Source organism: Schistocerca piceifrons, chromosome 6, assembly GCF_021461385.2.
Source record: "Schistocerca piceifrons isolate TAMUIC-IGC-003096 chromosome 6, iqSchPice1.1, whole genome shotgun sequence".
Taxonomy (NCBI): Eukaryota; Metazoa; Arthropoda; class Insecta; order Orthoptera; family Acrididae; genus Schistocerca; species Schistocerca piceifrons.
The window spans coordinates 309,076,422-309,148,510 of NC_060143.1; the positions used below are offsets into that span (position 1 = coordinate 309,076,422).

Here is a 72,089-nt window from a genome sequence, read left to right on the forward strand (position 1 = left end):
ATATACGAATTAATAGTGACACAATTACACACTGTCATCCACAATGTTCGAAAGAGAAATTTCAATTTTTTCTAATCTAATACGACACTACAATCTACCTTAAAATTATTCAATAGCAAAGAATCCCATCTTACTCATTATCCTTAATCCGTGAAATGTTTTGTTTGGCTGACATTGTGGACGTCAGTCGACTTCCTAGATTTTAATGTTTCAAGTTCAGCAGCATTTTGGTGGGGAAATCTTCTTATGTGCGTTGGTCCGCTGTTTACAGTGAAGAATTTACGACACTGCTGCTTTTGTTTGTTGGAGAGCCGAAACGCTTTAAGCAAATCATTTTATCCAATGAAAAACACTCGCTCTTGGGCTTTCCTGTCTCTGGGTCAACAATAAATAATATTGATTTGATGCGAGTCCATCACCAGTTGTTTGGATCCATCCTCCTTTTCTAGTACTCTTAGAGGGCTATTGTATGTCGATCTTGCCGGTCTCCAAATTTCCAAAACTACCTGATGCTTGTATATAAGTGGGACATTGTACGGAGGCACGAAAAGTGGATAATGTTCCTCCATTCGAAATTAGTACCGAAAGTTCTTTACTGTGCCAGGCTTTGGTAAGAATGTTTCGGCGTTCTCTTATAAAATAACATGCAACTCTTCCCATTCGTTCTCTCCAATGTTTTGCGAGACTGAATTTTCTGCTCTGTTGCAAAATTAACTTCACCTCTCAAAAATTCTGGGTCTGCTAGTGCACATCCCGATTATGTCGTGTTTGTCTCGGTTCACCTTCTTCCATGCTGTCGGAAAAACTAAATTTCAATGAATTCTCTGGAATTTGTTGCTTTGATTGCTTGTTCCTCAAACCGAATTCGAATTAAGGGCACCTTCTGTAGGACGACCCCTCCTCTACCAATGTCTGCTATGGCCTTCTGTTTATTAAAGGAATCCTTTCCGATTATTACATGGATCGCCAAATGTGGCACCATGAAGAAATTGGCTTATAGTGTGTGTCCTTGATATGTAAATCTGAATCATGATTGCTGAATAACTTCAAGTGTGTTTATACACTAACGTTCCCTTAATCCTCAAGAAAACGAGGACACAGTCGATCATGATCGATTAAAGAGCATCTTAAAAATGCCAAATGCTTCAAATGGCTCTGAGCACTATGGGACTTATCATCTGAGGTCATCCGTTCCCTAGAACTTAGAACTACTTAAACCTAACTAACCTAAGTACATCACACACATCCATTCTCGAGGCAGGATTCGAACCTGCGACCGTAGCGGTCACGCGGTTACAGACTGAAGCGCCTAGAACCTCTCGGTCATATGGGCCGGCGATAAAAATGCCGTTTACGATATTGTAGCAACGTGGCTTTTGCTGTCCACAATGTGTTTTAGCAATAAGCCTCCTACTGTAAACTTCGATTAAGGGATGTACATCGTTCGTGTTAACCTAGCTCAATCTGATGAAAACGAAATGTCGTGTGACTAGGGCCTCCCATGGGTAGGTCGTTCGCCGGGTGCAAATCTTTCGATTTGACACCACTTCGGCGACTTGCGCGTCGATGGGGATGAAGTGATGATGATTAGGACAATACAACACCCAGTCCCCGAGCGGAGAAAATCTCCGACCCAGTCGAGACTCGAACCCGGGCCCTTAGGACTGACTTTCTGTTGCGCTGACCACTCAGCTACCGGGTGCGGATAGCTCAATCTGATGTTGTGTGAGGTTAAATTTCGAGCTGCACCCGCTCGATTATCTAGTGATCTGCATCGTGGGTGTTAGATTCGATCCTTGTTACTTGGGTTTGGAGGCCTAATATCAACTATCTCTGCTGTTGGGTTGCTCCTGTTCGGCTGAAGCCAGTTTCTATCGTAACGTCGGTTTTTGTTATTATGCCCACCATTAAAATCATTCCAGTTTCCTCACTTTTCAGGTGTTCGTCTGGAGGGACACGTTTGACCTGACGGTCTATTCTGATTGTCTCTTTAAACATTATTTCTTCTAGATGGCTGACCGCTATTATTTTCCATGTCACGCCTTGTTTCATTTGCATTTGGGAAGTCATTGTCGTACTCCAGCTCTTTGAGAGTACTTAAACGCCTCTACGTCGCTTCCACATCCACATGATAGAACATGCTGGTACCGGATGGGGAGTGTCATATAACAGAATTGTATAATGTCACATGAGCTCCATGATGAATCTAGAGACTGATTCTTCTTTATCATTGACTCAAAAAGTTTCACTGGATTTTGGAATCCTGATGTCTCCATGTCCCTGCACATCATTATTTCCTGCTTGATCTTATCCTGCATCTGTTTCAACTAGTATATTCTGTGGAATGCCTCTCTGAATTCCTCATACGATCTAGAGCTGACTGTAGTACTACAGTATCTCTCACAGTACCCGTCACCAAACCCTTCACGTGTCCACAAGTAAATTCAAGGTTCTAGCATAATGGCCAACCAGGACGCAAAAATTGGGCATATTGAGCTAGCCAAGCTTTTGAATGTAGTGTTTCCACTATCGCTTTAGTTTTGAAAATTTTGCACTGATATAAAATATTTGTGGTCGAAGCGCACGTCTTCAGTTTCACTCTTCTCGTCTTGAGACTATAACGTATTAGATATTCTGTGAATCATCGTCTTGCTGACTATTATGGCTGTGCACTTCACTGCTCCCGTCATAGATACGCGCATCAAACCTTCCAATCGGCACACATTATTCGAATGCTCGACTACTGTGGCCAGACCCTCCGCTTCCATTGCTCACACTTGCGGTGGGCAAACGTAGGTAGATGTCTGCAATGAGGATTCAATGATATTTACCGGTTCAGTAATATCGGACCGAGTGCGTCATACTAGGCCTTGGTTCAGTTTGTCTCTGATATTCTATGTCTAGTAGGACTCCGTATTTCCAACTGGTTTATATGACCGCGTGTGAACGTAATTTCTTTCACGATCTCAACATGTCGCTTGGCGACATGCTTATAGTCTTGCTCCAGCTGCGAAAATTTTGTCTTCTGGCCTTCCAGTGTTTTAATTTTCTTAGAGTGCTGTAAAATCACTTCCTGAGTTTCCCGAATTACCTCGCGTCCTATTTCCTGCAGCGTGGTAAGAACATTGCGAGTGCGATGGGTGACACTTTTGGCTGTCCTAGCATAGTTCTTGGCCACCAGAGTGTCTTTCGGTGCACCAACTGCCTCCGTGCTAGCAACTCAGTCGTTCCTTTTTTTTCCGTTGCGACCTCTTTCGTTTCCCCTGCTTACCTATTGCACGTAGCTACTTATCCTAGCACGTCCTTGATACTTTGTGTTAACCTACCTTCGAATTCTGCAACCACTCTTTGTGTCGCTTCCGATTCTTTGCATCTTTCTTCTGCTTCTCTGCTCCTTTCTTTTGCTTCTATTCTGGAAAAATCGAGGATGCTGTCCGTCGCATTGCTGCTTTTGATATTTGCTCTCAGAGATGGAACCGTACCTTTATCGTCAGCCATTGACGGGTTTCAACTGTGAACTACTACATCGACATGACATGTGTCTTCCATTCTTTCACCCTCACTTCTGAGTTATCTTGATGACTGTTGCTTAGTTTGCTGTGTGACGTAGCATCCTAGCACTTCCACTTTCTGCAGATCCAATGAAGTCTCATTATTGTCTATTATATGCCACAAGAACGTGGCTGTGGCAGCCCGAAATTGTGACTTCTCAGTGTTGATAATTATGCGATGGTATCCGAATGTTGTGAGCAGATCCTCCAACGTGCGATTATGTTCTTCCCATGAGGACTCTGTGAGTAACACATTGACCACGTGTTGCCTAATGTGACACTGCAGAAAGTCATGCAGAGTACTATCCTAGCCTCTGATAAAAGAAGTTGTAGATATATTGAAGCCAAGAGGGAAGCGTTGAAATTAGTAAGAGCTACTTAATACTAGGAATGCTTAGTATTCTTGCCACAATGGTTCAAATTCAGTTAGCCAAAAACTGGTCTGCAAGTCCAGGGAAGAGAATACTCTCATTCTGTGAAACTTTTATAACAGTTAGCAGTTCATCTAAACTTTCTGGCCGATCCATCTACATCTCAATTACTATAATAATTTTCCTGTCGCCAATACACGACGAATTGTCCCAGATCTCTTTTAGACTTCTCTCAGTGGGTTTGTACATGAAGATTTAACCAGTTCAACCACATCTTCTTTCATCATCTTTCATATTTCGCTAGAATTTGGTTCCTGTACGCCAGTGGAATGCTATGGGCTTTACAAAAAATTTGGTATAAGGTTTCAATGTAAATGTATATCGGAAAGACTGTAATGTGCTGACTTTTGGTGAAAAGATCTCCATATTGTTGTTCAAAATATTTTCTATACAAGCTTTCACCCAATGCTCCAAGCGTAACTCATCTACTTTTCTTGCAATCTATCGCTTGATTTCTTCAGTCTTGTGGTTACCCAGTCGTTAGACTCCTCTGGATGTTGTTGTCCTCTCCTGTAGCCTCTCGCATTGTCCTCTGACTCCCCATATAGTTTTAAACAGTTTGGCAGCTTAGCACATGATATGAGTTCATAAAGTTCATGCCTAAAATCATCAATATGGACAGGTTTGGTATTATCAAGAATTTCAATTGTAGGGTATTGCCTTGGCACGTAAATTGTAATTGTACCCAGTGAGACACATCCATAGCCTTCTAGTTAGTACTCCTCTTACTTATTTGAATTTAACACCGGTGATTCACTCCCTTCCTTACATTGTTGAAATGTGTGATCCAATATTGTCAAAAATTTTCTTTCATTTTTCAGAATGTCCGCTAAACTCATTTCACCAACTAAAATGTTGACTAGTTGACGTATGTTCTACATCTGCGTAACCTCTGTCTCCTCCAATCATACATCTCGCTAGTAATCATGAGAGAGGCAATTTTTTTTTCTTTGTCATACCTTTTCCATTCACTTGTCTTCCCTTCCTTGTACATATCAATCTCAGGAGTCACTGGTGTGATGATGGCCCCCATCTGGGCTTGTTCAAAGTCAGGCCATACAGTTCAGTAATCTTGACTGTTTGTCATTGCTGCACATGATCATTCCTTGCTCCATTTAATCCATATTCTCATTATTCTGATGTCCATTGTAGCCATTTCTTTGTCGATCATTTGTATTACTCCATCCTGTATGGTTCGGTTGATAGTCTAAAATGTCTGCTGTGGTTGAGTGTGCCCCATTATTTCTCCATGCGTGGTGCAATTTGTGGGTCAGTGAAGTTAGATACTTGCAGCATGGGCTGTTTTGTTTGGTGATAATAGCAGTTTACCAATTCCATTACCTATATCAGGCCGATGAACTTGTCTGTATCATCCGATCAGTATGTGTCAGTACTACCAGGGCAGGTTTAAAAGCAAACTGTATCATCTCTTCGACACTGTATAATGCATCAATAATTGGTTCTTTTTCAGCATCTCTTCCAAAAATTTTCCTAGGTTTCTGAGTATTTAGCTTTCAAAATCACATTCCTTAATTATTTATTTTTGTCTCACACTTACTTCTGTTTCAAACAATATTTGGCTAAAAACGCCTACTTAAACTCGCGATGCCATGTGAGCTTTACAGCTATTGGCCGCATGTTCACCACAGATTCTCCTTCGATTAAACTATACACACACTCCAGTCTCGATATACGCTGACGGGTAAAAAAATCACAGCACCAGAAAATAATTGACGTATAGTATTGAAATTCCGAGAATACATCTGCCTCAGTAACATATTTAAATGATTAGAATTGCAAGATCAGAGGTTAATGTTACCGCTAGATAAGCCATTGCAAATGTTAAATGTTGGTACATTAATAACCGGTGTAACCAGCATAATGATGAATACAATCGTGCAAAAGTGCAAGCGTTGTGTTGTACAAGTACCGGATGCCAGTTTGTGCGATGGAGTTTCATGCCTGTTGCACTTGATGGGTCAATACAGTGACGGTTAATGCTGGTGTTGGATGGCGCTGGAGTTGTCGTCCAATGAGGCCCCATATGTGCTCCGTTTTACCCAGATGTGATGATCGAGCACGCCAACGCAACTTGTCGACATTCTGTAGAGCATTTTGGGTTACAACAGCAGTATTTGGACGAGCGTTACTCTGCTGGAAAACACCCAATGGAATGCTATTCATGAATGACAGCACAAGAGGTCCAATCAACAGACTGACGTACAGATTTGCAGTCAAAATGCGTGAGATAACCACAAGAGCCCCTGATTTCATATGAAATCACACCCCAGACCACAGTGTCTAGCACAGGCAGGTTGGTTTCAGTCCCTTATCTGGCCTTCTTTTAACCAACACTCACTGGTATCGACGCAGAATCAGCTTCCATTAGAAAGCACAACAGACCGCCACCCTGCCCTCCAATGAGCTCTCGCTTGACACCAACGAAATCGCAAATGGCGGTGGTTTGTTGCAGTGGAATGCACGCTACAGCGCGTCTGGCTCGCAACTGGCCTTGAAGTAATCTATTTGCAACAATTGTTTTGCCACTGCGGTTGTAGTGTAACGACGTAAGTTTTGTATAAATGGTTTTCTTTTGATATATGACCATGTGCAGACTTCGTCACCTACGTCAGTTACAACACACTTCAAAATTATTTAAATTATTTTTAAATTGTCTCAGAATGGTTCTTGAACGAAACTGTAAACATCATCATTTGAGTCGTATGCGCAGAATTTCGTCACTCAGTCCTATTGGTTTGCGTAAACTTTTTCGATTTAGATGTCGTTTTGTTTCTTCTCAGAAGTTATATTAATGCAAGTTATCTGATTTAACAAATATTAGAACCACATTGAATAAACTTTCAAGACTCAAACTCGTGATGAATATTGTCAAAAATTAATAATCATGTCAAATAAATCAGTCATCCTTCTTCCTTAATATAATTCTTCATAAATAAATTCTCGGAACACGTATTTAAACTTTTGTAGTTTACACTACTTTATTATCTTCATACATATAGACGTGAACCTGAGCCTTGACAAGATAGGACTGAACATTTACACATGATTAAACTTTCTATGACGTCATTGTTGTACAAACATTACGAAATCTGAATTTTTTTAATTTTTAGAAGCGCGACGCAACAACTCGGTTTCAGGATCTTCTGTTGCTCTTTGGCTGTCGACCCGCGACGTATAGTGGCGAGCAATTTTCTCTCTGGTCCCGGCAACGAAGATGTTGTCTCCGTCCGTTGCGCCGCCCTCTCCGTACATGAAACATAAAAAATAAATACAAACTTTAGACAATTCACAACCATTACAAACATTACAAAAAATACATAAACAAAAAACTAAATTAAACCTATATTCACCTGCAAACTGGGCTGACACTGGTGGAGGGGTGACGTTTCAATTTCGCGTCCCAGTAGACGGTGCAAACTGCTGTTCAAACTGCTGCAGCAGATGCGCCACGGCCATAAGCCGAACTCGATGGTCTTTGCTGCGGGTAGTGCCACATGGCCATCTGGAGTCCAATCTTCTTCCCGTGACCACCGTTACCAGCAGTCGTGTACTATGGCTACATTCTCGTGACCACCGTTGCCAGCAGTCGTGTACTATGGCTACATTCTTGTTACGTCTCCATACAGTATCACAGAAGGAACATCCAGCACACCGTCACCCTCTTTTTTTTTTCACGTCCTCGTTCAAACTCAGTGAGGTGTCGATAATGGCATCTTGGTCGCCTTAAAGGCATTGTTGACTAAAATCAAGTCTCCCAGTCCAAACACAAAGATAAGTAACGCACACGACCGAAGTAACGTAAGTTTGAATCAAACCTGTTTTGCAACCTCATAGTGGCGCTAAAAATGCCACTCTTACGCAGCTGGTGTAAAATCTCAATAGACATCAATTTTTGGATGTAGAAACGCGCCTAAACTTTCGTTTATGTAGCTCTCCTTCTTTGTGTTGTGATTGCTTTCCGTCAGTCTATTTACACTTTCTGAATGTGTTTGGGTGGCCTGTCATGGTTTTCTTACCTCCTGTACAGTCGAAAAACTATCATAAATATATAATTATATCCTTACCAGTGACGGTATTCGCTACTATCCATATTGGCTCGAGACGCAGGTGATGGTGCAGTAAAGTAACACTGGTTTCCTCCTGATACATAGTCTGGCCAAAAGCATCCCGATGCTCATAGATAATTCGAAATTTACAACTAGATGACACCAGAGGCAGATAGGCCAATTTGAAAGAAATCGAGCTGTATCATGTTGTTAGTAATAGTAGAGTGTATTTGCCAGGAGAACTCAGTGACTTGGAAGGTGAACAAATCATTGGATGTCATCTGAGTACGGCCGGCCGGAGTGGCCGTGCGGTTCTGGGCGCTACAGTCTGGAACCGAGCGACCGCAACGGTCGCAGGTTCGAATCCTGCCTCGGGCATGGATGTGTGTGATGTCCTTAGGTTAGTTAGGTTTAATTAGTTCTAAGTTCTAGGCGACTGATGACCTCAGAAGTTAAGTCGCATAGTGCTCAGAGCCATCATCTGAGTAACAAAGTCATCATGAACATTTCGCTCCTAAAGGTTCCCAGTTCGACTGGCAGTGTTGTGATTATGAAGTAGAAAGGCGAGGGGACTTCCATAGTTAAAAGAAGCCCAAGCTATCCAGATGTACTGACAGACAGGGATCGAAGAACAGTGGGGACGGTAGCTGTAAATACTTTGCATGGAATTAGTGGAATTAATCATTCATGAATTTCATATTGCCACTAGCAGTCCAGTCAGCACATAGGAAGTTAAAATGGGTGAGCCGTGCTGCGGCTTGCGTTGCTGCTGTTTGCAGGTTTACGCCCTCTGTTGGAGGGCAGAAAGTATCGTTTACTTGGCATGGTTGCGGTTGTTTGTCTTCTTCTCGTGTTGACTGGCGGCACTCGTTTTATATTATTGCCGTTCCTGGTATGTAAGGCCTTCAGCCGTGACTGTGGTTATTTGCCCTAAAATTATAATTTGGTATTTGTATTTACGCAATAAGCCTTTAAAAACATATTTACTGCCATTCCTGGCGTCTGATGCCTTCTGCTGTGCTTATGGCGACTTGCCTTTAATATTTCAATACCTGTAATTTGTAAGTTGCAGCGAGTTTTAAACAATTCTTAATTTATTGCCATTCCTGGCGTGTAAGGCCTTCTGCCGAGATCACAGTGCCTTGTTTTTAAAACATTATCTGTTGTATCTGTATTTAACGGTGATTTTCTAAATTTTAGCTCACTGTGATGCCACTTCCTCGGACGAGAAATAAAAATCAAAAATTAGCTCCCAATACCCCAAAGATTTCCCCCCAAGTCCCAAATTCCCAGAAAAGTGAATAAGCGAACGAAGTTCCATTTATCACTATTATTACGACAATAACAAGTAATTAAATCAGGAATCTAAGACCTGACAATTTAGCAATCTACGAAAGAAAGATTAAATTTCGGTAAAATTAAAATCAAAATCATAATAAATCGCAATATGAGCATAAATTAACATTCGAAAAATAGAACCAAAAGCATATAATTTAAAATCCCCCAACACCTGGGAAAGTTTTCTTCTCAAGGCTCGGTTAGGAAGTGACTGATATTTTGCAATAAAACATCCTCTCGTGCCAAGTCGTGCATTTGTGATTTAAAATTCTATCAAATTATTGACATGAAACTCCCGAATAATAATTACGTGCAGCGATAAAATTTGACTGTAGCGCTCGGTGCTTGTGTAGAATATTTGACTCAAATGAAAAGCCCACTGTTACGATTTCTTAGATACTTGAAATTACGACCAGCTTGTAGGGAATTTGTTGTGAATGTGACTGTATTGGTTTTACCATTAATATTTCATCATGAATCAGTTAAACATCGATTACGAACGATTAATTACGATTCTTGGTGAAGTAAATATCTCACGCGCGTCGACATTTCGGTTCAGCACTGTTATTTTGTGTAACGTCGTCTTCGTAACTTGATAACGATCTCAACACTCTACCGACTGTCACCGAGTTTTAGCCGAGGCCAAGTACAAATCAAACCAAATCATCAAGAAGAAGAGGTGTTATATCACCGAGAAAACTATTATTTGCACAGTTGTTTATTCCTTCATTAATAACTTGTGATATTTTATTTATTGCTGAGTCTCGAATTACTAGTTTAAAATAAATTGTTTGTAACTGTAAATTGCTGAATCACATTATATCCTGTGTTAATCTGAATCAGTTTGGGTTTGGCGATTGTCTGGAGCACATTACCTGCCATCCAACGTGTTGCCAACCGCAGGGTGCAAAGGATGTGGTGTTACGATATGGTGGTGCTTTTCGTGGTTAGGGTGTGGTCACCATATTGCGCCTAAATACGACAAATACAGAAGGATATGAAAACTCTTTGCAGTACTGCGTACTGCTTACAGTATAGGAACTTTTCAGAGACAGTGCTTGTTTGTATTAGTATGAGTCAATTGTTTATTGACAATAACGTTCCCTGAAATGTTACTATTATATGTGTGCTGTCTGTTCTTTTGGACATGATCACACGAACAGACACCACTCATTTATGATTCCACATCCATATATATATATATATATATATATATATATATATATATATATATAGATATATATATATATATATATAATACATGCTTTGACGAGTGATACTACTGGTGATTCTGAACAAAAAACTCCTAACGAACATATGCCCTTTCCTTAACCGTCTCCGGGTAAACCAATGAAAATAGCTAGGAACGCGAAAGGTGCAGGTGACGATAAATTAAGATACTGTTATGTTATGGTTTGTTTAATTGTGTACGTTTCCTCACAGAAGATGTTCAGACAGTCCACCGTCAACTTCAAGCCGTGATGCTGCTCTTGTAGACAGGTGTTGTGTCACCGATTGGAGCTTAGTTTTGCATTCCTTTACCTGGGCACAAGCATGTAAAATACGAGTGAGAAGTTCCTCTCTTGTGTCCACTCTGCTCTTGTAGACGTCGCTCTACAGCCACCCACACAAACAGTAATCCAATGGGGTAAGACCTGGTGACCTGTGTGGCCAAGCAATGACTCCAAGGCGACCGATCCAACGACCAGGATACATTGTGTTGACATGCTGTGTCACTGGCCGTACAGAATGTGTAGGGGCTCCGTCGTGCTGAAAGTACATAAGAGCTCGTGTTGCCAAACGGGTATCCGCCGCGTATTCTGGTAACACATTTTAAAGAAACTCAAGATACCGTGTCCCAGTAAGATGGTTACCTAAAACAACTGGACCGATGAGTTGGTCATCAATAATACCGCGCCACAAGTTGACTGAGGAACGTCGTTGAAAATTCGTTCCCACAGTAGCGTACACATTTTCATTTGCCCACACATGAGACTTTCGTGTGTTGTTGATTCCGTTGCTGGTAAAGGTTGACTCATCAGTGAACAGTCTACGTGGAATTAATCGCTCATTGGCAATGATCCATTGACAAAAGTATTTCCGGGCGTCAGCATCTCCTTCGTGCAGATGCTGTACACTCTGACGATGAAAGGGATATAGACTGTACTTTTGTACTGTATGTATCACTCGTGTTTGTGGAATACCAAGTTGGGCAGCAATTTTTCTAGAGTTAGTAGTAGGGCTGTGTTCCACTACTTGAAGAATGTTCTCCATTTCATTAAGAGTTTGTTGGACGGGACGTTCAGTAACAACTTTTACGCTGGAAGCGTACTACATTCACGCAGTCCGTGGAACACCCTGCTATCTGGCACTCTGCGATTCGAAAATCGTTGTTGGTATTCTCGCACAGGAGCTCTGGAATTCCCATTGTACAAACCATAGACAAACACCACGGCAGTATACTCTGCATGTGTGAAGATCCATGGCATTTTCATTGCAGAAAACTGTATTCGTTGTTCACGTAACAACACTGTAGTACCGTGGAGTACGACAAGCGCTGTCGGACTGAGACTTGAGGTAAACAACTGCACCATGCCCAAACAACCTGAACTGCGTACTGAGATGGTTAGTAAGAACGACGCTACACGTTTCCCGTTCCTAGTTGTTTTCATTTGTTTACCCGGAAACGGTTAAGAAAAGTTCATATGTTTATTAGGAGTTTTTTGTTCAGAATCACCACTAGTATCACCCCTCAAAGCATGTACATTTCCTCCTGACTCACCCTGTATATGAAACAAGAGAAAAACAGACGTCACCCTCGTGAGGGTTTGCAATAATTCAATGGCGACTAGCACTCGAGCCTAGATTTCCCACTTTATGTGAGTGGTCGCCTGAACTGATTCTTCTATCTGGATAAGCACTCTCCAACCAACCCCATCATCCTCAATTCACAGAGCATTTTGCATGATTCCTACAAGATATCGGACCTAGGGTATGTCTAAACTAAATGAAGATGGTCGACAGGGAGCGCAGCATAAGTAGTGTGTGAAAAGTTGGAAATTTGGGTTGGACGGGAGGCGAGCTCAGGCAGCCGAAGTGATTGAGGCGACCACTCGCCAAAACCGGTCCGTCGTCACTGTCGCCACTTGTCGCCACTGAACTATTTTAATGCTACCATGCGGCTGGTATCGGTATTCGTCTTTCATAATCTCTGCCCAGAGTCCCAACCTGAAGGCTATTTAGAACGTCTCTGCTTCTCCGAGGCCCCTCCATCCAATATGGATGCCCTTAGAATGAATGGACTGCCACTTCTCCATAGACATTCAGACACCTCACTGAAAGTGTACCCAGCAGAGGTCAAGCAAACAATGGGCAAACGTCGTATGAATTTTTACAAACATATGTCTGGATACTTTTGATCATATAGTGTATAATGGTGGTATGATGAAAATTATGGAAGTGGAATGATGGATACTAGAATGAGGCCCTGTGGAACTGCTGGGACAAGTAGCATTAGTGAGGAGGAAGGAAATGGGCCGTTGTTAAATTGAGTTGGAGAGAGGAGTATAGACGAAGGACATATCTCTGTTCCAATTTGATGGTTGCGTGGTGGGAATTTGCTGAAGTTCCGCTGGAAGGGAATGTATAATGCATGAACGTGTATGAGTAGTAGGTTGCCGTTATAGTGGCGATTGGTTATTAATCGGTAGGGTATTTGATGCTGGGACTGGATTTTCCTAGTGATGTATTGTACTGAGACGTATCCAAGAAACGATGGTGCCCACCAGTAATATGTAGGGGGTGAGTGGAGGAGGTGGGGGGAGCTAGACCTGGAGATGTGGAGTATTTTATTATTTTGGAAGACGGATGGCGAGGCTTTCATTGCCAGCGGGTATGGACGCCCTTGCGAAGAAGAGGTTTTAAGGTCAAAGTTACTGCACACTGATCTGTACGTGAACAGATACAACCTCTATGAGGTGCGACAAAGTCTAGTTAAGCAATTTCATTGTTGCGTGTTTGGAGCGCACTCCAGTGCAGCAGTGGTTGAAGTGTGATATACAAAAGCGAATGATCGTGAACAGCGTATTAGAGCTACTCGAAAGGTAGCGGTTAAGTGCACTGACTTCTACTGCCGCACATAGGGAAAGGGCAATAATAATAAAAATAAGCATTCCGTCTTCAGGCCACAAGTGGCCCATCAGAACCATCCGACCGCTGTGTCATCCTCAGCTGAGGGTGTGGAAAGGTGGGTCGTGTAGTCAGCACACCGCTCTCCCGGTCGTTCTCATGGTATTCTTTCACCGGAGCCGCTACTGTTCGGTACCTCAGTTGGCATCAAGAGTCTGAGTGCACCACGAAAAATGGCAACAACAGAAGACGGCCCGGATGGTCACCCATCCAAGTGCTGGCTAATCGCGACAGCGCTTAACTTCGTTGATCTGACGGGAACAATATATCCGCTGTGGTAAAACCGTTGCCTGCAATAATAGTACTCAATAATAATTATCAGGGAGTGAATGTCATGTAAGCTTGAAGCATTCATGGAAGTGGATTTTTATTCCAGTCTTGTGACATAAATATGCTACTGTAATGCAACTACCTGTTCCAACGAAGCATATAATAAACTAACAGTATCGTTGCTGTCAGTTGTGGTTAATGAACTCCACCTGAGTGATCGTCGTATAATGATAATTAAGAACCTGTAACAGACAAGGAGAAAAAGTAATGATAAAGAAAGTAATCAAGTAGGCAAAGCTAACAAGTAGTTACAGAAATGGACGAGCTCGTATACACTGCGAGCTGATAGGGTAGTGGAATGCAGAAAGTAAGGTAGAATTCATGTTTTTTCTAATATTTAGAAGGATTTGCGTATTTTAGGAGAAATACCTAGGTGGACGGTTATGTTCAACATGTTGTAGGTGGTAGACAGGGGTGGAGGCGTGGGAATGTCTACAATGAAAAGAAGACTAAACAGAGGGGACAAAGAGTGGAGGCACACCAGCAGCTAGATGAAAGTGTGGTTGATTTTAAAAAATGCATGTCGTTGGTGTATGAAGAGTACTACAAAACGGACATAGTTATTTGCGTCTGCTTATGCTTGTTGTCATGGAACAGTCCAGAATGCCATATCAAGCCAAAAATTCGTTTGGAAACTGAGGGGGACAAATATGGTGGGTTTCTGTTATTTGGTTGACGAGAGATACAGCGGTAAGGCAAGGAAGTCTGTCGTCCATGGGAGAGTCAGGACGATACTCACAGTGGCTATTGCAAATGGATAGATATGTTGCAAAGAGTTAATGGATACGTTAGGTAATTATACTTTCACGTATTTTGCTGAAGACCCGATGGAATGCTGATAGCTTGGTAGGCTGAGATCTTTCTGGTCGGTTTACCTTCGCAGCGTAACGACAATTTGTTGCCCTGTTCTGCTATTGGCTCCTTTCTGAGCATTATAATATTTACACCATGACATTTAATAAAGAGTTCTTCAGCTTTTGTAATTGAAAATTATGCATCTGCGTGCATCAGTCAATAAGCAAACCCAATGTCGTTTCTCACTGTGAGGGTTCATAATAGTTGCTAATGCTCTCTCGCTTTAGCGAGAGAAACACCGATGCGTATTCACAAAACAATTCTGTGCATCCAAAAACTATTACAAAAGATGAATATGCGTCATGTGGATCAATGTGGATGTGACTGTACACTTATTGTTGCTTTATGATGCATTCATAGCAGAAATATAACATATAATGAAACAAAAGGAAGGACAGAAAACATCAGAATGAAATGCAAACCTAACAAAAGAAGTAGCTTCAAAGGTAATAAAACACATAAACAAGGAGAACCAAACGTTCATAAAATAAAACAACGACAGCTGAAGAAAAAGCCTACAGAAAGCTGTAGAAAAAAATTACTGCAGCAAAATGCTGTTATAGAAAATTTAAGAAGGGCAATTCAACTGTACTCGTAAATGAACAGAAATACACTGACAAAACATTACAATCCATCCGCAGCAACACCAGCTCAGAATAAGCAAATGATCCAACAAGCCGATACCAAACAGCATACAGAAAACTTCGGAAAAAAAACTGATTCCAGAGACATAGAGATTGAGAGAATTATATAGAAAATCCCAAGGCCCTCCACTCTAAAATATTTGCCTGAAATTCGCAAACCAGATATCGCAGTTTGACCATTGACAAACTTTATCAATGCACCGACTTACTTTTAGCAAAATAGACACACACACAGTGGTACAGACAATACACAAACACTGAAAACAGAGGCCTGAAGACCCTAAGTAGTTTAATAAAAAAAAGAAATGAAAACAAACCAAACCCAGCAATATTAATTTCGTTTGACATAATTTCCATGTATACACACATTCCAAAAGAAGAAACCATTAATTTCGGACATTCTAAGCAAAAAAAAAAGTTGTACCATGAATGATCTATCCGAATGGAACGTAAATAGGTAGATATGATCTTCATGAACAGACAAATAAATGATTATAATTTCAGAAAAAACTGAATGATTCATTCAGGAGAAAGAGGTTCACAAATTGTTAATAATGCGTTGGTCTACCACTGACCCTTATGCAAGCAGTTATTTGGCTTGATAGGCTTGTTGGATGTCGAGAGATATCGTGCCAAATTCTGTCCAATCGTGACGTTAGATCGTCAAAATACCCAGCTGGCTGGTGGGCCCTGTCACAGAATTCTCCGAACGTTCTCAATTGGGGAGACATCCGGAGACACAGCAGAAGCAGACAAGCAGAAAGACGAGCAGAAGAAATGCTCGCTATGAGCTGGAAGGCATTATCTTGCTGAAATGTAAGCCCAGGATGGCTTTCCATAAAGGGCAACAAAAAGTGGATTGAACATCGTCTACATATCGCTGTACTATACGGGTGCCGTGGATAACAAACAAAAGGGTCCTGATACGAAAACAAATGGTACCCCAGATCGCCACTCCCGGGATCCGGAGACCTTATGACCAAGCTAAGGTTTCACAAGCAGGAAGAGGAGCAGAAGAAATTCTCGCAATGCACTGTCAGACATTGTCTTGCTGAAATGTGAGCACTGGATGGATTTCCATAGAGGGCAACAAAAAGTGGATAGCTGTGCTATAAGCGTGCCGTGGATAACAACCAAACAACAAATGGTACCCCAGATCATCATTCACGGTTCTTGGGCCATACGGATGACGACAGTCAGGTTGGTACCACAGCACTGTCCGGGCATCTTTGCTGGTCATCGGGGCTCAGTGCAAAGTATGACTCATCACTGAAGATCATTCTACCACAGTCAATGAGGCTCCAGGCCGAAGATGCGCTTGGAGACGCCCTTGGCAGCGGTGGAATACCAACCTGACTGTCGCCCGCCATATGGCCTGACAGCCAGGAGGGATGGTATGGCGTGCCTTTTCTTTTCATAACAGGAATCCTTTGGTTTTCGTCTACGGCACAGCGGTACGTCGACGATATTCTACTCCTCTTTTGTTGATGACAAGCCATCCTGCGCTTACTTTTCAGTAAGATAATGCCCGCCGGCACAACCTGGAGTTTCTACTATTTGCCTTCGTGCTTGTCAAGCCATACCTTGGCCAGCAAGGTCGCTGAGTCTCTCCTCAGTCAAGAACATTTGAATCACTATGGACAGAGCCCTTCAACCAGTTCGGGATATCAACGATCAAACGCCCCAATTTAACAGAATTTGGCATGATATCCCTCAGGAGGACACCCAATAACTCTCTTGTTTAATTCCAAGCCTAATAACTGTGTGCATAGAAGCGAGAGACATACCAACAGGCGTAATTGACCTACTCAGTTCGTGAAGCTCTTTCTCTTTAAAAAAAATCATTCAATTTTTCTGAAACTGTTATTATCAGTTTGTTTGAATATGTACTTCACATTTTTTTCCTGTTTTAGAGTGCATAAATAATTAAGAAACAGGAATCATACCTGCAGCACACATACATATATCAGCCGTACTCAAGATCACAGATTAAAGCTACTCCACATTCAGCAACAAGTTTTACTCTTAACTAGAAGGACTACGTGTAGGATTCCCAATCAATGGCCTCCCAGCTGACATTTTCATCAAACACAGAGAAAATTACTTTTTCAACAAAACAATTAAGCCAAAACAGTGGAAATAGAATATTAGCACAGATAAGTTGCCTAACAGGTGAATCACATTGTCGTATAAAACAACTTCATGCGGACACTATCCATCCACAAATACTGTTCCCATTGAAACAAATACAGATGAAAAACTCTATTTCACAGATGTCATCGTACCAAGAGAAACAACACCTGTTAAAACTTTTGTAGTCCTGTCTTCCTCAGTTGCGTGTAATATTTCGGTATATTGATAATTTTTACTTTTGGACCGTCTAACCACAACTGAATGAAACACAAGTTTGCTGCCATACGCGTTTCGCCTTTATTCTCTGCAGGGCATCTTCAGCGACCTGGAATATGTACATATTTTTACTATTTAGTTTACATTTTGGCCCATTGTATCTATAGGTTATAAACATTTCTGGTGGTTGGTTTTTTTCTATGACGTTGTAATATTTTAACTTCTACTTACAGGTTGCGTGGACGATTTTATACATGTAGAAAAGTCATAGAAAAAACCAACCATCAGAACTGTTTATAACTTATAGGTACCTTGCCCAAAATGTAAACTAAAGAGTAAAAATACGTACATATTGCAGGCCACTGAAGATGCCTTGCAGAGAATTAAGGCGAAACGCGTATGGCACGAAAATTGTGTTTCATTCAGTTGTAGTTAGATGAACCAAAAGCAAAAATTATCAATATATCGTAAGAACAAAACTCAATTCACAATTCATAGGAAACTTACAATTACTAGGACCATCATTCATAATCGATCCAGTCACTCCGTAAAGAAATCAGTTCCAGACTTTTACTACACAAACTGAACAAAGCATTTATAAGCAAATACGACTACACAGAAGAACTGAAGACAATAAATCAAACTAACATGAGAATGAGTTTGATCCAAAGACAGTAAATAAAATAAAGCCAAAAGTACAAAAACAGGCAACATACACACATGCAGAGACAACACAACTCACAACAAATCATCAAACAGTAAGCAACATGTAACACATAATGACTTACTGCAACAAAGTTACACAGATTGGGCAAGATACTTAAAGAGACAAAGACTGGACATAGAATACAGAACCATCAACACAATACAGATAAAACTTGGAAGAAACACTTTCAACATTGACAAATATAGGCTGTCTAGTATACGCCAACTAATTAGCAACTACGGTTAATCTGTATGTGTGGGTCAAATATGCAGGACTTTTAGAATCAGGTACGCAGAGCATCTCGAATCATTCATAAGTAATAGCTGACACTCCGTTTTTGCAGATCACCTATTAGCCCAGAATCACCATCTAACGGTCATAAAAACTGATTTAAACATTCTTAAAACTAGCAGCAGCAACAAAAGAAGAAAACTGTTATATGAAGAATCAATAGCACGCAGAAATGAAGTACTATAAATGAGTACACATCACAGCACCTCCTTGTAGCATCTAAGAACTATACCCATATTCCACACTATTAACTCTACCTGCCTCTCCATAACTCTCTCTCTCTCTCTCTCTCTCTCTCTCTCTCTGTGTGTGTGTGTGTGTGTGTGTGTGTGTGTATGTGTGTGTGTGTGTGTGTGTGTGTGTGTGTGTGTCTGAGATACAGACACAGACAGACAGACACACACACACACACACACACACACACAGTTCTGTCTCCACTACGTGTTGAAATGGCTCTGTGGCATTCACTTCTTTCTTGGTGTCTTTGTTTGGGACGTGGGGCGTAGATCTCTGCTGTGTAACTCTTGTGTGTGTGTGTGTGTGAGTGTGTGTGTGTGTGTGTGTGTGTGTGTGTGTGTGTGTGTATCTCAGACAGACAGACACACACACACACACACACACACACAAAATATAAGAGCTACACAGCGGAGATGTCAACATTTCAAATCTATGCACCACGTCCCAAACAAACACACCACGAAAGAAATGAATACCACGGAACCATAACAACACGTAATGGGGACAGAAACTGTGTGCTTGGCAAACATTTACATCTAAATCTCCATCTACATCATTATGCTGCAATTCACAATTAAGTGCCTGACAGAGGATCCGTCGAACCATCTTCAAGCTATTTCTCTACCACTCCATTGTCGAACAGCGAGCGGCAAAGTGATTACTTAAATCTCTCCCTGTGAGCACCAATTTCTCTGATTTTATTATAATGAGCATTCCTCCCTATGTAGATGGGCGCTAAATTATACTTTCATATTCTCAGGAGAAAGTTGATAATTGAAATTTTATGACATGATCCTGTCGCAACGAAAAACGCCTTTGTTTTAACGATTGTCATCCCAATTCACGTATCACATCTCTACCCTATTTCGCGATAGTAAAAACAAGCCAACGTTCTTTCAACTTTTTCGATGTCCTCCGTTAAACTTACCTGACGCGGATACCTCACCGCACAGCAATACTCCAGAAAAGGACGGAGAAGCCTAGAGTGAGTAGTCTCTTTAGTAGACCTGTTACATTTTCTGTTTTGCAGGAAATCGCAGTCTTTGGTTTGCTTTCTCCACATTATCTACGTGATCGCACCATTATAAGTTATCCGTAATTGTAATCTTTAAGTATTTAGTTGATTGTGTGTTTTATTCTATATTCGAATTCTTTTACTATTTGTGTGTATGACTTCAAATTTTTATTATTTAGAGTCAATTGCCACTTATCTTATCAAACAGATACCTGTACTAAATTGTTTTGCAATTTGTTTTGATCATATTATGACTTTATAAGACGGTAAATGACAGCATCATCTGTAAACACATGTGACGCAGCATGTGAAGGTTGCTGTGTATGAACGGGCTACTCCTGTAACCGAAATTGCAGATCTGAAGATGGTTCTAGAGGAACCAAAACCGGTCATGTGAATAAACATTGTTTGCAATCAAGACGGATTATAAATAACATTGGATACATCACTCAACTGCCCTCGAGATTGTTTCTTTCAATTTAAATCACATCTGATCTACATTTACATAGTCGATTGGAAAGAGTGGAGACTGTGTCAGGGAACTTTTATCTGCTTTTTTGAAAAGAAGTATTTTGCGTTTATCTTACAAAATGCATGTATAACGACAACAGTGTAAGAAATACGAGTGTTACCTCCGCACAAATAAGGGGAAACACACCATATCATCGAAAACTGTAAGTAACACGCTAAATAATCTTATATATTGCGATTCTCAGTCGAAAATGAACACTGGACAGAAAAATCTTTGCAGATGAAAAGCTGTAGACTGCGTAGTAGATTTAAGGCACCCAGTATAAACAACCAATAGCTTCATGTGAGGTACGTAAACAAATGCATAAATCCAATTTATTTCCAATTTTCTCATAAAACTGAAACCCTTAGACATATCGTAAATAAACAACATAGAATGCCTCGAGACCTTGACATACATCTCAACTCCGTACTGTATTCAAACTAATGTAAAATATTTGCTAATGATCGGTCCTTTTACAAATGTAAATATCTTGTGCCGAAAGATTAATAAATCATACAAGAGTTAACATGCAACAACAATTTTGCCGAAAAAATAAACAAATAAACCCATTGAAGGCAGAGCAAAAAGTGCTGCAAGATGTCCAGCTGAAAAGAAAACTATAAGGCAGTGTCTCGCATAAGGCGGAATTCCTCTCCAAGCGATGTTGTTAATAACAAGGGTTAACTATTTTATGAATTGCCAGGAAAATAGTTCAGACAGTAACAATTTTAAATCAGTTCCGAATAGCACATGACACACTCCCAGCCTGGCAGTAGAGTGACGAGTACCATATTCTATGAGTATTTAAACTGTCTTGACTCCAAGACCTTTTGTTTACTGGAAGTTACCTTCCCAAGTTAGTAGTTCTGAAAATCCTTCAAAACTATGTCAGCCACCGTGTCCATAGCTTCTTGATAGCGACTCTAGTGTAAGATCCGACCACACACTTTGCATCTGACTAGTATTTTGTCTTGCAGCTATTTTTCTGTATTTTGTTGTTTCCACTCTACATCCTTGGTTTGTGTAATTTACACGTGGTACTCAGTAAAATGTCAACAGACGCGCTAACGGATCAAGTGCTCCCTTCTCTCAGCCGCGCATTATAACCACTGAGGAAAAATCTTCGAGTGTGCTGCAGGGAAAATATTGACTTCTATTGTTCTACGACTGCGGAACGTTCCCGAGCACCGATTCGTCCGTCGGGAAATTTCTGTGACTGCGCTGTAAGCCCTTGATTCATTTCCAGCATAACACAGCGTACGAAAAGACTGCGAGCGAGCGCGCAGCATTAATGGAACAGATCTCGAGCTGCCAGCTAATTACTCTCGAAATTAAGCTCTCGGTCGAGGAAAACCATCCAGGGAAGAGAAATGCTCTTAACGCAAACGCGAAATTGAATGAACTCGTTCCGAGGAGAAGCCGGCGAAGGCGGAGGAGGATTAATTCTTCTGGGGATCTCCGCCTGGCTTATGAAAAGATTACTCCGCTACGAAAACAAATCCTTACTCCAGCCGAAACGCAGAGGCCTGCTTTCGGCTCGGGGATCGCATACTTGGAGAGGCCTGCCGCAGACTGATATAATTAGACGGAACCGGCCGCAAGATCGACACATCCGCCAGTGAGGACCCGCAGTGTGCGGAAATCCCGAATTAGGGACACGAGGAAACGAAAGCCTCCTGTAACAGCTCGGAAAGGCAGCACGCTGCCAGTGTCACATTTTGCTCCTGATGGGAGATTTCTCGATTTATTTTAAGCGGATGGCTGTGAATGAGATAGTAAGTGATGTGTGATGGAGCAGCCATCTTCCTCCAATAGCCAGTAATGTTGACGTCATACCATGGATATCAAAAAGGGACCAGTTAAATTCGACACCGTTATTTTAATTCTGAATAACCGGTGGTCTTCGGTTTTTTTTGTTCCGATTATAACAGGTTTATTTTATTATTATGAACCGCGTAAACACACAGTATATCAGTTTGCCACAGTAGCGGTAGTAATTTCTTTGGTTTTTAAATGTCACTTTTGCAAAGAGGAGGCACGATTGTTCGTAAAATTTCCATAGCTTTGAAACATTGAGGTATTGTAGAAGGTAGGAAAAGCGATCAGCGCTTTTTTAATAACAACACAGACAGCTATAAACGAGCAACAAACATACACTGAATGGTGCAGCATCGCTGAGACAAAGGACCTGTTGCCACGTCGCGTGACCTATTGGAAGGTATGTGTGTACGTGCTGTCTACAAGAATTGTCTCCACCTGGTGTATGCATATCTGATAGGATATTGGCTACAAAACGGGTTTCTCATGCGAAATAATCAAAGAAAAACAGCGCCATAAAGTTTATACAGAAGCATACCACACCAAACCACACAACCAGTACAAGACAATAACATCTCCAAACAATATAAAATGGATATACTCTTCAACATAAGTAACACAGTACAAAAGAGACCAAAAAGAGTGACAGAAGGAAAAGATGAACACAACAGTTCAAGAATGTATTAATTAAATCTAACAGCTGCAAATCTAAATAAATTCATATCATTGTGAAAAATTTTAATATCAGTCGCAAAGAAAACATAAAGACAATGAAGACTGAAATTACTCACTCCCCATATGCAAAATATCTAACAAAAGAAAACCGCCACGTCACCGGGGTACAAACTGACTTGGCAATCATGTACCTTAATAACGGGGGAAAGGAAATGCTCCCTCTACAGGAAACATATTTCATACCAAAGGCCATAAATAACATTGAAAATATGTTAAACGTCAAAAAAGCAACAGAAGGAGGACAGTATTTTCACTAATTCATAATTTACCATGACAAAAATGAAAAAAAATACAAAAACACAAAAAGAATACCCATTACTCACCCTCCCTCAATTCCTCTCCCTCTTTCTCACTCTCAACGGCTTCGATGATCTCCGATTCACACTACCACATGTGAGCAAGAACATACGCAGTAAGCGACGCTAGAGTTTATGTGTTGTGACATGTTTAAATGTTAACTATTAATTGGACATTAATTGAAAACTTACACTACATACATCTAATACATGCAGAGCATACGAACCCATGAAAAGGATTCAGAAATTAATATAAGTGTAAGAAAAACACAACCACTTAGTTGTAAATAATTAGATAATTTAAAACAGTTACAAATAATCACTAGAAATCTTTTACCAAAATATGTTATAGTTAAATAATTTTATTTATGTTGTAGACTACTGATGATGTCTATCATGAATAGGCGAAGCATGTTTGCTAGACAGAAATAAAACATTCAGCTTCAAAAACAACTGATTTTTTTCTTATCGGCATGGCCAGGCATAACTGAAATACGTTCTCACTGGCTGTGGGCAACAGTTGAACTCGAACCACATCATCATTGGCCACAGTGAAGGCTACAATTGTTCCCACCAGCACTGATCACCCTCATGTGGCATTGATCGTGACTACAACACAACGCAGGAAATGACTTAGGCTGTTCATAGATTTTCATACGTTTCAAATATTGTACACTCACCTAAAAAAAAAAATCGCAACATCAAGAAGGAGTTGTGTGACTTAAACGAAACTTGGTAGGTGAGCTTCCACATCTGGAAGATGATATCTATTCAGTTTTCACGCCAGTCGCATTTGGTGGCAAACCTAGCGTCTTCAAAGTTAGTTACCTTCCAGATTTGACGTGATGACTTGATGTCATCATGAATGCCTTTAAGGCAACAAAGACACGATTATCAGCACCTCACTTAGTGAACGAGGTCACGTAATAGGGATATGAGAAGCTGGGTGTTCCTCCTAAGATACTGGAGGAAGACTAGCCAGGAATGTAGCCACTGTACATGAATGGTGGCATAGGTGGCCACGGTAGTGTACGGTCGTAAGAGCCTCTGGGTAGGGAAGGCCACGTGGTACTTCCGAGAAGGCAGGCCATCATGTTTAGCATATGGCTCTTGTGCATCATACTGCATCTGCAGCAGCAATCTGAGCAGCAGTTGTAAGACAATGACACAAAGAGCTGTTACAAATCAGTTTCCCCAAGGACAGCTGTGAGCCATACACCGTGTAGCGTTCATTCCACTGACCCCAAATCACCGACATTTGCGACTTCGGTGGTGTCTAGCAAGAGCTCACTGGAGGGCAGCGAGGTCTGCCTCGATGCCAGTGATGACCTTGTGCTGTTTAGAAGGAGGCCAGTTGAGGATCTGCAACCAACATATCTGCGGGCTAGACATACTGGACCTGCAGCTGGAATTAAGGTTAGGGGTGCGACTTCGTATGACAGCAGGAGCACTCTCGAGGTCATCCCACGCTTCCTGACTGAAAAGCTGTACGTCAGTCTGTTGATTCGAGCTGTTGTGCTGCAGTTCATGAACAGCATTCCAGAGGTGTTTTCCAACAGGATAACGCTGCCCATATACCGCTGTTGTAACCCAACATGCTCTACTGGATATCGAAATGCTGGCTTGGTCTGATCGATCACAATATCTGTCCGCAATAGAGCACATATGACAACTCCTGCTTCGACCACAACCAGCATTAACCGTCTCTGTATTAAGGATCCAGGTGCAACAGGCATGGAACTCCATATCATAAACTGATATCCGACACCTGTACAATATAATGAATGCACGTCTGCATGCTCACATTCTACATTCTGGCGGTTACACTGGTTATAAATTTACAAGAATTTTACAGTTCAATGGATTATCTCGCTTACGTTAGCCCGTGATCCTGCAATGTTAATCACTTAAATCCGTTACCTATGCAAATGTATTCCCGAAATTTCTTTACTCTGCATTAATTATTTTTTGGTGTTACGATATTTTCCGTCAGTGTACTAATTTTCGTTCTTACTTTCTAATGACTGCATTGACGAGAGGCTGTTTAGCACTATACAAACTTCTATTTGATATCTTATTTAATAAATAATAAGTAACGGAATTTGTTTCGGCATCCAAGTAACCGATTAGAGCACATGATCGCTCCACTGCCTCCACGTTAGCTAAAGAAGGGAGCCCACAGAGCTATGGTGGCGTGTGAAAAGTGGTTTTTATAGAGCTCCTCAGTCACGTATGCCAATCTACATTCAATAATTACGTCACTTGGTTGATACTGAGTGTAGTTTGCTTTGACTGACAATAAAGCAATCGTGGCTGCGAAAGCCACAAATGTTGGAGTGTGAGAAAGTGGGGATTTGTAAGTGCAACTCTGTATAGCCTGAACAAGTATCAGCCAAACTTTATACACATAATTATGACTGCCTAGGTGGAATAAAATACTGTCAACCTAAGATATCCCTACGGATCACATGAAGAAATTTCGACTATGCTTGGTACACATATGAAGGCCTACCAGGAAAAATGTCCTGTTGACGTAAGACACGTCTAGCACTCTAAACCTTTGGCAGGGGTTTGAAGGAGGTCACGCAAAAAGTAATCCAAAACGACCTATATTATTGTTGAATCCAGGATTCAGGATAACTGGCATGATTTTCGACTGTGTACGAATATATTACATTCCCTCCTCCATTAAGGATGGATTTGGCTCAAATGGAAGGGCATTTTGTAATGTACAACTGTGGGACACTTGTTGCAATTTTAAACATAGTTGACAACAAATCATCGGCAAGACTTTATTTTTTAATGGGCGCCTGTACAAATTAATATCAGTATAATCAATCTGCAGATTTTCAGGACGGGAACGAAATAAGTGTATCGGCGTATATTGGTGAATTATTTTTGAAGGAAGGTAGTAATGATGTTTAATTTGCTAAAGTTACGACAGTTGAAGCTGCTGGTATTGATACTTCAGAGAAAGAAATTTGTTACAATGGAATGAACACCCTTAGCTGCTTACAGGCGTTGACATACAACGGGGACAGATGAAAATGTGTGCCGCGACCGGGACTCGAACCCGGGATCTCCTGCTTACATGGCAGACGCTCTATCCAGCTGAGCCACCGAGGACACAGCAGATACCGCGACTGCAGAGACTATCTCTTGCACGCCTCCCGCGAAACCTACATTCTCAACGTATTGTCCCGCACTACATTCGTAGTGCTCCCGCCCATTATACTCATTATTCGCGGCGCGTTGCCGATTCCCGTAAGAGTTCGGGCAATGTTTGTGCATTCGCACAGGAGAAGAAGATGCTCAAGTGGCCGGTGAGGCTTAACTATATATTTACTATGATGGTATCTGTTCTTTCGGACAGAACACATACCATCTTAGTAAATATAAAGAAATCTGTGCTTATCTTTCTACTAATGAAGGTAAAAATTCTGGATGGATCTGTGGATATTGAATGTTTGTTTGAGAATGAACGTGGATCTGAATCTGATGTGCGATCTGTAATTAATGTGGCGCAGGTTCGTGTAGGTGAGGAAAATGTATTATGCTCAGGTTTAAATAAAAACGAAGCAGAGTTTAATGGTGCTGTTGATTCTGAATTTACACGGCTCTGTAGCTACAATTTAGGTGATGTAACGGCAGAGGATGGTGAAACTACGAACGGTTCTTATATTGGTGATTTGTCGACGGATGTAAATGAGGTTTTATGTAGCGAGTTGTATGATGTATCAGAGGCTGTTGAAAGTGCTGTTTGCGAACGTGTTTGTACTGATGTGAAAGTAAAAAATAATGCTTTATCTGATGACCTCAGAAGTTAAGTCTCATAGTTCTCAGAGCCATTTGTACCATTTAGTGGGCTCGAGAGATGTTTAAGATAGCGAGAGGTCTAGGAGGGAGAAAAAATGAAGTTGGCAGCGGAAAGGAAAAAACGGCATGATGGGTGGTACAAACCAATTAAATAAAGAATAGTAGACAAAGTCCTAGTACGTACAATAGAAAAGTCCAGCGAAGTGGAGGGAGAAATATAAAACTTGTCTGAGCTGTACTATGGGTCATTTGTAGTGGCCGAACGTCCGCATCCTAATGCCTACCTCCTCAAATACCCTGTTTCAGGAAAACTTCTAGGATTAAGAAATGTGACAGAATTGAGACTGTACATTGAGAAGGGGAAAGCAGGTTAAGAAATGAGTGTATCTGTGCTTAGATGATATGATTATTTGGAGGGGTAATTGCTATGTCTTATTTCAGGATTTATTGTTGCTTGTATGTTGTTTCGTTACATAAGGATTTTTTTTCACAAGGTCATTGCAATTATAAATAGATAGTTTGGACGTACATTTGGATGCGAGGAGGTCAGAGCTTTGGATTTTGTGAGCAGTATCAAGTCAAAAGTCAGTGCACAGCATGCATATAATTTAGGTTTTGGGGATATATAAGGGATTTATTTATGTATATGTAAGCGTAAGGCTTAAATTTTTGGATGGCTTTATGTTTGTTGTAATTTCCAAATTATAAGCTATGGTCACGCCAATTTGGATGCATGGAGGTCGGAGAAATCTGGAAAATGAAAATTAATAATGCTTACATAGGGAGACAGATATATGTTTATTCACTTATCTGAGATTATTTTGGAGGAATAATTTATTGTTGTATGGCGTATCTATTTGTGTACGCAGATTCACTGCATGGAATTAAACTAGGGGTGAGATTTGTTTATATTTATTTTTAGTTTTGAGTCTAAGCGAGTTATTTAAATTAAAAGGAAATATTAATTTGTCGATGAAGTCGATTGAGAATCTGTCACGAGATGCATGTCTCTAGCGGGACATGAATACCATGTCAGAGCTATTTAAGAATTTACGAGCATCTTGCAAACGCTGTAAATCAATTCTTTACTGTGTAGTTTAGATATGTTTGTATCGATTCCACTGGGGGAAGTGTTCAGTGCAGATCCTGGGTGGTTTCGGAAAGTGTTTGTTTTCTGGTTTCTACGCCCGATTCGAATTTTAACACAATTGTTCCCACGAAACGATGCCGATAGAATGCAAAGCCATACAGAATTTCGGGACAGTACTCGGCAAGGAATCTATGCAGCGCCGCTGGAGACTTCGTTGTGAAGAAAACGCTGTGTGAAAGTGAGCGCACTAGCGTTGATACTTCTGAGGCATTTCAAAGACAGTCAATTTTGATAAATGTATCGTTTTATTTGGCATTTAATTAATATGCCGCAATTCGTGATTTATGTTAGACGTAAGTTACTTCAAATTTAAAGCATGCTGCATCATCACAATTAGAAATAATAACACTATTGATCTGGTGCTTAGGATATTTATGTTATTGTATTATGAATTTGTGTCGCATAAAATTGAGTGCTACTTCATAACATATATGGCACACCAACATATTATGAAGTGGAGGTGTGTGAGTTAACGATGATTCCGCTATCATTTAAGTATATGACCGAAAGACTCAGCCTTCAGGATTTGTGAAACGAACCCTGTCGTCCAGGACCGTGTGCCATAAAGAGCGCAGAATTGGCACGATGTGGGGAAATTGACTGGCGTCTGTTGTGCTGAATGAGGCCTAAGCGCTGTACATTTTACACTTCAACATATTCAGATACTCAAAGCTTGACCACTTTCAAGTTCTAATTAATGTAACAATAGTATCCATTACATAATGAACGTTAATTTCTTTTACATAAAATAAATACAATTTATTTCTTAATTTTAAATGTCACGGCCAATAGTGAGCTTTCTGATAAATAAATAAAGAACAAAAATAATTATTATGCGCTAAACTTTACATTAAATTATCTATTATCTAATGATTCACTAAGATGATGATCTGATGCTTAATTGAAAATACTGATAATTTGAATTTACTATATCTTTTAAACAAATAGTTACAGAGGAGTTGTTACTACATTTGTCATTTTAATGATGCGCTTCTATGTGAAATGTATATCGTTACGATCGACCAAAGCGTTCAGATTTTATGATTCAGGTCTTTGTTACTAAGCTTGTTACTTTGACTTTAACACTAAATCCTAAACTGTTATACATATGGTCAATATTGAAGTTTTATTGGGATCAACATGACAATTTATGACAGATGGTAGATTAAAATTACTGTGGCTTCATTCCCTGAATTACTACAGAATTAAATAGTTTTCCTAAATGTTTCCCTTTATGGGCGATCTTCGGTCCGCGATATTTCTTCTACGTCTCCATGGGCACAAACAGCTTCTACGGGTTTCCCCTGTGAAGTAGGTTCTCGTCTGACTTACTCGCACACTACAGCGCTTAGGTTTCATTCAGCACAATAGACGCCTGTGAATTTCTCCATCTCGTGGCGAATCTGCGCTCTTTGTGGCACATGCTCCTGGTCGACATGGTTCGTTTCACAATTTCTGAAGGCTGAGTCTTTCGGTCATATACTGAAACAAGAGCGAAATGCTTTGCAACTCAGAACAGAGAGACAATAAATTTTTAGTAAAACCTTAAATCACGATATCTTTTTTCTGTGATACGGTGGCCAAAATTATGCTCAAGTTTAAAATAATTTATTATTCGATTTCATTTGTACTCTTTTTGTTAAGTTACATATTTCGATCGTATTAGACCCTCTTCAGAATTAATAAGTTGCGTCTGCAACCCGTCTTTCCTGCTGGAAACCACATAGCAGAGTGCTGTATGCTGGAGGCGCCTGCGGAAACCTCATGTAAATTCGTATAGCAGTTCTGAATATTAGTTGTTCAACTACAAAAAGATAGACACAACGGCCTTACAGATTTGTTATTAGTGTTGATAAGAAGAAAACACTCCATGAGATTCTTTCTAGTATGGAAGAGGTCTATTGTGTCCACGTGCTGGCTGGCGGTGACGTTGGGTGACGTCAACAGTTTGGGGCCGCGGGTCACGGATAGCGGGCCGGCCACCAGGGAGGACGAGGAGCCTCGCGGCACAAAATTAAATATTTTTGGCGACGGCAGCTGGCCGATCGCGACGCCGTTAGCCGCTGGGAGAGTTGGCTATATTGGCGGACGTGCCCAGCATGGGAGGGCAGGCGAGCCGCCTCTTCTCTCTGTGGGGCGCACTGCGCAGTCCGCCAGGGCAGAGCCGGCGCCACTGGCTTCACAGGTGGTGTGCCTGTCAGATCGTCGAGTGGACGTCTGTCTGACGATCTGGAGATTTATCACGCTGGTAATGCAGTGCTATGGCTGCTTTTCAGTTTGTTAAAAGAATCGTTTTGTACAGGATGGATGACGTATGGGATCCAGCATTAGAGTAAGAGTTTGATACAGCTTTGGAAAGCAAACCATGGAATAAGGCAGATAGGATGGACAATACCCCTCAGAAATTTCTAAAATCATTAGATTAAATTGCAAACAAGTTCGTTTTTAGAATATATGAGTCTGAAGGCATGGGCCTACCATCAAATAAGAATATATATCAACTACATTGCCCCCAAAACAGCAAGTGTGCGGATAAGCGTCATAAACAATGTACACTCACCTTATCGACTCAATCATCCATTTTCCTGAAAAGAATAATATACAAAACAACGTCACGATCAGGATAGCTTTTGGGAAGTTGAATGCAGCAGAGAGGCAGTTCTGACGTGGGAATTGATAATGAAAGGAATACTTAAGGAAAATCAAAACACATTCGTAGGATTCGTCAACTTGAAAACAGTGTTCGGAAATCTAAAATGGTGCGAGATTTTTGAAATTCTGAGAGAAATAGGGGCAAGGTATAGAGAAAGACGGATAATATACGATACAGTCAGAACTAGGGACAACGAAGTAGATGAAGCTAGTGAATTCTACTACCTTGGAAGCAAAATAAGACAAGATGGATGAAACAACGAGGACACAAAAAGTAGATTAACACGCGTAAAGAGGGCATTCCTGGAAAAGAGAAGACCGGTGGTATCAAACATCGACCTTAATCTGAGAAAACGTTTCTGAGAGCACAGCATTGTATGGTAGTGAATCATGGACAGCAGGAAAACCGAAACAGAAGTAAATCTAAGCGTATGAGATGTGGTGCTATAGACGGACACCGAAAACTATGTGAATTGCGGAGAATCGATGACGAGAGGAACATAGGGAAAACATTGACAAGAAAAAAAGAGACAGGATAGTGGGATATACGTTAAGACATCAAGGAATAACTTACATGGTACTAGAGGGAGTTGTAAAGGTTAAAAAGTGTAGGGGAAGGGATGGACTGGAATATATCGAGCAAACATTTGAGGACGTAGGGTGCAAGAAGAAAAGGTTGGCACAAGAGAGGAATTCATAGGATGCCACAACGAACCAGTCAGAAGACTGCTAACCACACATCCACGCAACCAACCCCCCCCCCCCCCCCCCTCGCCCCCCCAAAAAAAAATATTATTCCTGGTAATTACAATTGTAGAATTATGAAGTCAACATGCAAGAAACGTGAAATTGATATGAAGTATACTACAGTGTGAAGTATACTGCATGTCTGTATATGCACAATACCATATCAGCACATCCTCTCCAGGGCGTTCAATATGTAACACAACACATTTTGTTTTCTTCAGCTATTTTTGGTTGGAAAAATGCAGAATTTGTTGTGGGCTATCCTGAAATACTCCCACTTCATCCCCTGTACTTTCGTTAACTTCTAATTGGTGGTGGCGCTATACGTACCCTTCAAAATGGCGTCTGCAACGGAGGTGCATACCAACCAGAGACCTCTCATTTGGTTTCTCTTGGCGGAAAAGCAGAACATCGCAGATGTTTAAAGACGCTTGCAGAACGTCTACGGAGACCTGGCAGTGAACAAAAGCGTATGAGTCGTTGGCCGAGGCGTTTGTCATCATCGAACAAGGTCGTGCGAACGTGTCCTACCTTTCACGTGCCGAATGGTCGCACGCAGCTGTGACTCCTCGAATGTTAGAACATGCGGACACCCTCTTCCGAGGTGATCGACGGGTCACAATCAAACACCTCACTGCTCAACTCGATGTCTCTACTGGTAGGGCTCACGCTCTCGTCCACCAGTTGGGGTACTCAGTGGAATAGTGTGTGCCCACTGGGTTCTTCACCATCTAATAGAATATCATAAAGAGCAACGAAGGAGCACCTGTTAGGCCCAATAAAGGATGCACTCCACGATGGACAGCACTTGGAAAATAGGGAAGTTACTGATTGAGCTCAAACTCTACCTGTAAATGAGGAGGAGATTAGTTTTTGATGTACCGTCGACAACGAGCTCATTAGAGGCGGAGCACGAGCTCGAAGAAAGGAAGGATGGTGAAGAAAATCACTCGTATCCTTTCAAAGGAACCATCTCAGCATTTGACTGAAGTGATTTAGGAAAATCACGGAAAACCTAAATCAGGATGGCCGGAACCGGATTTGAACCGTCGTGTTCCCGAATGCGAGTCCAGTGTGCTAACCACAGCGCCACCTCCCTCGGTTCGACCAGTAGATTGGTACAGTAGAATGGTACCATGGGGGCATAGAGGCCCTCCCAGCAGGTGACATAAGGCTGCCGCTCTGAAGGGAGATTATCTTGAGAAATAGGGATTTGTAGCCAAAGGAGTGGGGAATGACATGGCGTATTGCAATTCTGAATAAAATCCAACTGATTTCAGAAGAAAGATATGTTGTATTACTTACTGAATGCTCCTCGTAGTGTGCATCTAAGTGCTCTATATAAAGATATACTCAGTGGGTCCCTCAGATATAAACAGCCTCTGAATGTTGATACGTCGTGAGAAAGTCGAGCTATACTTCATGTAAATGGGAAAAATGTTTATCAGCCTGTGCTGCAATTCGACAATGACGGGATTATGGCCTATCGAGACCGCGGTTTGCCGCTCTGGGACACTTCTGCTCAGTTGGTCGGAATGTCGCGATTGCCATGTGAAAATGGAATCGATGGGTTCTGGATGGCCAACCGAACGCCAAGCAGGATCTCGGCGATCTGAGAGGAAAATACGTTGGTTGTGTATTATTTTACAGCTATGTCAAGTATTTGGATACTCTACTTACACCAAGAGAAGCTTCACTTTCGACATAACAATGACGTCTGGAGCACAATAGACTGTTAACAAAACGACAGTTGCCATTGCTTCGCTTGAGGTGGGAGCAAGGAGGAACGGAGACCGTAGTGCTCCTAAAAGTAATACTAGGCACAGAAGTGGCACGACGTCCTCTTTTCAAGCGAGTCTCGGACCTGCATACACAATCACGATCGGCGTACCCGGGTGTATAATCTATCAGGAGATTGTACATTGTGAGATTTCATTCGTCATCGTCATTGGAGCCCTGAACCTGGCCTGAGGACATGGAAGTCCGTTGGATATACAACATGGTCGCCTCTGGTTCTTGTAGCCAATAATCTGGACAGAAGACGCTACGTTACTGAGAAACAGCCGAAGCCTCCATGTCGTGATCTTTCAACAAGATAACGCAAAGCTGCATATTACTCGTTATATTGACTTGCCCCCTTACAGAGATTGTTGCCTAGGTGGCATGTTCTCACCTACTGAAGCCAACTGGTAGTGGCTTGCTTAGAGACTAGAGACTGGCACAACTTGCCATCCACTAAGACTGATGAACTCTAGCACAGAGCTGAAGCAGCATAGTATGACGTATCCTCAACTGTCATAAAAGTTCAACTTCCTGTCCGGGAGGGCTCGAGCCATCGATGCGGCATGAAGTGGCATCTCTGTGTGTTAAATCTCGCACCCTGCACACGCTCAGATGCCTACAAATTTAATCATGTATTGTTCCTACTGTATTGTACACGTACAATAAGTAATACTTCGTTGTTTGCCATTTTTCCTGATACTGCAATTTTAATGGCTACCACTGGAAACTGACACGGGTGAAAGTATACGAAAACAGAAACAAAACAATCCAGTAAAAATAGGGTTTTAAACGAACCATTTGTGAGGTAATTGTGAAACTATTGTCACGAACTACCACTGACTCAGTAAAAAACATTACCCTAGTTGGCACCAATGTAGTCCATGAAATTTATTCGCACTTCCGGAATCTTTCTGATATTAGCTGCGTTAGTTACGAATATATTACCTATTGGTGACACAAGAAAATTTTTGCCAGACCGGGTCTCGAACCCGGATTTCCTGCTTGACCCGAGCAGTTCCCTTAAGCTCTTCGGCTATCTGTACACGCATCGAGGACTGACCCAAACTCCCATATGTCATATTGTCTACAACCACATCGCTCGCAACTTTACTTGGATTCCCTCCACAAGGTTCCAAGGAAAAAAAAAACATATTCAACTTTAGTATTACAATCGTCATCGTAATACTTATTTTTCACAATGTATACACGAACAGACACTGGTGACGTCTGGCTTCTTGTAACCTTGTGGAGGGAATCCAAATGAAGCAGCGAGCTACGACTCGCAGACAGAATGATACATGGAAGTTTGGCTCGATCCTGGAAGCGTGTTGAGATAGCTGAAGTGATTAAGATGACTGCTTGCGACAAGCGGGAAATCCTGTTTCGAGTTCCAGTCCGGCACGATTTTTCATGTCTTCCACGTATTAGGGATTTGCAACTAATGTCAGAAAGATTCTGTGACCGCGAATAAATTTCATAAATTTAGGACAGCTACAAGATCGTCAACACATCCTGTTTCTTCAGTCATTGGAAAAAATAAATATATTTCAATTGTAAACTCTTAGACCACGCCCCAGATATCAGCCCTCAAATTTTAACCAAAGCTCTTGATTTCAGAATGTAGTACATTAGTACACGCATGTCTTCAAACAGGCACATTTTTCTGCTGCAGTAACACGATACCCGTTGCGCCAATATTGTCCAAGTTGGAATGATCTCTAGCTTCCCTGTAAGCTCACTTAGCCACGATCCTCTGAAATTTGGTACCTGTGGTCACCTCAAAAGTGAAGTGCACAGCGTAACCCTTGGTACTGTTGAAGAACTGGAGCAGCGTACCGTCCAGTGTCATCCAGATTTATGAGATCGTCTGGAGCTTATTACAGAGACGAGAGCGGTCTTGCATGAAAATGAAGACAAATGGAATCCCACCTTTAATAGGTACGAGTGTTCAGTAAATAGCAATATGTAAGGCACTGAATCAGTATGACACGTTCCAGTCACTTTAAAGAGACCACCTACGGGAAGTCTACATAACCACCTTTGGTGGCGCAGACATGCAGGAAGACAGGAAGAGAGTCAGTGACGTTCAAATGTCTCTGAGCACTATGGGACTTAACATCTTAGGTCATCAGTCCCCTAGAACGCAGAACTACTTAAACCTAACTAACCTAACGACATCACACACATCCATGCCAGAGGAAGGATTCGAACCTGCGACCGTAGCAGTCGCGCGGTTCCGGACTGAAGCACCTAGAACCGCTCGGTCACACCGTCCAGCAGTGAGTGAGGTTCTTGACGATACCGACAGGTATGTGGAGTCATTCCGACTCCCGTGCCGTGGCCAGCTGTGCTGAGTTTCTTGGTTCATGATTCATGGTGCAGACAGTCCTCTCGAAGTGGCCCCATGGATTCTCGGTTACGTTTAAATCCGGGGAGTTTGATGGGCAGGATAGTACGGCAAAGTCTCTTCCAACCACACACTTCCAACCACACACGTACACTGCGAGCTGTGTGACACGTTGCATTGTCCTGCTGGTAAATGCCATCGCGCCGACGAAAAACTAAACTCCGTGTGTGGGAGAACATGATCTCCAAGGATAGATGCATTCTTGTATTGATCCACTGTGTCTTCCAGATCGCCCAAGGAATGCCATAAAACATTCCCCAGATCAAAACGCTCCCTCCTGTGGCCTGGATCCTTCCGACGATAGTTGTAGGGCCGTACACGCCAAGCGCCGTTTGCCCGATAGGAAAGGCCACCTGTCGACACTCGGTGGATGTACAGTTGCAATATAGTTGTGCTAATTCCAGCTTCCGTCGCCGATGAACATAGTCAAAATGGGTGTATGAACAAGGAGCCATCAATGTTCGGGGAAGGATTGTTGAGGAGACATTTTTCGTAGCCTCTTGGTTCAGCTGGGCGGTCAGTTTCTCAACAGTTGCACATCTCCGCAACCGCCACTCACCGCTGTCACCTATGGGCAGTGGTGCATCACGCTTGGGGTCGGTTTTGTATAGCACCATTTTACCACGCATGCTATAACTTAACCACAGCGGCACGTGGACGGTTTACAAGCTTAGCCGTTCCGGAAATACTTTCACCCTTGGCGCTAAAGACAATGATGATATCCTTTTGGTCGTCGGATAGATCCATCCGTTTCGGCATTACGACAACGAGTGAACTGTTTGCTGCGTCCATCACACGATTTGTATACATTCCCCTCCTCCCCCCTCTCCACCATGTTAGTGCTGCCATCTGCCGTCTGTGACTAGTAATTGCACGTTGACATCGAACGTACCTAGTGGTGACTAGAACGTGTGTCGATAGGTAGACTTAAGTTGGATTTTGAGCACCAGTAAGTGTGACTTAATCGATAAGTTTGGATTTCAAATCCATCTGTATTAACTAGGACAATATTTGATACTGAAATCAGTGTCGATGCGTACCCATTTATTCACAATTGTCTGGCTAACGGTTCGTTTGTAGGCACAGGCTTAGTGGAAGGTTTTTGCTTCTATTATCCTATCCTTGAAAACTGCCTGTTCATTCTGCAATTTCATTTTTACTATATTTTGCTTGCAGTACATCGCAACAGTATCCGTATGTGTGCTCAATTCGACTGATCGAAATTAATTCTTTGAGCAACCTCTTTGCATGTCCGCTGAGATGCTTTCCCATATTTGGGAACTCGGATTGTCTAGTAGCCAATGGGAAGCTTTCTGCAGTTTGGATCCACGAGTGGTTTCTTGTTTGTGCATGCTTTCGCCATTCTGGTGCCTTGTCTCGGTGCGTTGTATTCTTGTGCCCTGGAGAGTTCTACATGAGGCGGAAAACTGGCCTTGTGTGGTGTCGATGTTAACTGGTTTGGAAATTTTACGGTGATGGGGAAGTTAGGTGAGGTTACATCAGTTACTTGCAGTTGTGAAATTTACATCAACTGGTTAAATTATTGCTGAATTTTGATTAAAATTCTGCACAGTTTATCCGCGATTACTCCTGGGTCAGAGTTGAATTCTCGATATTTATTATGCAGTCAGATAGGGGACAGGTACTGCAAATCTTCACTGAAACAATGTTAAAATACTACGCGGAAAACATTTACAGATTTAGTTAACAATGAATGAGAAAAAAATTACAATGATCAACAGACAGGATTCACTGTTCTGTACATCAAGAAGCACTTTGTGCTAAATTTACAGGCACGACCAATATGGCCATAAAAACAAGTGACTGCGATCTTTTCTATAAGTGTATATGGTTGTGTCCTGAAACCACCATTTACTTTGATTGGGCCTAGGATTTGAATCAAAATTTTATTTCTAATTTCTCGGGAGAGATTTTTTCTATTCATAGCAAACCATTCTGCGAGATATAAGGCCTATCGTCGTCATATCATGTCAAGGAATTAACTGCTATTGATTTATTCTTTTTCGCACTTTTTGTTAGTTAATATGCTATTTCAATTTTCCTGATGCGTGATGCATACCCTTGTATTCTCAGAGGTCTTCTCCTCTATCTACTCTCCTACGTATTTAAATTTCTCCATCCGTTTGATTTCAAACCAATTTTTCTCGAGGATGACCAGTAGCCATCTCTTTGACTTGTGTTTAGCCAATCTGAAAACATTGCGAGGTCTTCTGTTAAGACCAGGCATTCAACTGGGGAATTCAATGTTTTCATAGCCAGTTCTGAATTCTTTTTCAAAATATTTGTCTCTCGTTCCTTTCCGCCACTAGCGGATCCCATCCCCGAACACATAGTTGAAACGTGGAGGCGAGGAGACTTCATCTATTCTGTGACTCTCGACCCGATTTCAGAAACGTATGGAACCTTTCCCATACACTTCACTTTGGATGTTGTGTCAATAAGAGTTTGTAAGATAAATGCCGTTGTTTCATTACCTAAGCGTAATTCTTTCAGGCTTTCAAGAAAATTTGAATCATAAACCATTCTGAAATTTAGGAAGATCAATAAGAATTTCTTACTTGTACATTTAACATTTATGCGCTTCTCAACGCGTGAAGGTCCTTTGCTATACCCTTTTTAGTATTCATCCAGCTGTGTGTGTAACCGTTTCTCTTGCCTAGTCTGAAGTACGTTCGAAAATATCTTGTGGGTTACTAAGAGATGACACAACAAGAATTGTTTGGGTCCTTTCTGTCACATATCTTATGAAGAGAGTGAATGAATGCGGATGTAAATACTAATAATAAAACCGTTTCGGGTTTTGCAGAAACCATCAGTTGAGGTTTGAACGCTAGATTTTACAAAATATTTGTTACAGAGACTGAGGACGAGACGAAAATTTGCCATGAATACACGTTAGAGCTGCCTGAGCCTGGCGCTCAGTGAAATTTTCTTGAGAAAGTTTACGCATTTTTATAAGCGGAGGGCTGTTTAACGTAATGAAAGCCATCCGGCAAAGGAAGAGGGTTCGGGATAGACTAAGCCTTCGGGAGCCGCCATGAAGGCGTAGCGTAAATTAAAATTAATGATGGGAGACTGGGGGAGGTGGACTGGAAGCTAGGGCCGCTCTCGCCCCGGGGCAGGCTGGGTAATTGCTCAAGCTGCCCCTGGTGCGCGCGCTTCTGCAAACACGGCACAGGCAACAGGCGGTGCTGATACCCGGGGACCGACTTGTTGCAATAACCTCACCTCCCACTGGCCGAATCTGTCAGGCGCGCCCCCAACCGAACCAGTGTCTCGTACTTCCGCGCGCAACCATCAGTGCCAAGTAAAGCGATAAAGAATTTGGGCTGTACCACTGTGGAGTTTTCCGCCTCCAAGCTATGTAATAACGTATGCTATATAGTACGTTATGTATGCGTGTTAATTATCTTTACAGTAATAACTATTTAAACAAAAACGTGTTAGTTTTGTGTGTTTCTTTGTTGCGTGAGTGATGCAGAGATCGGTATAGAGCAGATGGCTGTCCTTCGTGCGACACTCGATTTCACGACACCGGATTAAATCTTCAGTGGATCGATGAGGAGTCTACTACAAGAAGAAATCTGAAGCCGTGCCACATGTCCTATGACAATATTAGTCATAATAATACTACAAAATAAAGTTAAAGAAGTGTTAGTGTTGATTTATATATGAGAGAAACTTTTATTCTAAATAACAGCATTAAAATCATCACTACCACTTCTTTAACCTTATTTTATGTATATGATTTCCCTTCTCATGGACTACCACTTTATCGTGGTAGGAGGTTTGTGGGCCTCAATGACCCACGGAACTATGCCGGCTGGAGCTATACATTGGCAGGATCACCCGTGGCAGATCGTTCTGACGCTGAGTGTGTGGGTTGCAGCCAATCCACCTAGGTGAGTAAATCCTTATGTCTAGTTCTGGCCCTTCAGGTTATGGATGGGGGGGGGGGGGGTCAATGTTCCAGCACCCGTTACCCGTAAAAACTTTCGAAGGCTCGAGAATCTAAAGCGAAGTCTCGAAACGTGAGTGGAAAAACATTACGACAACCACAGGCAAGGAAACGGACGTCGAGATTGGGTGCATAGAAAGTTCAGAGCGTGACAAATACGAGTAAGTACACTGAAATAAAGAATTAACTTTATCGACTGAATATGGACACAATTGTTTCGCCTGGAACTAAAACAAAGGGACAAGGAAAGATAAATTTGGACATTTTATTCAGTTTTGATCCAGAGTTGAGAGACATAAACGGGCGAAAGCAGGAAAAAAATTGGAAATTGAAACTTCTTGGCAGATTAAAACTGTGTGCAGGACCGAGACTCGAACTCGGGACTCTTACCTTTAGCGGGAAAGTGCTCTACAAACTGAGCTACACAAGCACGACTCACGCCCCGTCCTCACAGCTTCACTTCTGCTAGTACCTCGTCTCCTACCTTCTAAACTTTACAGAAGCTCTCCTGCGAACCTTGCAGAACTAGCACTCCTGAAAGAAAGGTTATTGCGGAGACATGGCATAACCACAGCCTAGGGGATGTTTCCAGAATTAGATTTTCACTCTGCAGCGGAGTGTGCGCTGATATGAAACTTCCTGGCAGATTAAAACTGTGTGCCGGACCGAGACTCGAACTCGGGACCTTTGCCTTTCGCGGGCAAGTTCTCTACCAACTGAGCTACCCAAGCACGACTCACGCCTCGTCCTCACAGCTTGGATAGCTCAGTTGGTAGAACACTCGCCCGCGAAAGGCAAAGGTCCCGAGTTCGAGTCTCGGTCCGGCACACAGTTTTAATCTGCCAGTAAATTTCATAGCAGCGCACACTCCGCTGCAGAGTGAAAAATCTCATTCTGGAAATTGGAAATTTGTGGTAAGGCCTTATGGGACCCAACTGCTGACGTCATCGGGAAAGCTTACACACCACTTATTCTAACTTGGACTAACTTACGCTAAGGACGGCACACATCCATGCCCGCGGGAGGACTCGAACCTCCGACGAGGGAAGCCGCGCGGACCGTGACAAGACGTCTCACACCGCTCGGCTACCCTGCGCGGCCAAAAGCAGGTGTTTCCACTGTAATTAATAACATTCTGAGCACTTACATCCAGGACTACACAATTTTATATGAAAGAAATGTAACTGTCACCATTAAGTTATATGTGATTGAAACGGTTATAATAGGAATATATGCACCGAATGATGATACGCCACAGAAAAAGAGAGATAATTTCTACCAGAAAGTTGACCACCTACTCTATCAAGTTAAAAACCATCAAGAAGTAATAATAACAGGAGCTCTTAATGCAAGAGTGGACTCACAAGTAAATGATGCAGTTGTAGGAAGATACGGAGAACGTGTTGTTAATAGTTATGGAGAAAATCTTATGGAATTCTGAAACCAGTATTACTTAAGAATTCTGAAAACACATTTTTCACATACATATATTCACATACGTAGGAAAGGCCATCATTACAGCATAAATCATTAACTGATTACATCATTACTAAGAAAAGATGCAATATGGTAGTTTAAAACTCTAGAGCAATGCGGGGAGCCAATTGTCGATCAGATCATTACTTAGTTTTGTCGAAGATGACATATCCGTTTGGAAGCAAATCTCAAAAACAGGAGAAGTGACTATCCAGAACCACTAAGAAAAACTATAACAGACATGGGACAAGCTCTTTCTCCTAAAGCAGTTCAGCGTCAAGGATTTATTTCAACTAAGATTAGAGTGTTAACTAGAAACTGTGCAGAAGATGACAATGTTGAAAGGGAGTATGAGAATATTACATAAACAATCAGGAAAATTGCTCTACGAGAACTAGGAACAGAGTAAGAGTGTAGACAAACAGAATGCTCCAAGCATTTCAGATGACCTTAAGAAGTTGATTTAAGGAGAGAAAACTTTATACCAAAGATGCTTCATCTACGTCATACTACGCAAGCCAGCAAATGATGTGTGGCGGACGGTACATTTTGTACCGCTAACTAAGCCCTCCAATCGTGTTCAACTCGAGAATAGCGGTAAGCCTCTTCACTGGCTCTAATTTCTCGAATTTTCTCCCTATGATCATTTCGCGAGACGTTTTGGGTGGACGAAATAATTTGTCACACTGTTCCCGGAAATTGTTCTCCCTCAAAATTTCAACTGTAAATCTCTCCGTGATGCACAACGCCTCTCTTGCAACGACTGCCGATGGAGTTTGTTGAGCATGTATGTAACGCTCTAGTGCCGACAAAACGATCATGTGACGAAGCGTGCCGCACTTCGTTGGATCTCCTCTACCTCTTCTATCAGTCCTATCTGGTAGGGATCCCAAATAGATGAGCAATACTCAAGAATCGGTCGAACAAGCGCATTATAAGCCATTTCCTTTGTGGATGAGTTACATTTCCTTAAGACTGTTTCTATGAATGTGTTTTTCGCACTATTTGTTTTACGTGCTCATTACACGTAAGGTCGCTCTGAATAGTTGTTCCTAGATATTTTTCGACAAATACTGTTTCCAGCGATTTGCCATCAATAGTGTAGCTATACAGTAGGGGATTTATTTTCCTATGTATGCGCAATATAGTACACTTCCTTACGTCCAGGGTCAACTGCCAGAGCCTCCACTATTCATCAATCCTCAGCAAGTCGTGTTGCAAATCGATGCTGCCTTTTGGCGTTGCTGCTTTCTTTATAGACAGCCGAATCATCTGCGAACATACTTAGAGAGCATCCGAAGATTTCTACTAGATCATTTATTTATATATTGGTACCAGTAACGATTCTGTCACACATCCTGGGGTATTCCGGAAATTACCCTTTCATCTGCCGATTTCGTTCCGTTAAGAGCGACATGGTGAATTCTATATGGAAGGAAGTCTTGAATCCAGTCGCAAATCTGCTCCGATACTCGTTTAGCTCGTTCTCTTTTTTTTCACTAAACAGCAGTGCCAGATGGTGTCAAATTTTCTTCCTGAGGTCAAGAAATACGCCATCAACCTGAGCGCCATTGTCTACGGCGCTGTGGATCTCAAGGAAGAACAGTGCGAGCTGAGTTTCGCAGGATCTCAGTCTCCGGAATCCATGTTGATTTTTATAGAGGAGATTTTCTTTCTCGAAGAACGTCATAATTCTTGAGCATAAAACATGTTCAATAATTCTGCAACAGATTGACGTCAACGATATAGGTCTATAATTGTGTGCATCTGCTCTACGCCCCTTCTTAAAAACAGGAATAACATGCTCTTTCTTCCAGTAGCTAGGTCACCTTCGTTGCTCAAGAGGTCTGCACTGAAGTGCCAAACTGGCGTAGGCATGCTTACTGAAATACAGAGATATGTAAACAGGCAGATTACGGCGCTGCGGTCGGCAACGCCTATATAAGACAAAAAGTCTCTGGAGCAGTTGTTAGATGGTTATTGGTGCTACAATGGCTACAGACAGATCACACGTACGTAAGCATCCTGTCTGCTCACCTGCATCCATTCATGTCCATTGTGCATTCCGACAGACTTGGACAATTCCAGGGCGACAATGCGCCACCCCACACGTCCAGAATTGCTACATAGTGGCTCCAGGAAAACTGTTCTTCTGGCCACCAACCTTCACAGACACCAACATTATTGGGCAAATGTGGGATGCCTTGCAACGTACTGTTCAGAAGAGATCGCCACTCCTTCGTACTCTTACGGATTTATGAACAGCTCTGCAGTATTCAGGGTGTCAGTTCCCTACAGCATCCAGGAGTCCGGTAAAACATCAAATCTCCGATATCGCTGCGGTCAGGAAAACATACTGCAAGAACGGGACCAACGACAGCTGAAAGGAATTGTTTAACGTGGCCGAAGTGTAAACCTTCCGCAGATTGCTGCAGGCTTCAGTGCCGGGCTATCAACAAGTGTCAGCGTGTGAACCATTCAACGAGACATCATCGATATGGGCTTTCGGAGCCCAAGGCCCTATCGTGTACGCTTGATAACTGCACGACACGAAGCTTTACACCTCACCTGGGCCCGTCAACACCGACATTGGACTATTGATGACAGGAAACATTTTTCCTGGTCGGATGAGTCTCGTTTCAAATCGTACCGAGAGTATGGGCGTGTACGGATATGAAGAAAACCTCATGAATCCATGGATCCCGCATGTCAGCAGGGGACTGTTAAAGCTGACGGAAGCTCTGTAATGGTGTGGTGCGTGTGCGGTTGAAGTGATATGGCACTCCTCATACGTCTAGATACGACTGACAGATCACACGTACGTAAGCATCCTGTCTGCTCACCTGCATCCATTCATGTCCATTGTGCATTCCGACAGACTTGGACAATTCCAGGGCGACAATGCGCCACCCCATACGTCCAGAATTGCTACAGAATGGCTCCAGGAAAACTCTTCTGCTGGCCACCAACCTTCACAGATACCAACATTATTGGGCAAATGTGGGATGCCTTGCAACGTACTGTTCAGAAGAGATCGCCACTCCCTCGTACTCTTACGGATTTATGAGCAGCTCTGGAGGATTCAGGGTGTCAGTTTTCTTCAGCATTACTTCATACCAGGCTTGTGTACCAGTTCCTTTGGCTCCTCTGTGTACGACAAATTACTGCTAGTAGACGAGTAAGGTCTTTCGCATAATCGTTATAGATTCTTGTAGGTATCTCATCTGGTTCAGTGTTAATTAATCCTGTAATGATAATAATAATAACCCCGCTAGAGTGAGGATCTCTCTGTCACAAGCCAGAACGAAAGGGGGGGGGGGGGTTGATAGAGGAGTAACACCTCTTTAACAAAACCTTGGTTCGGCTGGTCCGGCTGATAGTACCTTGTGAGGGCCCCTGCCAGAGTGACGGTGAAAATGGCCAACGGTTTTGAACGCAGAAATCGAAAACGACGATGTCCCAACGGTGGATAAAGCGGATTAACTATTTTTATTTAGCAGCGTCTATTTTGCAGAGCAGTGACTGCGAAGGGCGCCTGACTCCAGACGAGTGGCCTATTATCAAGTTGCCGGGAAGGAGTTGTCCAACCCACACTAGTTTGAACCACCAAGCATTATGGAATTTCGTCACAAAAGGACACTACCCCAGGTAGTACCACTCTTAGGAGTGCAATCAGGTCTGTGGATTCTGGGGAGCCTGAACCTAGATGCTTTGAAGACGCGACTACGCATACAAAATGCAAGATAAAACAGAATTACTATTTCGATATTTTGTACGTTAATCCTCTATTGAAAGCTGGGAAACACAAAGAGTTGACGATGATAATGGACAAACATGACATAACCACCTTGGCATTCTAGAAACCAGATACCTAGATGAAGACACAATGGACAGTGAAGGTTACAGGATTTATAAAAGCAAAAGGGCAGTCAAAATAGGTAAAAACATGCCTGTACTTGGCACAGCTTTTGTTGTTCATAAGAAGGTTGTCAGTTTAATCGTGGAGTTCTTCAGCTCTTCTGAGAGACTTTCTATCCTAACTCTCAGGTGTGGTAACAAAGGATACTCACGGAGAAATGCGCATGTACCAATGAATGAAGACAACAGGCGTAATCCCGAGAAAGTTGCACAATTTATAAATTATAGAGCGCAGTAATCAGTCGTCTTTTTTTTTTCAAGTTTTATTTGGCAGTTCCAGAATTCGGCTAGTGCCCTATTTTCTAGTCTCAGTTCATGTCAGTTCCCTGTTGTTCGAGAGTGAGTCACAGTTCTTTGAATAGGCACTAGCCGAAATCTGGATTTGCCAAATAAAACCTGCAAAAAAAAAAGGAAGGACGACTGACTGCTGCGCTCTATAATTTATGAATAATATCACAGTCGCTGAGTACACCAGCTTTCCTAATGGGAGGTAACCTGATGAAGTTGAACAGTTCTGGAACCTTCTTGAAGAACAGTTAGAGAAAATACTATCTAAGAACATAAAGATCCTACTAGGTGACTTTAACGCTCAGCCGGGAACAGAACCGCAATTCAGATCACCAATTGGAAAGTACCCTGCTCACAGGATGACTAACAGAAATGGTATAAGACTCGTCAATCTGTGTCGATCCTCCAATCTTCAGATAATGACAGCAGTTTACAAACACAAGCCAAGTAAACAGAAGACTTGGCGATCACCAGGCAATGTGTGTGGAGAGAAACAGATTGATCATGCAGCAATCTCTAGAAGAGCAATTAAGTACAGAGAGGGGCCCAGTTTGACTCGGATCATTACCTCTCCAAGATCACAATGAAATTCATCCCTCTCAATAGGGCCCTGAAACAGGAAATAAAATTCATAAATATGACGTTGCGAAGTTCAATCAAAACGTATTGGAGCAATATCACCGGCAACTGCCATTCGAATCTCATAAATGGACGAACATCGCCTCCAACATCCAACAAGCAGCTAATACTGCAGTCCTGACAGCTAAAAAGAGAAAGCATAGATGGTGGAATGAGGTTTGTGATGAGGTGGGGGTGCAAAGAACAAATGCCTCGAAAAAAGAACTCGACCAAGAGAGCTGAAAATTTTGATGTATTCCGTGAAGTTCGAAAATATGCAGCCGGAACTTTACGAAGGGTTTAGCGATTGTATGAGAAACACCAGTTAGAACATTTTCTCTGGTGTTTCGGTGGATATGTGCAATGTCATTTTTGCAGTGTATAGCTGGAAGTATCCAAAACAAATACTGCTCTTCAGGTTTATGATGCCACGCGCATTGCCTACAGAAAAGTGTTGTTTTGTCTCCAGTCGCGACTAAAATGATTTTTAAAGCGGATTTTTAAGTGTCCAAGCGATTTATCGGTCCCATATTATTCGTTTCATCGATATGTATCAAGAGGGATAGTAAAACATAAAGAATAACCAGCACTCCAGCAGCGAACAAGCAGCGTTGCTGCATGGCGGTAGCAGTCAGCGAGGGTTCAAATGGTTCAAATGGCTCTGAGCACTATGGCACTTAACTTCTGAGGCCATCAGTCCCCTAGAACTTAGAACTACTTAAACCTAACTAACCTAAGGACATCACACACATCCATGCCCGAGGCAGGATTCGAACCTGCGACCGGAGCGGTCAGCGAGGGCCAAGGCGGTGCGGTCACCGCTGGAGTACTGGTTAGTTCTCAAGTTTTACTCTCCCTCTTAATGCATATCGATGAAACGAATGTCAGACTAGAATAATATGGGACTGTTGAATCGAATGGACAATTACAATTCTGTTTTAAAAGTTCAATAATTATTTTTCTTTCAATGGGAACCATACCGGCGTTTTCCAGGCACACTGGGTGCCGCATAAAAGATGTAATGAACAGCATTTCTTTAGGCTGACTCCACATACATATTGGAAAACTCCAAATATATTTATATATATATATATATATATATATATATATATATATACGGCCCCTATATATATATATATATATATATATATATATATATATATATATATATATATATATATATATATATAGTAAGTGGAAATAAAAGTACGCACTTTTGTTTTCACTAATTATTCTTAAGAAACTAGCAGAAACATTATAGCAGCTACGCATACAACAACGGGTACCAGGTTGAGATTCATTGGGAGAGTCCTTAGAAAATGTAGTCCATCAACAAAGGAGGTGGCTTACAAAACACTCGTTCGACCTATACTTGAGTACTTCTCATCAGTGTGGTGTCCGTACCAGATCGGGTTGACGGAGGAGATAGAGAAGATACAAAGAAGAGCGGCGCGTTTCGTTTATTTGGTAAGCGTGATAGCGTTACGGAGATGTTTAGCAAACTCAAGTGGCAGACTCTGCAAGAGAGGCGCTCTGTATCGCGGTGTAGCTTGCTGTCCAGGGTTAGAGAGGGTGCGTTTCTGGATGAGGTATCGAATATATTGCTTCCCCCTACTTACACCTCCCGAGGAGATCACGAATGAAAAATTGGAGAGATTCGAGCGCGCACGGAGGCTTTCTGGCAGTCGTTCTTCCCGCGAACCATACGCGACTGGAACAGAAAAGGGAGGTAATGACAATGGCACGTAAAGTGCCCTCCGCCACACTCCGTTGGGTGGCTTGCGGAGTATAAATGTAGATGTAGTTCGTAATCCTGATTGTTATTACAAGAGTATTAGAAGCCTTCCTAAAAATAATTTTACGTACTGTTATCCTTGCAATAGGGTAACGGTTCACATCATCTGAATCATGGGTGCACCGTAGCTTCTCCACGGTCTATTTGTACATGGTTTTTATGAAATATGACGCATTAGGATTTAATTTATGTCCCACATACACACTCTCGACATTCTCACGCACTCACACAACAACAAAATATAATCAAATAATAATTTTGACCGATTTTTGTATTATGTAATGCACAGTGACTACAGTTTTGAAAAGAAAATTCTAATTAATTGATTTTATGCACTGATAAATTTGTAATGGCTTCAAATGATAATGAAAGTCAATTTGCATTTATTCCTGACTTGGTTTTAAAAAAACAAGAGTCGGTTTTAGGACTTTTAAGTAATTTTCTCTATCTCCGGAACTATTATATATAAACATCTGAAACGTTTACAGCACCATTCCAATAATAACAAAAGGCTGTGTACCAGATTTGAACAAAATCGGATAATAACTAATATGGATTATTTAGATTCATAAAGGGTATGAATCTTCGTGTTGACTGACTGTTACGCTAAGCAGTTTTCACGGCAGGCAGCGTGACCTGCGCTGTGAATAAAGCGACAAAATAAACACAGCCATCCTGCAGCCACCGTACCAAACGGCAGCGTGCCTTACTGCAACGAATGTCATCTCGAAATAACTTGCTACGTTACAAAGTATGTTGAAAATTAGGTGGACTGGTTAGGTGAGGAATGAGGAGGGTCTCCTCTGAATCAGCGATGAAAGGAATGTATGGAAAACATTGGAAAGAAGGAGCAGGATGGTGGGACATCTGTTAAGACATCCCGGAATAACTTCCACGGTGCTAGAAGCAGCTATAGAGGATAAAAGCTATAGAGGAAGACAGAGATAGGCATACATCCAGATTTCAGAACAGAACCGACGAGATGATGATGTATACACGGCCTGCTGGAAAAATGATGAACTTCAGTTTTAGGGACCTGAGAACGTAATGTATGCACTTGCCCCACGCGTACTTTTACCCCCACCTACCCCATGTATATATTGAAGGAAAAGAAACTGAACATGAAAAAATAGTTAAGGTAGAGTAATGAAATTGCGGGAATATATTTGTCTAGATAACATATTAAAGTGATTGATACTACAAAATCACAGGTTAATGCAAACACCATTGTGTTGAAAGTAGTAATATTCACTTATATATCCAAAAAGATTTGACATGCTTAACGTCAAACATTTAATACATTAACATATCTGCAAAGTAATAAGATGGTTTGGGTATTCTTATACGTGGAAGGTTGATATTTAAAAGAATTTGGGGTGGGGTGGTTACTGGTGGTATTATATTATAGGATTCGTACCTCAAACCAAAAAAAAATGAACAAATGTATCAAAAACTAACATATCGACGAACACAGCGTATTGTAAAATATATTTATATGTTGACAGCAGAGTAACGTGGTGCAAATGCAGCGCCATCTACTGCTTTCTTTTAATACAAAGCCAGCAGTCGTTTGACACTCAATGAAAAAAAAAAACGAGGAAAAAAAAAACAACGGTTTCAATATTCGTTGCTCACACCAGTTTCGAAGTGGGTATTGTAACTCTATTTTTGTCTGCGAATGTATCTACAGCTGGGCCCTTGTTTATGACATTACATTAATGGGTAAAAGAAAGAACAGATGACGGTGTCTAAACTTTGAAAGCTGCAGTACAAACGTGCTTGATGAGAGCGGAGTAGCCACGCCAACATCGAGACTGATTAACGTGCAAACAGTTGATGAGAAACTGCGAACTGATCGAAGATAGATGATTAGTGCTCTGTCTGATGAATAGTTACAGCATATAGTACGGTAGGTGGTGTAGTGTTCTGCCTTGTTGTAGTAATAACTCTCGCTTCGGACTTTGCTTCATCGCTCGAATGCTCAAGTAAGTTTTGTGCAGGGTCCGCCTTTTCAGCACGAGACGACTCCAACTTAGCGAGAGAACATGCAGGGAGGACAGTAATGAAGGAGAAACTCCATATTAACTCGTCCGTCACTTCTCTCCTCCAGTAAAATGCTATGTTGGCCAACAGATTTTACCTGCACTCCAAAACCTTCAATAATTTCCATTGTGGTTAAAATTTTTGTTTTCCTCTTATCTGATAAAACTGCGTAGTGCCAATAGTAGGAACCCTACAACTAAACTTCAGCGTAACTCTCTATTGGTACTTGGCTACGTAACATGATGTGTACTCATCATAGTTGTGACCAAGACTGAAGAAACTTTCGTTAGTTGTAAAAAGAAAATTTCTGATACTATTTTTTAATTCTTCGAATAATTGCTTTAGTGAAATCTGAGGACAACAGTTACGCCTTTCAGAGCCGCGATGGCCTTCAGCTCGCTGTGGCTGGGGGAATGAATTACATGGTCTGACTTGTTCCTATAATGCACTGTGCTTTCCTCGCGTTATCTAGCCACACGAATCAGAATTATTTGACACCCTTTTCTGTACATATACAATTCGCTGAATAAGCAATGCGTACCCTATTCACTCAACAGAAACAACACAATTAAACAAAAATGAACAACACATTCAGAAGGCAATATCAGTAAGCTAGCGTCCACAAAAATTTGGTAAATGATTGTACATACTGAAAACACATATCGACCAACAGAAAGGGCAACGTCAAGTAGGCAGGTATTTTAAATTGTTTCAAAGAAGATTTAGTCATGAAAAAGAAATATCTACACGCCGTTGTTCACGTAGAATAACTTTATTTATTGTTGTTGTGGTCTTCAATCCTGAGACTGGTTTGATGCAGCTCTCCATGCTACCCTATCCTGTGCAAGATTCTTCATCTCCCAGTACTTACTGCAACATACATCCTTCTGAATCTGCTTAGTATATTCATCTCTTGGTCTCTCTCTACGATTTTTACCCTCCACGCTGCCCTCCAATGCTAAATTTGTGATCCCTTGATGCCTCAGAACATGTCCAACTAACCGGTCCCTCCTTTTTGTCAAGTTGTGCCACAAACTCCTCTTCTCCTCAATTCTATTCAATACCTCCTCATTAGTTATGTGATCTACCCACCTAATCTTCAGCATTCTTCTGTAGCACCACATTTCGAAAGCTTCTATTCTCTTCTCGTCCAAACTATTTCTCGTCAATGTTTCACTTCGGTACATGGCTACACTCCGTACAAATACTTTCAGAAACGACACTTAAATCTATACTCGATGTTAACAAATTTCTCTTCTTCAGAAACGCTTTCCCTGCCATTGCCAGTCTACATTTTATATCTTCTCTACTTCGACCATCATCAGTTATTTTGCTCCCCAAATAGCAAAACTCCAATTCCCTGAACATCACCCGACTTAATTCGACTACATTCCATTATCCTCGTTTTGCTTTTGTTGATATTCATCTTATATCCTCCTTTCAAGACACTGTCCATTCCGTTCAACTGCTCTTCCAAGTTCTTTGCTGCCTGTGATAGTATTACAATGTCATTAGCGAACCTCAAAGTTTTTATTTCTTCTCCATGGATTTTAATACATACTCTAAATTTTTCTTTTGTTTCCTTTAGTGCTTGCTCAATATACAGATTGAATAACATTGGGGAGAGGCTACAACCCTGTCTCACTCCTCTCCCAACCACTGCTTCCCTTTCATGCCCCTCGACTCTTATAACTGCCATCTGGTTTCTGTACAAATTGTAAACAGCCTTTCGCTCCGTGTATTTTTCCCATGTCACCTTTAGAATTTGAATGAGAGTATTCCAGTCAACATGGTCAAAAGCTTTCTCTAAGTCTACAAATGCTAGAAACGTAGGTTTATCTTTCCTTAATCTTTCTTCTAAGATAAGTCGTAGGGTCAGTATTGCCTCACGTGTTCCAACATTTCTACGGAATCCAAACTGTACTTCCCCAAGGTCGGCTTCTATCAGTTTTTCCATTCGTCTGTAAAGAATTCGCGTTAGTATTTTGCAGCTGTGACTTATTAAACAGATAGTTCGGTGATTTTCACATCTGTCAACACCTGCTTTCTTTGGGATTGGAATTATTATATTCTTCTTGAAGTCTTAGGGTATTTCGCCCATCTCATACATGTTGCTCACCAGATGGTAGAGTTTTGTCAGGACTGGCTCTCCCAAGGCCGTCAGTAGTTCTAATGGAATGTTGTCTACTCCTGGGGCCTTGTTTCGACTCAGGTCTTTCAGCGTTCTGTCAAACTCTTCACGCAATATCGTATCTACCATTTCATCTTCATCTACATCCTCTTCCATTTCCATAATATTGTCCTGAAGTACATCGCCCTTGTATAGACCCGCGATATACTCCATCTACCTTTCTGCTTTCCCTTCTTTGCTTAGAACTGGGTTTCCATCTGAGCTCTTGATATTCATACAAGTGGTTCCCTTTTCTCCAAAGGTCTCTTTAATTTTCCTGTAGTCAGTATTTGTCTTACCCCTAGTGAGATAAGCCTCTACATCCTTACATTTGTACTCTAGCCATGCCTGCTTAGCCATTTTGCACTTCCTGTCGATATCGTTTTTGAGACGTTTGTATTTCTTTTTGCCTGCATCATTAACTGCATTTTTATATTTTCACCTTTCATCAATTAAATTCAATATTTCTTCTGTTATCCAAGGATTTCTACTAGCCCTCGTCTTTTTACCTACTTCATCCTCTGCTGCCTTCACTATTTCATCCCTCAGAGCGACCCATTATCCTTCTACTATACTTCTCTCCTCCAGTCCTGTCAATCATTCCTTAATGCTCTCCCTGAAACTCTGTACAACCTCTGGTTTAGTCAGTTTATCCAGGTCCCATCTCCTTAAATTCCCATTTTTTTGCAGTTTCTTCAGTTTTAATCTACAGTTCATAACCAATAGATTGTGGTCAGAGTCCACATCTGCCACTGGAAATGTGTTACAATTTAAAACATGGTTCCTAAATATCTGTCTTACCATTATATAATCTATCTGATACCTTCTAGTATCTCCAGGATTCTTCCATGTATACAACCTTCTTTCATGATTCTTGAACCAAGTGTTAGCTATGATTAAGTTGTGCTCTGTGGAAAACTCTACGAGGCGGCTTCCTCTTTCATTTCTTAGCCCCAATCCATATTCACCTACTATGTTTCCTTCTCCCCATTTTCCTACTGTCGAATTCCAGTCACCCATGACTATTAAATTTTCGTCTCCCTTCACTACCTGAATAATTTCTTTAATCTCATCATATATTTCATCAATTTCTTCATCATCTGCAGAGCTAGTTGGCATATAAACTTGTACTACTGTAGTAGGTGTGGACGTCGAGTCTATCTTGGCCACAATAATGCGTTCACTATGCTGTTTGTAGTAGCTAACCCGCACTCCTATTATTTTATTCATTGTTAAACCTACTCCTGCATTACCCCTATTTGATTTTGTATTTATAACCCTGTAATCAGCTGACCAAAAGTCTTGTTCCTCCTGCCACCGAACTTCACTAATTCCCACTATATCTAACTTTAACCTATCCATTTCCATTTTTAAATTTTCTAACCTCCCTGCCCGATTAAGGGATCTGACATTCCACGCTCCGATCCGTAGAATGCCAGTTTTCTTTCGCTTGATGACGACGTCCTCTTGAGTAGTCCCCGCCCGGAGATCCGAATGGGGGAGTATTTTACCTCCGGAATAGTTTACCCAAGAGGACGCCATCATCATTTAACCATACAGTAAAGTTGCATGCCCTCGGGAAAAATTGCGGCCGTAGTTTCCCGTTGCTTTCGGCCGTTCGCAGTACTAGCACAGCAAGGCCGTTTTGGTTAGTGTTACAAGGCCAGATCAGTCAATCATCCAGACTGTTACCCCTGCAACTACTGAAAAGGCTGCAGCCCCTCTTCAGGAGCCACGCCTTTGTCTGGCCTCTCAACAGATACCTACGATACGGCCATCTGTATCGCTGAGGCACGCAAGCCTCCCCACCAACGGCAAGGTCCATGATTCATGGGAGGAACTTTATTAATGGGAACTAAAGATCACAACCAGATATGTTATTTGCTAAATTAACAGTGTAGAGTTTCCTTCCTAATCTTTACATGTAAAAGGACTAGCTCGGGTGCCCCGGATTCTCTCAAGGAGTCACCAATCAAATTTTTCCATTCACGCAACAGAATCATGGTGTTTCTCTAATGAATTCTTTTGCGTTGCAAAACTGGTACATGTCATCCATTTTTCCGATTTCGACGTCTTCATGGCTATTATATTCTTTCGCGGGGTTGTAGTGGAATGCTTCATTTGTTAGGCTGTACTGTCAACTTGTCCGCGCTTGTATTAGGTGAGTATATTCATGGCTGACTTGATTACGCTGTCTTTTATTATAAGACCCTGTCGCAATTCTTGATTCTTCAATCCGTTCGTTTCATTGTTCTTCTGTCTCTCTGCTTCTCGCGGTGCTCATTCTCATTCGTTGGGAACTTTAATGTGCTTCGGGCTCTTCGTCTCTTTAGTTTTCTCGCTGTTCTTTCTGATTTCGCTGTTTTGCTTCAGAACTGGCAAGATCTCCTCCTCTCTTATGTCTGGGCTTTATTTAAAATCTAAATCAAGTCAACTTTTTATCCACAAATATGTTAAGCACATAAATTTCACACTTCATCTTTTATTTATATTCATTCATATTTCACTGTTTGTTTTTATTCTTTACCGCTCTACTTTTTCGGTTCTTCCCTTGGTCACTGATAAGAAACTGACTTTTGAACCCGGTACGGGTCTTACTTCACATACCCCTACCAATGCGTAGCCCCACCAGTGGTGAATCTCAGAACGTACCAAAAAGGCTTCGAATGGTCCACAATGTACCAGAACATCCCACAACTTTCGATAGTGTTCTGGAGAGTTGAACAATGATCCTGGCTGTTGCGCGAGTTCCCGTCCATTCTGGAATCTTGCCGAATGCTCCAGACTATTCCCGAACATTCCAGAACATCCCGGATCGTTATGTAGTATTCCGGAACATTCTCAACTGTTGTGGAATGAACTCGACTACTCTCGAATATTCTGGAATGTTCTTGAATACTATCGAACATTATAGAAATTTCTAGAGGCTAAAACTTCCCGGTCCTTATAGCTTCAAAAGTACGCCATACAGGTAAAAGCAGGAACCTTCTTCGTAGATGAGGGCTAGACGGCTACCACAGCATGTAACTCCCTTGATTGTGCCGGGACTCGTTTCTGAGTTTTATCGGCACGCACACTGTACACTTACTTTTATAAAATACAGAAAATAGTTATTGAACTATATGAAATAAAATCGTCATAACTTCTGAACGGTGTGCTTTTGGACATTCAAAATACACTGTAGGAAACGGCGTATGATGGGAATTGTATAGTTTGATTTAGCGATCAAGCATACATTCATTTTGATGGGTTCGTCAATAAGCAAAATTGTTGCATTTGGGGGATTGAGAATCAGCTTTCCGGTATCCAGAAGTCTCTTCACCCTCAACGGGGTACTGTGTGGTGTTCAATGTCCATCATGGAATAATCGGTGTGATATTCCTCGATGGCACGGTGACTATCGAACGGTACGGGAAGATTTTGGAAAATGATTTAAACCCCATTATCCAAAGCGACCCTGATTTCGACAAGATGTGGTTCATGCGAGGAGTTAAACACCGTCGAAGCAAGAGATTATTTGCTGTCCCGGAGGAGCACTTTGAGGACCGCATTCTGGCTCTGGGGTACCCAGAGCCCACTGGCATGCGCTTCGATAGGCCGCCTTATTCTATGGATCTGAGCGCATGTGACTCCTTTCTGTGGGGCTACATTAAAAACAGGGTGTACAGCAATAACTCCAAAACCATTGCTGACCTGAAAACAGCCATTCAGAAGGTAATCGACAGCATCTATGTTCCAACTATTCAGCGAATCATGCAGAATTTCGCTATTCGTCTGCGCCACATCATCGCCAATGATGGCAGGCATATCGAACATGTCATAACCTAAATCCGACTATCTCTAGTGACGTTTACGTGTTGAAAAAAGTGTGCGCACGCCGTAGTTTGTAGCGAATTTACGCTTCTTTTCATATAGTTAATTTTGTAACTGTATATTCATTAACTAAATTATACTTCTGCCAAAAGTAAATAAAAATTCTGTAACAGTTGGTTTCACAAAGTGGGGAAAAGATATTCATATATACAAAGAGAATTACAGTGTATTTGTTCTACTGTTAATACTTTGTAGGCATTGGTCTTGTATTATCACTTCTGTTAACTTTTTTGGCACTGTATGAACCAGTGATTTTGGTATTGTGTGATGTAATATTTTGCCATTCTTGTTGTTGACATTGCTTGAGAGCAGTCTAGCTTTTTACTTTGTGTTTTCACAAATACGTTAAATTTAATTCATCTCGGAACAGCAGCTTGTCACAGAATCATGTGTTCTTGCTTTTATGCTCTCAAGTAAAGTCAAGCCTCCATTTCTTGTTCATGTTGCTGGTGAATGGTTTTCTCCTAGTCATCCTAGTTCCGTAACCTGGACTACTTAAAATATAGCGAACAGCCTTTGGTGTGATTCTCTTCCCGGACTGATCATTGACATATGCAGAACACGCAGAAGCTGTCAATTTAGCAATTTAGGATCTTTTTGACCATTCTTGTCAAACGTATTTCGTTTTCTTTGAATTATCTTCTGTCGTCGACATCTTCTTTCGCCTTTAATGAGAGTATTTCTTTCTTTAATTTGCGATATTAAGGAGTGTCCAGTTGCCTGACGTCTTGCAACAATATTACTTATTTCTGAAAATGATTTTCCATTTTCATATTGGGAGATAATTATTTGCCTGTCAACCACAGCTGCTTTCTTCCTTTGCGGCCCATTTTGTTGTTGCAAAGCATTCACCGCGCATCAGAACAGAAAGCACGAGATGCAGCTTGCCACTGAAGGCGTTGAGTCGTGCTAACTTTAATTTCGACGGGCATCGCGCTGCGCTGGCGCCACTAACTATCTTGGCTGTCGATATCGATCCTGGCCATATGTCGGGAGCTAGGGTCTCTGCTCGAGGCAAGTGTTATTGGTTTTTGGCGGGCCCTGGTACTGACAGTTAGCTGCAGGGCACGTGGTTGGCAAGGTGTTGGTGTTGGGAGATTCCTACTGTTCGGCACGGGTCTGCAGAAGCCGCGAGTGGTTTTATCGGTCGGAGGCAAGAATTGTTGGCTGGATTAACGTTTGACAGCAGTGAGTTGCGGGAAGAGCAATGGATGCCGCCTGCAACCTGCTCAGCAAGTTTCCCTGCCAACTCCGCAATCTAAAATTTTACGGCATCTCGAAGACCGCCTGTATCGACTGGAGGCACTATCCTAACCTAACGTAACACCCCTGCGTGGAATCATTGAGCTCACGGCTCCTTGATACCTGAGTGAAGTGTTCTTGTTTTTGTACTTGTTATCGTAAGGCCACGTTTGTGTTAATGTGGAACTGGACCCGTAATATTATCGTGCCTCGGAGTGACTGTATGTGTGGTCATCGGTCAGTGTAACTGATGATAATCTGTTGTTTCAGGCCGTATTCCGTGCAAGTATAAGCATTCTCTGTTACAAAGCAAGTCGTTGAAATTGAAATTGTTGCGTAGTCTTGTCAAAGGAAAGGTACCCTTTCATAGATGAGTATACTCTACTATTTGGATTTGCATACGCTAATATTTCTCCTTGTTAATTTTCAAGTAATTTTAAGGAGTATTTAGCTTGTAGGTTGTATATGTAGTCGCTTCCCGAATAAGTTAATATGGCCTACATCCTAGACATTTTCGGCTTTAGCCCTATTTGGGCCGATTACTGTTCCCTTCTGATGTGTGTTGGCAGAGTAGTTTTGGAACGGACGAAGCGTTCCTGTTTCCTGAGCAGAGGCGTGTGTTCTTTCTGCTGCGGTGACATTAGGGTTGTCGCATAACGCCTAGGTTGGCCCGCAATGTGGCGCCTCTCCCAGCCGCCTCGTGTTGGGTCTAGTTAAGTAAATCTGATCGTTTGGTACGTGCCACGGCGGAGTGTCGCCAGTTAATCCGGGACTATTGATCTATTCAATACTGTGAGTTCAGCAGCCGTATAAGGTTGGAGCGTGTTCTGCAAGCTCAAAGTTCCTCGTCACTATACCTACTCCTTAACTACTCGTTTAAACACTGCAGCCTTATTGCTAGTTCTGGAACGTGTTAAGTTTTAAAGCCTTTTACTTATGAGTAGGAACTGTTGAAATTGTTCGTTTCTATCCACGATCATTAGCTAACTCCTCTCATCGTGAAACTTGCCTGCTTGTCGCCTAGTGTTTGTGATAGCTACCTGCTGTATTTGCCAGCTTATATTGTATTTTGGGGGATTATATATTTATTTAAGGGTCATTATCAATCTTTCTGCTGGTGTGTACCAGATGGGAGCCACATTTAAATTCTATGTCTTCCCAGCTTTCCTTGTATTTTCGGGGATTGTATGTTTATTTAAGAGTCATTGTCAATGTTTTCAGTGATGTGTGCCACCTGGGACTAACATTTTAAATTGTATGCTTCTCTAGAATGCTTGTATTTTGAGGAATTGTGTATTTTATTGATTAAAGGATTTTATTAAGGCTGATAGATTGTTAAGAGGCCTCCAACAGCCACAATCAGTCGCATGACTTGTTATCCTTTTTGTATTTTGGGCGGGCGTTGTATATTTGTTTAAGGTGTTATCCATGCTTGGTAACTGTTAGTACATTTAGTGGCAGTAATTTATTTTACCGGTAAAAATCAGTTTATTAAACGCGTTTGCAATTACACATACACTACTGGCCATTAAAATTGCTACACCAAAAAGAAATGCAGATGATAAACTGGTATTTATTGGACAAATATATTGAACTGCTATCTGATTACATTTTACAGCAATTTGGGTGCATAGGTCCCGAGAAATCAGTACCAAGAACAACCACCTGTGGCCGTAACAACGGCCTTTATACGCCTGAGAATTGAGTCAAACAGAGCTTGGATGGCGTGTAAGGTACAGCTGCCCATGCAGCTTCAACACGATACCACAGTTCATCAAGAGTAGTGACTGGCGTATTGTGACGAGCTAGTTGCTCGGCCACCATTGACCATATGTTTTCAATTGGTGAGAGATCTGGAGAATGTGCTGGCCAGGGCAGCAGTCGAACATTTTCTGTATCCAGAAGGGCCCGTACAGGACCTGCAACATGTGGTGGTGCATTATCCTGCTGAAATGTAGGGTTTCGCAGGGATCGAATGATGGGTAGAGCCACGGGTCGTAACACATCTGAAATGTAACGTCCATTGTTCAATGTGCCGTCAATGCGAACAAGAGGTGACCGAGACGTGTAACCAATAGCACCGCATACCATCAGGCCGGGAGATACGCCAGTATGGCGATGATGAATACACGCTTCCAATGTGCGTTCACCGCGATGCCGCCAAAGACAAATGCGACCATCATGATGCTGTAAACAGAACCTGGATTCATCCGAAAAAATGACGTTTTACCATTCGTGCACCCAGTCGCTCCTGTCTGTGATGCAGCGTCAAGGGTAACAGCAGCCATCGTCTCCGAGCTGATAGTCCATGTTGCTGCAAACGTCGTCGAACTGTTCGTGCATGTGGTTGTTTTCTTGCAAACGTCCCCATCTGTTGACTCAGGGATCGAGACGTGGCTACACGATCCGTACAGCCATGCGGATAAGATGCCTGTCATCTTGACTGCTACTGACACGAGGTCTTTGCGGTCCAGCACGGCGTTCCGTATTACCCTCCTGAACCCACCGATTCCATATTCTGCTAATAGTCATTGGATCTCGACCAACGCGAGCAGGAATGTCGCAATACGATAAACCGCAATCGCGATAGGCTACAATCCGACCTTTATCAAAGTCGGAAACGTGATGGTACGCATTTCTCCTCCTTACACGAGGCATCAGAACACCGTTTCACCAGGCAACGCCAGTCAACTGCTGTTTGTGTATGGGAAATCGGTTGGAAACTTTCCTCATGTCAGCAGGTTGTAGGTGTCGCCACCGGCGCCAACCTTTTGTGAATGCTATGAAAAGCTGATCATTTGCGTGTGACAGCAGCTTCTTCTGTCGGTTAAATTTCGCGTCTGTAGCACGTCATCTTCGTGGTGTAGCAATTTTAATGGCCAGTAGTGTAGTTGGCGTGACTTCTTCCTTGTATCTGGGGATTGTATATCGCTGGTTTCAAACCCTGTTCTTAATGGTATAAACTGTTAAAGTTTGTTATTAGTGAATTGCTACTGTTCAAGTTCTTTGAATTATTCTGAGCGTTGTTGCTCTTTTGAGAAGGTTTTTAATTTGCAATCATAATTATTATTGCTAAGTAATAACGTGAATCCATGAAACAACAAATGACGAAATATGTAGGACCCATTTTCTATGTATTTTTTCCTTAAAATTATCCCAACCTTTGTTTTGAGGTGTAAGACGTTCCTCGCTACAAGCGGTTCCTTGGTCGTTTCTAAGTTTACTTTTCTGTTTGTGTATGAATAGATTTTTCCAGCTGTTTGAAACCAGTAGGTACACAATATTATATATATATATATATATATATATATATATATATATATATATATATATATACTTCAGGAGACTTATTTTGGTAATCCTTTTCGTAGGTATTTACAGATCAGGAAGCAAACACGATGCTGTTAGTTTGCCAAGTAACACCTCTGTAGCTTTAATAAATAGTTATTCTACATGAACAACTATCTATGAATACCTTTTTTCATGTGTGTACTTTATTATGGGTCACGAGACCAGCATATCGCACACGAACGCAAACTTAAAATAGTGTCAACCAGTGGCGCTATTGGGCTACACCTTACTCGAGTGGAAAAATGATGAACACCTTTTCTTCGATCGAAAAAGGGACTGCTTTGGTTGTTTTAATGGAATATGTACCAAAAATTATAGCTGGCGTGCGCTGCTAAACCTTCATCAAGCTTCAACATGCCGTCTGAAATTGATGGTAAGGGAAACTCTTGTCGTGGCTAGACTTCTTTCACAACGCCTCTCCACACTTCCATGTTCTTACCATACATACGATTTTGCAATTCCGTTGAAAAGTTTTCGATCACTCTATGTAAATTCCCGATCAGGCACCCAGCGAATCTTATCCTCTTGCACTTTGAATAATGGCTGATTAAGCATGGTTGGAAAATCGAGATTCATTGAAGACTTACGATCGCAGTGACTCAGTTCCCAGGCTGATAATTTGTTGCAGAGAAGTTTAAGGGACCGTGCAATGTTAGGAAAAGTGCTTAGAAATTAACTGTTAATGAATGGAGACTCCATTCTAGCTTTCCGTACTGGGAAATCAAAGAGCTACGACGCATAGTTCTCTAGGAGAACAAAAGGTGCGTGAGAACCGGAGCCATGCTTAGCCTCTTCCTCTGCCGCCTAACGTTGCCCCGAATCGAGAAGAGATACGGAGACACCCCAACCCCTCGGAGCAACCCGCCAACCCCCACGCCCCCAACAGCGCGCCTTATCTCAGATTGGCCCGACACAAGGGGGCTTATTTCGCAGCATCTCCCGAACGTTATTGCTGCGCCAACTTTCTTCTTCTGTCAATAAATTGGATAAATTGGATGAAGCTGAAGGGGTGCAGCCGACTCGAAAAACGAGCGGCCCGCGCGCTCAAGGGAGAAAGGAGACCCACCCCCAGCCGCCCCCGCACCCTGGCGCTTTGATGTAACGAGTACGAGAATTCACAGCTCCTCCCCTCCCGATGTCAGTTTAGCAGATAAGCGGCTCTTTCAGCACCAAAGACTTTATATAGCGAGCGGAAAGAGTAACACGGCGCATTGAATGATAGAAGAAGAGGTCCTTCGACACGGCGAGACGGGACAGGGGCTCATTTACAGGAAGGCTTCATTAGCCCGCTCGCTGTTTTTGCGAGGGAGACGCTTTTACAAACGTTTAAATGGTGCTGTGTGCTTAGCGTTGCCTTCAAAAGAATATCTTATGGTCGTAAATCCCTTGTTCGGCAGGATAGTGCAATCTCTAACAAAATAATGTCGTTACATGAATCCTTCCGTCCATTATTTACCGTCGAGTGCGTTCATATCGCTTACAACCACAAGAACATTCCGAAGAAATATCTTAGAAGCACACGATTAAGGAAAACCTCTTAAATGTCGGCAAGAATGCTCTTCAGGAGACTACGACTGGTTTCCCGGTTCATCTTTGATCAGTCCATTCCAGCCTGTTGTACAATCTCGGGACAAATCCAAGGGCTAACCGAGGAATAAATCAACCACGTTCACTTTGAATCCGAGTTATACGACGCCATTTTATTGCCCGGTTAGTTATTCCAGGAATAGCATTTCCGTCCACTTAAGTAGGCAATAACTGAAGATCTCGCTGAGTATTTTCGCGTACGTTGTTTCGCATTTATTTAGCCATCGCCTGCAGAAATAGCTTGTCTAATAAGAGCGATAAGTGTTCCAGATCCGAAAACTACTCGCTTGAGAATACTTTTAGCCTCGTAGATACTGTAAATTAGTTCAATAATGTAGTAGAAAAGACGAAAACGGCTGCGGTCTCGTTCAATAAAAGTATTAGCTCAAAACATTTAACTAAGTTTGTGGGATATTTGTATGTATAACTACATAACGAGATATGTAGAAATTAGTCAAAGCATCAAGTATTTGTTGTTTGACCCGTAAGAGATCTTTCTAAATTTCGGAATAAAGTATGAGAAGAAATATGTAGCAGTTTCCATTAACGAACAACTTCACATATAGCCACAGAGCAGCTACAGCCGACGTACGCCTTTTTTTCGATAAGGAAACAGGTAAATATTATGGCCAGAAGAAAGGTAGCAGAAGCTACCGTCCCATAGGTGGAATATAAGTTCCAAGTTCTGTACAATGAAACACACAATTTGATAAACTTGTAAACGGAAGTAAGCAACAGTCAGTTTGATTCAGATGCAACGTTTCCAGACACAATGACATTTCATCAAATGTGGTTGTGCGGTAGATGATGAACTGTATATAAGCACCTAATATAGATGAAACTATGAAATGTGGTCTGCTTTGTGAAGTAGCTGTTCTTTTCATGATTTTTAAGGAACTGTGACAACACAGACATTATGAAGATTGATTTCTCTGACAATACTGAGATTGTTACTGGCTAGCTTATTGTCGTATTTGCATCTTAAAATGATTACATTACAGCAGCTGCTGTGGGTGAGCTCCATAAAGCACGTTTCGTGAATTATCGAAGACTATTTGTACATCCACTTTTGCAGTTCTTGGGTATATGAAAATTCTGCTTCCATGACGTGAAGAGCATTAGTAATTATATTGGGGTATATATGAAGAAAAAGATGTAAACATTTCAATAAACAACAGTAACCTTTTTTATTATCCTAGGGGACAAAGAGTACTTTTCAATACTGGAGGCTATTCTTATTGCCAATAACTATTGCATTCATAATTTGGGCTTTTGCAGTAATCTCTAGCCTCTATATCTATACCTAATCTGGGAGGGTAGGGGAAGTAGCTGCAAACATGGCACCTTCACCGTGGTTTTCCTTCCTTTCTACAGTCATCTTAGCTCAATAATATGTTTCGTTTTCAGCATAAAAATACCTGTTCTCAACTGTGTGAGGATTAGAAGAATTACAGGTGGTGCCGATTAAGAAATAGCATGGCAAGAACTAGAGAAAGGAGGAAGAGTTGTATTGTTTAAAATAAAGACAAAGCTAAAAATTAGTATCAGGAAAGAAAAATTAAAATAAACCACTTAAGAACAGAAGTATATTGATCCATTTACATTTCTTTACTTTATTTTCATTTAATAACGCCAGAGAACTTGAATATTAACAAAACTGACTCTTGTGCATGTTTTCCAGTGTCCTACATATTCTCTTAGTAATACAGCTGACTGTTCCCATGTCAATACCAATGAACATACTTCTTATTATAGGAAACAACGATATATAATTATTATAAATAAACTGGAAGCAGTCTTGATCATATAATATTTTTTAAAATGGTGGCTGGTTTCGATCTTATTATAAGATCATCTTCAGACCTAAAATGAACAAGGATCCATATAAACATATAATGGACGAAATCGTACATAGAGAAAAAAGTAAATAACGCTGATATACCATAGATGTCTGCCGGAGGCGTTGGCGCATGGCCACCCTCTTGCTTGTGGCTGGTGGTGTACTGCAACGTGAAGGAAGCCAGCTGCTGATTAAATACTTGAAGCCCTGCCCACCGTCTCCGGCATAATATCGTGGATAGCCAATTATGTAAGTTGCATTTCTGCCGCTTAAGAAAGTAACGTGGTAGTTACTATTAAGTCATTATTAACATCCATAGAACTTATAAAACAAGTTAAAATCTTATAGCTTATAAAATATAGTATAAAAACGTAATTACTGCGACCTAAGTAGTGTGGCCCTCTATCATGTACTGTTATCGACCAAAGAAAAGATGATAACAAGGACGCCACTAGATACAAAAAAGCCTTATTCCAGTCCATGCAACAGGATCGCTAAACTACCATTAAAAATGAGGCTGTGGGAAACGAGTTGACTATACTTAAACAAACTGCTAAAGCCAACAGTTATGAAACTGAGTTTATTGATACACTTTATGCGAAAAATAGCAACTCTGTTCAAAATCCAACACAAAGCAAAGTGAAAAATAAATACAAATTCACCAAAATAACCTATTTTGACAATATTTCAGATAAAATCAATTAAATGTTTATGGATACAAAGCTTACAATCGCCTTGACTACTAACAATTCATTTCAACATAGATTGAGACTCACTATGAACAATAAATATTTAAAATCCGGGGTATATAAAATCACATGTAATAACTGTGATAGTCATTATGTTGGCCAAACTGGTAGAAATTTTAAGATAAGGTATCATGAACATACTATCGGAACATCACGTGGTAAGTCTATCTTTGGGCAACACATTAACCAAAATAAGCATTTTGAAGGGATTATTAATGACAACATGAGTATTTTCCATACCGTCCCTAAAGGGCTTTTACTTAATACCCTTGAAGGTCTCGAAATTTATTTATATACATCGGAAAAAAGATCCAGAAACTCTACTTAACGAACAACTGGATTTCATAGAAAAATATTTCTTTGATATGTTTGAGGAACTATTCTAAAGTGCTTCACGCTTCACGATGTTCCATTAGTCTGGATGAGTATAGATGTCACGATAACCATACCTGTAACGATTCCTTTTAATAGTTTTTTACTACACAATTATTGTCGATTATGTTTGTTACGCTACTGCTTACCATATTTGTTTATAATTATTGTATTTTATTATATCATATGGACAGACATTACGTCAGACGAATGTGCCTATGCTCTTCTATATGTTTAGTATCAGATTATCATGCTCTGTATTTTGTATACTATATTAACTTGTGAACGTTGTTTTACCACATATTACGTTGGATTAAGTGCTTGTGCGCACCAATCAATTTTCTTGCCTTATGTATACGCTATATGTCACTTATCTTTGTTTTCCTAGCCGGCCGGGGTGGCCGAGCGGTTCTAGGCGCTTCATTCTGGAACCGCGCGACCGCTATGGTCGCAGGTTCGAATCCTGCCTTGGACATGGATGTGTGTGATGTCCTTAGGTTAGTTAGGTTTAAGTAGTTCTAAGTTCTAGGGGACTGATGACCTCAGAACTTAATTCCCATAGTGCTCAGAGTCTTTTTCTTTTGTGTTTTACTATTTGACAAGGCGTGTTTCCCCCCCCCCCCCCCTCTATGCCAGCGGTTATTGGTATATTTATTAACACTATTTTTCAATATAACATTATGGTTACCGCAGACATTATTTCTTCCGCCCATGACGTGACCGTCCAGACTGCGGTTTTTTCTGTTCTTTAGTGGCATAATGTCATTGATTTTATCCTCATGATAGCCATCAAGAGGCATTCTATGCAGACCAACGACCGTAACGGAAATATAGTTCGTATGTAATAAATTTCTGTAACATTCTAAAACTGATATCACATTCAAGATGTAGCATTTATTTTGACGAGATGTCTTTTAATTAAAATTTTAATGATAACATTAACTCATGCTCATACTACTTACCCATATCATGTACTGATCGACCTTCGTTGGGTCTCCGTGGTAACCTTACAGATAGCCTCCTTGGCCCTAGTAAGACGAGTAGGTAGCCATGGTTATTAGAGTGGCGTCCTTGTTATCATCTTTGCTTTGGTCGATAACAGTGCGACATAGAGGGTCACACTATTTAGGTCGCAGTCATTACCTTTTTACAATATAGGCTATGAGATTTTAACTTGTTTTATTAAGTTCTATGGGTGTTAATAACGACTTAATAGTAACTACCCCACTACTTTCTTAAGCGGCAGAAATGCAGCTTACGTGATTGGCTATCCATGACATTATGCGGGAGACGGTGGGCGGGGCTTCAAGTATTTAATTAGCAGCTGGCGTCCTTCACGTTGCAGCACACCACCAGCCACAAGCAAGAGGGTTGCCATGAGCCACCGCTTCCAGCAGGCGTCTATGGTATATCAGCGTTATTTACTGTTTTATCTATATACGATTTCGTCCCTTATATGTTTATAAGGATCCTTGTTTATTGTAGGTCTGAAGATGATCTTATAATAAGATCGAAACCGGTCACCAGAATTAAAAATTTATGCGATCTCGGCTGCTTCCAGTTTATTTATAATACCAATGAAGTCTCTAATGGACAGTGGGAAGTCCCCAGAGGCAAAGTATTTGAGTGTCAATAGCAGGATGATCATTATTGGAACAGAGCCGTTTCCGAACGGAAGAAAAGAATGACATGAGACAATTTGCATAACAGTTCAAGATAAATTTAAACGCATATCTTACCACCAACTCCTTCCATTATGATTACGTAGTTTCAGTAGCTAAAGATTCCTTTTGTATGAAGGACATGTATCTATGTTTTTATAACACACAGATAACAATTATTTTATGAAAAATATTAATATCTTTATGTGGATAATACTAAGAAACACAACAGCTGCATCCTAGAACTTTGTATTACATAGAAAACAAAGATGGAAAATATATCAACTTTGCTGTTAATTTTACTATGTTAAACTCAGCCTGAGTAAGCACAAATAACTGACATTTTTATGGGAATAATGCTAAGAGGGATACAATTTTGTGGTTGCGAAGCAGTCGCTGAAAGATGGAAAGTGGTTGTTCCAATGGGAGATAAGAGTGAACATTATTTTCTGCCAAAGACGTGGTTTCGCCAATTCGGGACATTAGTATAATATCAAACTTTCTGCTACATTAGAAAGAAAACATTATGATGTTGTCTAACAATGAAAAAGTTTTTAATGCAAATAGCGCTCGGTCTGCTTTTGAATTGTCTGTAGATAAAATTAAGTAGTTTTTTTCTAATAATTCTGCAGTTGCAACACACGCCAGAAGAACGAGACTGTTTCGGCATGAATTGTCATTCTTTTGCTCCTAGTTTTTATAAATAACACCATAGTATATCTTTCACGAAGTATTGACATCAAATGCATATTACTACAAGCAAACAGTATATGCCAGGAAACACAGAAATATTCTCACCTGTTAGCCATATGCTCCAGTTTTTCACTGAAGAAATCGGAAAGATTAATTACGTCTTCCATTAACGGAAGAAATCTAGACATAAATTCGGAACGTCATATTAGTCTTAGTAACTGACGTGACGTCTCACTTTCTTCTCCTTCCTCACTCTAACAAATCATTCTGCCAAAATCCTTTCATCACTGATTCCATCGCTATTTCTGCCTTCGACCAAACTTATTCTCCAGTTAAACACGCTGACCCGGCCATAAATCGCCAATTAAGTGAATACGAGTGTACACTGCGGTTACTAGTTGGTACAAGGGGATTGCGCGCTTTAGCGAGAACAAAGCTTATCCAGCTGCTAACCGGAGTTTGTACAACCGGCCCCAAGGGAAACCAATTTAGAACTAAATTACTTGTTTTGTTCTGCTACGAATCACATTATTTATGTCTAATATAATCATGCGACAGATGCAACTTCTGAGAGTTTAGGGTGATCGGTAGGACAGCGGGGGAGGGAAGGAGGGGAAGGGTGTGTGACCGAGAAGCTGACGTCCAGTGCTAATTGTTGTTGTAATGTGGGGCAACAACACGTTGGTTGTGGAACTGTCCGACACTGCTTGTGATGGATGCATTAAAATATTTTGGCATCATTGTGTTACACTAATTATGTAACATTATCTCTGAAAGTCACGGGATTTCGTTACTATTTCTTCTTTCCGAGCTTCATTTGTCTCGCTTTTACTGATTTAGCTACTACATCATATAACGTCAAAACACTATATAGACAGAGCACTGACTGCGGCTGAATTTTCTGAATATCACTGCACAACTTGGTTTGTACCTGCACATAAACTTTCCTAATGTTATTCCAATATGGACGATGTACAGTATGCGTCAAGACATCGATCAGCATCGCTGTTTCTGTTAATGACAGCTAGGTAGTAATTTGCCTAGCATTGCACCCACTGTATTTCACTAGGCTTGTGGCTATTGAACAATTTAGTGCTCTTAACTTCTGTTTTTCGATTTGGTACAGCATCTTAATTCATTGAATTATGGATGCAGGTTTCCATTTTCTTCATGATATCTATCTTTATACATCTTTCAGCCCTTAGTAGAATGTCGGGCGAGCATTTGAACTGTAAATCCTCCCGATTTAGATGGAAATATGCGCCTCCTAAACGATTTCATCGTCTTAATAATCGACGCTATTATCATTATACAGTTTAAAACAATATTAACTTTCCAACCAACTACCTTTTGGCCGTGAAGATTCCATTTCTTCCCGTTCGTTTTCCGCAGGGTTTTTGATATTCCGGAACCACTCATTGTTTCTTCAATCAGGTCGAAATCCATAAGTCTGCACGTTCTCCTCTTTGTAAGAAATCTTACCTCTACACCTTTTGTTGTTCAATATTCATATCTTAAAATCAATTACAGTTAGAGGCAGCACAAAAAGAAAGAAAAATGTATCCGATAAAGTGCACACGACACTTTTATTAGTTTCCACATTGAAAGCCTGCCTCTAAATCTGACAGAAAATCCAAGAGATTCTGTTCGTCTGAAAGGACACCAGTGGCAAGCCACTATACTTTCATTGTACGATAGGAACGGCAATGTCACAGATGACAACGCGGCTATAGTGGTGTTGCTCAGCACTGTTTTTCGAAATTCCTCCACCGAAGAAGATGAAGTACGTAGATATTATAAAATTAGAATCAAGAACAGCTGCCAACATGAGTAAAATTAGAAGCAAATACTCTCGATGCAGCGAAGCAATGTAATTCGATTGAGAAAGGCAAGTCTTCCAGTGAAGACTGTATACCAGTTAGGTTCCTTTCAGAGTATGCTGAATTATTAGTCCATACTTACTGACCATACGCAACCGCTCGCTTGACGAAACATCCATATCTAAAGATTGCAAAGTTGCACAAGATCCACCAATACTAAAAAAAGTAAATAGAAGTAATTCGCTGAATTACAGAACCATGTCACTGACATCGATTTGCAGTAGGATTTTCGATCATATATTGATTCGAGCAAACAAAACGATCAAGTGACCCACAGTCAGCATGGATTCAGAAGAAAATGTCCCCGTGAAACACACGTAGGTCGTTATTCACACGAAGTAATGAGTGCTATCGACAGGGGATCTCAAATTGATTCCATATTGCTAGATTTCCACAAAACTTTTGACACAGTTCCTCACAAGTGGCTTCAAAGCAATCTACGATAGAATGGAGTCACAAATGTCGCAGTTTGTAGAATGGAGTCACAAATGTCGCAGTTTGTAGTAACTGACGCAAGGTCACTGAGTAAAACAGAAGTGATATTTGGCGTTCTCAGAGGAAGTGTTACAGGCCCTCTGATCTTGTATAATCTAAATTGTAGGGTGTATAATAATTATTTGTTATGTATGGTTTTGTATAATAATTATATGTTATTTATGGTTCTGTATAATAATTATGTGTTATTTACGGTTCTTCAAAGCAGAGATCCGGTAGAAAATACCTAAAGACTCATTATAGGTTAAGTGAACATTTTGGATACTATGACACGTTAAGCCACAATATTCAGGAGCAGCATAAGTCGATTGAGGAGGCCGATGACCAGCAGAGTTGTGCAGCATCAGTCAGTCTGTCGAAAGATCAATGATTGAGTAGACAATCGCTGCTTCCAAGGAAAATAACGACCAGGGCAGTTCTCACATCAGCGGCCAACACTCCAGGATTTGTCAGCATACTGAACTCACGTGCGTGACCAGCTGGTGAAGCGGAGGAGGACAACAGGGCAATGCCCGATCACGATAGCATAGATAGCATAGAGATAAAAATGGAAAGTCGGTGCTTGGGTCGACATTGGTCACGTTTCTGCCCAACGTGAAAAGCATAGACCAAAGAAAACACAAAATAAATACCTCCAACAAACGGGCAGCAGAACGTCTTTCGAGGGGGCAAAGAAGATACGAAGAAACGTCGCCTGGACGGACGGTTTGATAGTCAGCAGACGTCATGCTTCGGAACAACTACTTAGCCGCTACGCCGTTCGACAGAAGATGTCGATAACGCGCCAATGGATCAATATGGAAGATTCCTTTCCGGATGATATCAGAAAGAAGTTCGCGTGGTACTTACCCAGGTGGCTGGTGAGAATGAAAGGATTGCGGTCTCACCAAATGGGTCACCTGTGAATCTAGATGTTAATGATCACCACCAGAAGACGCCGAACCTGAGGGTCGCTGACTCGATTCCGGGACGGTTCACTCCGCGCGACGTCATAGCCGCTTGTTAAGAACATAACCAACGAATTCACAAGGAGAAGACCACGTCACCGCAGCAGCAGGTCACGGGTACACTGTGTGTGTATTGTGTATTGAACTGGGAACCTAAAAGCGACGGAGAGGCTGCTTCCCGCCGTAGCCCTCAGTGGTTTACAACCCCACAACAGGCCACAGCAGTCCACTCACCCCACCGCCGCCCCACACCAAACCCAGGGTTATAGTGCGGTTCGGCTCCCAGTGAACCCCCTCCCCCCCCCCCCCCTCCCTCCCGAACCGCAGGGAACGTCTCACAGCAGACGAGTGTAAAGCCAAATGTTTGCGTTCAAAAATGGCTCTAAGCACTATGGGACTGAGGTCATCAGTCCCCTAGACTACTTAAACCTAACCTAAGGACATCAGACACATCCATGCCCGAGACAGGATTCGAACCTGCGACCGTAGCAGCAGCGCGTTTCCGGACTGAAGCGCCTAGCAGCTCTCGGCCACAGAGGCCGACCAATGTTTGCTTGACAGAGTAATTATAGTGTGCTCATATGTGGAGACAGTGTTTGCGCACAGTCGCCGACATAATGCAACTGAGGCGGAATAATGGAAACCAGCCCGCATTCGCTAAAGCAGATGGGAAACCGCCTTAAAAACCATCCACAAGCTGGCCGGCACACCGGATCTCGACACCAATTCGCCGGGCAGACCGTCACGCCCTCCCGCCCGGGAAGCAACACTTTAGACAGCGTGGCTAGGGGGGCAAGCTCACGGGTGCAGTGCTGAAAAGAAGCATACACCGCCTGGCGCTCTGTTGCAAAACAAGCCGTCTCCGTATGGGCGACCACTGGAATCTGCACAGTACGACCCCGCGCAGCTCCACGGCACTGAGGATTTGAGTGAGTTAAAACACATTTTATTACTCTGTTTTTTAAAGGGTCTTATGTCTCAATAACTGACTGATAGTTGAACCTTCAACGTTTCACTCACACCTCACCCTCTGAGCCAAGTAAAGAAACCATTCCAGCGCCCACAAAGTGTCACTTTCCCTCTCCGCCATCCCTGACAAAACAATGTCCTTTGCTTCTCTTCGTCACCGACGCTCAATGTCTAGTGTCGCTAAACTTTGAACCGCTACATTTGGTGTCAGTTAACCTTGGCAC

The 72,089-nt window shown here is 41.6% G+C and overlaps 1 non-coding gene across 1 annotated transcript; it reads right to left on the reverse strand.

The window, feature by feature from the left end:
- Nucleotides 1-26,417: 26,417 nt before the first annotated feature.
- Trnat-ugu lies at nucleotides 26,418-26,497 on the reverse strand. Its single transcript has one exon. It is a non-coding gene; the product is annotated as a tRNA-Thr (tRNA).
- Nucleotides 26,498-72,089: the final 45,592 nt, after the last annotated feature.